A 72,089-nucleotide genomic window follows, 5' to 3' on the forward strand; every position below is an offset into this window, starting at 1 on the left:
TGTGGTTGCAGGCCCTGAACTTGTCGGCTTGAACTTATACTTTCTTAGATCGTATGACGCCATCCATAGTATTTATCTTTGTCTCTACCTGTGATTCAAACTCTCAGTGAACAATACAGCAAGTTATACTGCCAAAAACTCGCTTAAAAATAGTATTTAATCACGCTCTGTGGGAGCTCTGCAAAAACACGTCTTACTCCATGCGTTGCTCAAGAGCGCCCCCCGATAGCACCTATTTTAACACTTACGTAGGTCAACTTGAATTATTTTAACACAAATCTTCTCTTCTAGGGATCCCTGGCACAAAACATTTTCAGATGGGCTCTGTGGCCAAATGTATACTGAAAAAAAGCAACGTAATTTCTGATATGAAGATAAAATCCACCTAAATGTTTACACAATATTAAAAAGGGAACATTTAAATTGATGAGAAAAGCTTTTAAAAATACATTTTGGTGACTCAATCGATAAAATACATCTTAAAAGGTCAGAGGGGACTGCAAATCTTACCGGTTTCCTGGAATGACTCACATATGGATTTAGGGGTGACATGAAAAGGTGTGAGGTTGGAGAAACACATTATGCGTCACATTGTGAGCAGTGTTGTTTTTGGCAGGCATTTTTTAGATTTAGTCAGTCTTAGTCTTTTGGAAAAATGCTTAATTAGTCTTAGTCAGTCTTAGTCATTTGGAAAAATGCTTAATTAGTCTTAGTCAGTCTTAGTCATTTCTATCCTTGATAGTTTTAGTCGACGGAAACTCCTAAGGGTTTTAGACAGTTTTAGTCATTTTAGTAAAAGGTTTTAGTCCAGTTTGTCAATTTTTTTTAAATGTCTTTAAATAAAATGTCTATAGCGTACAGGTATTAATTAGAGCTGGGACTCGATTAAAAAAAAATCTAATTAATCAGAGGCTTTGTAGTTAATTCATCTCGATGAATCGCATTTTAATCGCATATCATTATTTGACCCAAGAACTGTGAGAGCCATTTTTTTATGGATTTTGGTATACTAGTGAATCAATGAATAGTGAATACATAAGTTTAAGCAATAAAACATTGTTTTTGTAGTAATAATATCTCAAAATTAATAATTTATATAGAGCTTTTCTGAGTACCCAAAAATGCTTTACAAGGGGGACATGATAAATGCAAAAACAACTTTATTAAAGGAAAAACACTAAGTAAATAAAAATAAATATCTGGGGAAAGTAATATTGAAGGTTTTGGATGGTGGGGGCATGTCTCTGAGAGTTTTGGGGTATGGATTCCACAGGGTTGGTGGGGGGGCTTCAATTGGTGCAGCAAATATGTGACATGAGTTGACCATAAGAAAACACCTCTGTTTCTTCCGTGGACATACAGTAACAGCCATAGGAGATTTTACATTTTATTTGGCCATAACCGTTTAGTTAGAATTAGAAACCATGTCATCTGGTCGGGTACTTGAACTGCTACTGGGAGTTGGAATAACATTAGCTCTGATCCATAGTGTTAGAAGGAGGAAAGTAGGCTTTCACATCTTTTTTTATGTTAAAAACGAGGGGCTGCACAGCCTGCACTTCCGCGGGTGTGAGTGAGGGGAAAGGATCAAATTAAGTACCATAGAACTCCTGAGTCCTAACTACGCTATCGACCAGAGCTACAGTTGTTGATTGACGTAACGTTAGCTTCCAGGCTAGGCTAGGTGCAACATGTTTCGCATTGAGCCGATACTGGAGTCTTGACGAGGCGCGGTGATATGTGAATTCTTTGTTGAATAATTGCACACAAGTGTGCTGTAATCCACGCTATCATCGGATAGCCTTTTAAATCCTATTTCCAATCCACGGGGACAAGCAAAGTGATCTGCAGCGGCTTGGCTTCCCCCAGTCTGGTGATGTTATTGTCTGAAGAAAACACGGAGTCGAAATGGGACGGTGTGTGTGTGTGTGTGTGTGTGTGTGTGCAATGTGCATGCATGCAGATGGGCGTGACCAACAAGGAAAGGAGAGGAGGATAGAGGCGAGAGCAGTGACATTATTGGCGAACATTTTCATGCATTTAAAACTTTGTTCGTCAATCCACTAACATGTTCGTCTACCCTCGTCTTGTCAGCGATAACACAAACACGTCTCGTCATCGTCATCGCGTCAAACAGAGCTAATTAGCTCGTCAGCGTCAGTCTTGTCCCGAATTATTTGAGTGTATTTAGTTTTAGTCCGTCTTAGTCCTGGAAAAAGGGGCGTTGACGTCGTCATTTACGTTATCGTCAGTCCTGACGAAAACAACACTGATTGTGAGCTTGTATAGATTGCGGGTGATTTCACTTTTGTTTTGTTACGTTTTGACATTTCTCACCTGTAATGTCATGCCCACTGATCAATTGTAAATTAATCATTTTATCAAGCTATCAATTATAGATTTTTGAGGGGTGCTAGCCCCTCCTATGAACAGCTAGTGTACATTCTGCCTTAACACAAACCATTGCCACTGACAATGAATGGAGAATCAGCCAATCAAATCATCGCTATGGGGTACACACATTGCTCAGCCAATCAAATCATCGCTATGGGGTACAGACAAAGCGGGGCATATAGGATGCCCTCAATAGGCTACATGATCCAATACAGTATTAAACGGTATAAGTACAAGTATATAGTGCAGGTAAAAGGTAGGTATGTGATTCTGAAGATACACAGCTACTGTAGTGCAGACAGAGTACAGATACACAGCAGTGCAGACAGAGTACAGATACACAGTTACTGTAGTGCAGACAGAGTACAGATACACAGCTACAGTAGTGGAGAGTAGCTTTTCTCTGTTCTCCTCTTTTCACTGTAAGGAAACAGCAGAGAGACAGACATTATATTCAATGAGATGTTATGTTAATGACACACGCACATGTCTTGTTGTACTCACTCAACACAGCGCATTCTGCGAATAACCCAGTCCTTGGAAGGGTCAGCACACTCGAAACCTGTGCGAGTGTGGAATCTGGATGAGACAGGGGGGGGAGGCAAATACATATTCATTAAAAAAGGTGTAGCACTGCTGTTGTAGATCTAGGCCCTATGGGCTCCATCTTATGCCATGCTTTATCCTCAAGTAATAAACATTTTCTGTGAATTACGCATTTAGGAGCTTCCACTATGCGTAAACGTCATCTTGCGGCCACACAACCCACTATTAATTTTGCCGACTCCTATATTTGCGGGTGGAGGTGTGTCTGTAGGCGTGTTGATGCGCTTTCCCTATATTTGCTATCTTATGCACACAGGTTTAGGACAAAGGAAAGTGCCTCTTCAAACCACCCCTAATGTGAATTGTGTTTGATAAATAAAAGCGCTCCTGACTCTGAGACGGTGAGACCTGAGTTGCAGCTGCCTCGGCTTGAGTCATGTTGCACAACATTCACAGCTCAGAGGTCTAAATTCTCCAAAAAAATCTCTGTGGTTGTAATTTTACTATAATCAGCATGCAGTGTCAATTCCTTGTGCTTATTGTGTTTAATTGTCTAGTCAAAGAAGTTATTAGATTTGCACGAGTGAGGCTGTGTTGGAACTACTGGACACAAAACAACCCGGCCACTGTATCAAATATAACTATATATTTCAAGGCAGCAACATGTGTCGCTCTTCCATGGCCATGGGCCATTGTGTAAATCACTGGGCATAATGTTAAATGGATAATGGATCTCTTAAAGGCAATGGCAGGTGGTTTAATCATTGTAACGCCCAAACCACACCTATGCATAATTTAAGGGGTAATGGAGTTGTTTTAGGGACTTAGGCTGTGGCACAAGATAACACATTTTATGGGGCCACACCTCTCACACAATACTAAATCCCCAAATTAAGGAAAAAGGGCCCCTGTATATAATATTTATACGTCATTAAATGTTTTTGCATGTACTGTACTTTCGTTTGAAATGTACCCGTTCTGCATACTGTGAAAATGTTATGACATAAATATATATATGCGATTTTAGAGGGAGATAAGCGCTTATCTCCCTCCAAAATTGCATATTTGTCTATTTTTTTATTTATGTCACAACATGACTCAGCACAGAGTTACCTGGAAGGACCAGAGGCATATAGGCGGACGCAAGCCAACAGGTGGCAGAACCATGTTATTTAGGACCAATCAATTCAACAAACTATATGGGCTTGCCCTTTTTATTTTGACAAACAATTTGACAATGTTTGCCAGTTATTTAATTCATAGCACATAGTTTGTTGAATACTTTTATGTAATAGTCTTTTGTTCTTCTTTTAAACAGGTTGAGAAGAGAACCACCGGGGCTACTATATGTGTGTGAACTGAGGATGTATTACTCACATGATAGCAGTGATGTGACAGGACCTGTTGATGGTCTGCAGGGTGTAAGCGGACAGCCGGCCGCACCGCAGCGGCTGCCGCCGGTACCGCACACAGCAGCTGGCTGCAGAACACACACAAAGTATACTCGTGTTTTACTTAAAGGAGAGTTTCACGGCTTTTCGTTGTAGAACTACAACGATGTAACGATGTGGATCTAACAACATTATTAGTAACATTACTATTAGTAATACTTAATTACAATAATTGTTCACTGGCCACACACATTTCCCATTGACCATATACAGTAAAGCAAAAGTAAACAATAATATGAATAAAAAAGTTTGTCCACAACACTCACCTGACCGTGTGCCGGTGATGAGGCTAGAGAGGATGACGAGGATGCTCAGAGCTGCCAGGAGTCTTGCCCTGCCTCCACAATGATTGGTCGGCTTGCCCATGATGTCTCTGAGTGAGGGTCTGTCTGTGCAGGTGTGTGTCTGTCAGGTGTCTCTGAGTGAGGGTCTGTCTGTGCAGGTGTTGACTGTGTCAGGTTTCTCTTCTTACAAAGCTTCTAGGGCCCAAAGTGCCTGTCTGTCTGTCTGTTTGTCTGTGTGTGTGTGTGTGTGTGTGTGTGTGTGTGTGTGTGTGTGTGTGTGTGTGTGTGTGTGTGTGCGTGCTGCCTGTGGTGTGCTGAGAGACAGCCTCTACCGGTTCCTTAAGTAGGTTGTAGCTGGGGTTTTCCATGCCAGGGCAGGATTGTGTAATAGAGAGTAGTACAGAGAGGAGAGATAGAGAGAGAGAGAGAGAGAGAGAGAGAGAGAGCATGCAGGAGAGAATAACAGAGAGGGAGGGGGAGAGAGAGGTTTGTATGTTGTATGCACGTATACTCTTGCATAAGTGCATAGGAATGCATTTTGGAATAAGTGTGTGTGTGCACGCAGAATGCACACATACTGTGCGTGCGGGAGTGCATGCTTGTGGAAGAGGCGGTTTCTTTGGTCCATGATTGATGTTTGCTGTGTGTACAGTAGATTTCAACCTCTGGCCTTTCACCTTTAACCTCCAAGGAGGTACAGACAGAAAACCAGATATCAACACGCGTTCGTTTGCATGATTATTTCCCATAACTTGTGCCAACCTCAGGAATAAATACACAGCATAGAGTTAAAATTGTCAATTCGTTTTCATAATAAAAGCCCTAATAACTAGTGTACAATTATGTTTGACCCTATAGTCTACAACATTATAATATGAGCCTATTACAATCAAATAAAACAAATATGGATATGGACAAATGTTACCGACAGAGTTCAACGAATTAGTGTGTGTGTGTGTGTGTACATTTCCTGGACCCTGTGTACCACCCTCCCCGTGTGTACGTGCTACTGTCATTTGTTTGCACTGTCTGGTCAGCATTGGCTGAATGCAATGGCATGTTTGTCTATGACTGCGCACTGCATTGCCAGCTGTCTGTGTCCTTAGTTTGTACAAGGCATTCTTGTAGTTTGTACAAGACATTCTTGTAGTTTGTACAAGACATTCTTGTAGTTTGTACAAGGCATTCTTGTACTTCTTGTTTATTTAAACACAAATACTCTATTGTGCCAAATATAAGACGACTCTGATTATAAGACGACCCCCATTTTTCAAGACTCATTTGTGGAAAAATAACATTGAAGACCATAATAGTCTAGTTCCCGATTATAATACGACCCAGTTTTTTAGGATATTTTCATAAGAGAAATGTGTGTGTGTGTGTGTGTGTGTGTGTGTGTGTGTGTGCGCGTGCGTGTGTGCGGCCGTGTGCGTGTTGGATCGCTTTAGCATTTTACTTCCTCATTTTACTTCTGCATTTTACTTACTTGATCATCCATCTCCTTGACAATGCATATAGTTGTGCTTCTACATTATGGCAGGTCACATATTGTGTGTGTTGGTGTGCGTGCATGTGTGTGTGTCCTGGGCATGACGTTAAACTGCTCCGCTGTAACTATAGCCTAGATGATACATTTCAGGATTTACTGGTTTAACACTAGAAGGTAAATTTGCATGTGCTTAAATTCACATTTAGAATTTTTTTCAGATGTCAAGATTTTCTGAGATGATAGAATGGTGATGGATGATGATGCTCATGGAAGGGGAACCTTCTGAAAGCTTCATGGGCAAAGATAATCAACTTTAAAATAATAAAAAAACGGTCAAAATGACCTCTTAGACCTTCTAGTGTTAAGTAAGTAAGTCAGAGTTCAACCGCAAGGTCATGCGGGTACGATCTTGGGCTACCGCCAACTCAGCGTATATGAGAAAGTCGTGCGGTAAATGGACATGGGAGCTGACACCATGCACCTTCACACAATCACCTGCACTTGAACCTGTGTCTCTCTCTCTCTCTCTCTACCTTTCAGACAAGCGTCTTATCAATGTTTTATGGTTTCATCTGTCTTGTCGTTTGTCGCATCAATTGACCACAATGCTTTGCGGAATCTGGGCGGTGCGTGGGCGGTGCGAGGACATGCGGAAACATCCACGTGTTGCCTGTTGTTGTCCTTACGCTGTTAGCTGCGGGACACAGTAGCTAGTAGCTAGCGTTGGTTGTGTCAACGTGTTGCGTCTCCACTTTATCAGTACCACTACCACAGTAGGTGCCAAGTCTGGCACTGATTCCGTGTGTATGTATATAGCCTCCAGGTACGCAGACTAAGCATGGCATCATTGTGGAAAATTAATATTTTCTGTTAGCAACGACTCCATTATTTTTAATAAAGCGCATCCATTTTACCACAACACACGACTTGCTGCATTTCAGGCTGTTAGCCATGGGGCGCCTGGGCGCACGGCTCTCTCCTATCTGCAGTCAGACCGTTCAGCGTTACTTCAGGAGAGGAGACGACAGATTGCAGTGGACACCTCGATTTTAATGTTATTTAAAAAAATGAGAGAAAAAAAAGGGGGGGAATCATAACATTTCATGCCCAAAATGATTGTTTGGGAGCAGTAGCATTATATATATATAAGTCATGGCTACGACTCTTTCATAATCTCCAGTCCAATGCGCACTGCCCATGCGAACTGAAAACATGTTCATTCATATTAACAGTTTTATTTTATTTTAACAACCAAATCATATGATTTTGAATCATATGAATCATATGAATCAAAATTCTGCTGAGACAGTATTTGAAATTTTAATATAGTCGCGTAGTTTCAGCGATGAACGATGCACACCGAACGTTAAGCAGCTCAACCCTGAAACACAGCAGCAGCTCAATGACGAAGCTCCGTCTTTTTAAGCTCTTTTTAAGCCCTGTTTTTTAACCACTGCAGACAGCATATGGATTTTAAGGTTCGGATACACAGTTTTACTGATGTGCTTTTTAACTGGATTGCCGACATTCGGACTGTCAGCCCTGGCCTGTTGCTAGTTTTACAGCTAGCCTGTTGCTAGTTTGACAGCTGCAGCTGCTAGCTGTCACAGCCGTGGTACGTTAAACAAGCGACTTTTTCAGTTTATAAGTAGCTCCGGTCCATTCTGTCAATGCAGGGTGTGCGTGTGCGTGTGTACACGATAAATATCTAGTACATTTGTATATTCACGTACAGTCGTACAAGTAGGCTACACAGCATAGGCACTCAGATCATAACACAGGGCAGAATCATATAAGCATTAGGAGTGAAAATGCATGCACCTTGAATTATAACGTTTGTTTTAATTTTCTGTTCGGCCACGACGGGCAGGGATTATATTTTCCTGTTGAATTGCTTACTGGAACAGACCAAACTACTTTTCGTTACGAAAGTGCATAGGCGCTTTCCTAAGTTTCCTCTTCCGTGTCTGTACTCTGCAGAAAAAAAACAACAGAGTGTGAAAAGACCGCCCAGTCAGTGTTGCCAACTCTCCAGTGACGGAAGTAGCTAGTGGCTCCTCGAAAAGTAGCTAAAAGTCGCCAGGGGTGGGATATGCGCGCGCGTAGCGCGCGCCGCCCCTAGCGACTTTTTTGCGTCCCTAGCGACTTTTAGGCGCCCCTAGCAACGAAAATATGTAGCCAGCCCAGAAAAACATTTGTCATTTATGTGCACTTAGTTTGTATCATCTCTTCATTTGATAACACATCGTTTAAACTCATTGTAATATAAAAAAAACATACCTCAATTCAACTAATGTTTAGAACGCTATTTTGTTCCGATCCATACAGGAATTAGAAGGTTAATACTTTATGCATCCGAGTGTGTATTTTATTTTTACTAGCAGACTAAACTGAGCTGCCAGTGCTTCCTCCTTTCTTGCTCTGTCGAGCTCGAGGGGCGCGTTCGGAAATACCGCACCGGAGCGCACTCGCCTAGGCAGAGCAAGAAAGGAGGAAGCACTGGTAGACAGTCTGTGCAGTGTGCACATAACCGAGCCGAGGAAGCCACTGAGCCTGCTGTGACCTGTGAGCCAGACCAGACGCGCCGACCACTTTTAGTTTTGCCAATTTAGCGGATTTGAGGCTGAGAAAAAAAAAAAAAGATTTTATCTCTGGCGCATATCTGGCGCCTGTCAACACGATTTGTCCCCAATTCACCAGGGGAAAAAAGCTAGATTTCTCGCCAGAAGCTTTTCACTAATTCAGTCGCTAGGGGGGTCTGGAAAGAAGCTAAATATGACGACAAATCCGCTAAGTTGGCAACACTGCGCCCAGTGCAGCGTAACAAACGGACCTTCTCTCCTATTGGTTGGCGGGTAAACCCAACCCTTTTTGTCTTGTGTCTGGTGCCGCCTTGTTCTTCAGCATGTCGCCTACAAAATGTTTTATGCCTCGTGTCTTGCCCCCCCCCCCCCCATGAAACACGTTTGTCTGATGAAACCACGTGACTCCCATTAGAAATGCATTGGGAGCTGTCTTGTCTGATGCTTTTCATCAGACAACCATAAGACGCTTGTCTGAAAGGTGTGACTGCGGCCTAATAGTTTCCCTAGTTTTTGTTTTGTTAAGTGGCCGGGACGCACATGATGCATTGCATTGTTATAGCACTTTTCTATCCATTCATTCATGCATTGATGGAAGCATGAGGTCACGCGCACGCACGCGCGCGCACGCACGCACACACACACACACACACACACACACACACACACACACACACACACACACACACACACACACACACATATTATAGGCCTACTGTTCCTGGGGAAGTCCAGAATTTGTTTAAAAAAAAACACTGAATGTTTATCTTTATAGCACATTGGTCAGTGTAACAGGTTTATGGAAGCGGTCAACTTAATTTATAATAGAAAAAAAAAGGCCTGGGCCATGGCTCAGCGGTCCAGGCACCTTGGCTGGTAATCCAGTCTGGCAGTGTGCCGTGGGTTCGACTCCCGATCCCGACGGCCTTTACTGCATGTCTTCCTCCCCATCTCTCTCCCCATTTCCTGTAAGCCTACTGTCTGTCCCTCCATAAAATACATAAAATAAAGGCGAAAGCCACAAAAAAAACATTTAAAAAGAATAGAAAAAGTCATATTATGCCTCATCTCTCTTGCACATAGAGTACTTCATGACACATTCATTGACCAGTCTATACGTGCCCAATAAACATCTGTTTATATAACTTCAATAACTTAATAAAAGTTTATCTGCTCATCTAGGAAAACAATGGTGTGACTTCCACTGACACTGTGCTAAAGAGCATGTTGATGGTTGTACGCAAGATATTTTTATAGCACGCTGGCCCTTGGCTAAAAATATCACCTACGTTGTTGTGCTAAAAATAGATGGATATTTATAGCACACTATAAACACAGGTTGATAAGACTTTTTCCATGATGATGCAAGACTGCCAGTGGTGGAAGAAGAACTCACTTTCTTTACTTAAATCCTCACTATAATATATGTATATCAAAAAGGGAAATAAAAAAAAATGTTTTTAAGGTAAAATCCCAGTCTTTTTGATGATCTTTAATATTTCTAAAGGTCATAGAAAATCAAGACCTATAGACCATTAGATTCAGCATCCTCGAAATATGGAGGAGGGGGGGTTAAAACAAACACACACACACACACACACACACACACACACACACACACACACACATATATAGGCCTATATACTGTGTGTATATATATATATATATATATATATATATATATATATATATATATATATTAAAACGTTTTCTGAAGCTTTTATCCCAAAGGTTTTTGACTGGGATGTTGCCAGATTGGGTGAGATAAGCAGCCAGATCTATGAAAACAAGCCCAAAATAAGCGACTAGGGCAGCTATTTAGCCGATCTACAAGCTCACAGTGAGCTTGTACATCTGCTATTATTATACAAATAACAATATTGGGGGGGGGGGAGTGACAAATGTGGAATAGGTTTGAATGAAACATTTTAACAACACAAAAACTAACACACCTGTTACATGCACACGCCCACGACTCACCAGACCTGGATTCTGTTTATAGCTTTTTTTTGTTGTTGCTCCCCTCTTCAACAGACCAGTGCATTCCTCCGTGGGAGGTTAGGGTGAGGGTTTGAGATATCGGACCAATGGTATATGTCTAACCAAAAGCATGTACCCCGTGCAGTGTGGAGCTTTCATCAACTCTGGTTAAAAGGCTGATAGGCCTCAGCGAGAATTGAACTCGCGACCCCTGGTTTACTAGACCAGTGCTCTAACCACTGAGCTATGAGGCCCTGTGTGTCACATCAGGTGTGTATCTACGGTCATCAAGTAGACTTGTTGCACCTGGTGTCAGTCAATGGAAGGGAGGGACCACACCCAAAGTCACATACCAGGGGCCTGTTTCACGAAACTTGGATTAGAGATTAAGCCGGGATTTAACACACATCCTGGTTTAATATATCCTGGATCAGCGATTAACCCGTTTCATGAAAGATGGTTAATCTTGACAGATTAATTTAACCAGTTAACCTGGATATGTTGAGGCTTGATTCGGTTTCATGAAAGTGATGCTACATTAGTTACCATGGAAACTAATGCATTGGATTTAGCCTGCTCCGGACCAGGCTAACAGCCAGGTTTAACCTAATCCTGATGTCTTTACTGTTCATTAAACGCCCAATGCATTCTCAATGGCAATAGCACAAACTTTGGCATGCTACTAGTCCTACATACTTACACCTAGAAACCCCATTCAAACCTATTTAGGTTCATCTTACGGTGGACATGTTTGCCTGGAAATTAATCTTTGAAATGTTTCATAGTTTTAGAAATATAGTGCTTTCAAATTTGAGACATTTATAGGCAGATAGTGGCATGTCAAAAAATCACTTTCGTGAAACAGGCCCTTGGCAGGGGCCTGTTTCACGAAACTTGGATGAACTAATCCAGGATTTAGTCCAAAACCAGGCTGTTTCAATCCTGATCTTTACAGCCTGGTTTATTCCGTTCCACTGCAGCCAAGCGAGGCTCAGAATTGGCGGATTTGGCGAGCCGGGATCAGCAAGCCTCGCTTCCTTGAAAAGCCATGATGCCGATCATAGATTTCTTGAGCCTGACCAATCATGAGCGAGGAGAGCAAATCTGCAGGGAGAGCTGCGGCTTTCACCGTTGACGAGCAAGAAAATGTAATGATATATTATGAGGAAGCCAAGGATATAATAAAAAAAAGGGAAACACAAGCGACATTAACAAGGCGAGGGAGAGAGCGTGGCAAAATATTGCCGACAGATTGAACGCGTAAGTTGTAAAGCATATTATATATATAGGCCTATAGTCGAAGTCCATAAATATATAATTCAGTGAACCTATAGCCCCGAGTTGTGGAGGGTGAGCTATAGTTCCAAACGAGCTTAAACTTTAAGGGCACTTTCTCGAAATAGCGCACTGAGCGCATTTGTGCAATGCAAACGCCAAACTAGTGCGCTCCGGATTCGGTACAGTATGGAATTATATCCTACTAATCTACATGTATTGTGCGCCATGAAATGTTACATTACATTAAGTCTGTCTGTCTGTCTGTCTGTCTGTCTGTAGTGTCACGATTGCATGGCATGGCAATACCGATTTTTCAGAATGTATTATTCCATCATAATTTGAGACTGAGTGGAAGGCACATAACCTACAGGCCTACAGCCGACATGGCTGTAATGGATTGCATTTCATTCACTATTTAATTCATATGAACTTATTAATGTACAGCACAAACAAAAGAGGGGTAAGAAGAACCTTTGAGCAGTGTAAGGTGAAACACAAGAACATTTTACAGAATGGTAAGTGCCTGCAGTCTCAATATAAAATGTACAATTGAAGGATAAATCACTTATTCACTTATATGCTGCTCACTTTTATTATTATTTTAGCAATAAAAAAGAAGAATTACGTTTGTGGCACGGGCGGTGGCCCTTCCACCCAAGAATACACCCCAGCAGAGGACCTGGCCCTATAGCCTTAAATCAAGGCAGGCCTTTGGTGGAAGGGGTCCAGGGGGGGACAGCCACAGACACTGTGCCCCCCGAGCAGTCTACATCTTTTGTAGCAGGTTGGTATATACATTTGTTCAGTACCCTACTGCTGCACATGCAGAACATAATCAACACCATTCAGTGGTATTATGTGGACTGGCTGATGCAAAGGTCTGACATTATTGTCTTGCAGTGTCCGGAAGGGGCATGATACTTATTGAGCCTCCAGAAGGAGCCCCAGTGAGTATTCAAAATTAATGACAAGCACCTGTCAAGACTAGGTCAATACCCTAAATTCCACTGTTCTATTGAATCTGCAGATTGAGGGCTTTTCTGAAGAGGAGGACGGGGGGGGCCCAGATGAGGAGACTGTGTCGGTGGTGGAGGTATCATGTCAGATTGTCTATCATCTATTAAATAAATATATTTTTAGAAGTCAGTGATGTGGTTGTCATATAAAATATATAATACGGGAGGAACCTGCATTCCTGCAGCCTTTTGACAGCCAGCGGGCCAATGCAGTGAGTTGGCCTATATAACTTAAGGACATTCGCCTGCATGCTGTACTAATTGATATGTGTTTAACAGACTTCACAGACTGTGAGGAACCTATATGCGAAACACCTCAGAACGCAAATAGAGCTTGGTGAGGTCGAAATAGAGTATAAGAGGAAAAAAATGAGGAAGTTGGACCTCGAAATTGAGGCAATGGAGACAGCAAGTATGGTCATCATTTCAATGCACACTGAAACCATGACTGTAACACAATGTATTAATTATATTTTCTCCTCTCTCCTAGGATAGGATACAACAGCTGAATAAAATCAAATTAATAAATGCATGTCATCTCTCTCAGTATTTATTGGTGCAAATAAGGATAACATAAAGTATATGCTTTAGGGAAAGAGACTATTAGAAGAGCTATAGAAGAGACTATTAGAAGAGCTATAGAAGAGACTATTAGTATAGAAACCATGATGTAGAAATATACGATAGTATGCAATGTGATATGTAATGTGGCCCTCTGGAGTGAGTGCGGAAATATAGTGGCCCTCTCCATCGTCAAAGTTGCCCACCCCTGATCCAGCCTCTTCACTGGTCATTCGTTCCTGTGTTGTGCATGGAGATGTTTCTGTACAACTTCATGCAGAGCTTCACGGAGCTTTGTGTGTACCTGGCTGGCGGTGTCTTGGCTGTGTCCCTGGCTGGCTGTGTCCCTGGCTGGCTGTGTCCCTGGCTGGCTGTGTCCCTGGCTGTGTCCCTGTGTCCCTGGCTGGCTGTGTCCCTGGCTGTGTCCCTGTGTCGCTGGCTGGCTGTGTCCCTGGCTGGCTGTGTCCCTGGCTGTGTCGCTGTGTCCCTGACTGTGTACCTGGCTGGCTTGGGTTGCATCACTTGGTGTCGATAATGACTTATAAAAGGTTTATAAGAATGTTTTATATTTTTCTATATTCACTATATTACCTTTAAACATTTTCTTAAGTGGTTCTTTAGGGGGGTTCAGTCTTAATGCAGCAGCATCGACGTTTCCTGTCCCCTCTGTCATAAGGCAGCAGCATCAACGTTTCCTGTCCCCTCTGTCATAAGGCAGCAGCATCGGTGTTTCCTGTCGTCTCAGTCTCGTGGTCAGCTCTTCAGAGCGCCGTGCGTCTCTGACTCTCTGGTTCGTTTCACACCTGCCGTCTCCCCGCCTGTACCAAACCACAGAGACGTATACGACACATCCTGTCCCCAGTAAATTGTTCAGTTGAGAGGGAGTGCAGTCTGGATAACAGCCATCCTGCAGCTATACTGTCCTACACACAGATATGGATACAACATGGATTCTGGTCTACCTGCTGTGGAGCTCAGGTACAGTTAGTTGGAACTTGGTTTTAATGTCTGTTTGACCATATAAGGAAAGTATCTAATTACATGTAGGCTACTGGAGTACTGTGCTTAAGTACAGTTCTGTGGTACTTTTACTTTCCTGGAATGTTAATTATTGTACTTACTTACTTTACTAGTGAAACAGGACATTCTGCACAATGAGTACTTTTACCATGTGTACTTTAAGTATATTTTGATGCCATTAGTTATTTTACTGAAGTAAATGGTGATCGGTGAACTCACTGGGCTATGCCGCAGCTCGCTTGGTCTTCAACCAGCCAAAATTCTCACATGTCTCCCCCCTGCTCCGCTCCCTCCACTGGCTCCCGGTCGCTGCCCGCACAGAATACAAAACTCTGATGCTGGCATTCAAAGCAACCAAAGATATGGCTCCCCCATATCTTGCAAGTATGATCGAACCCTACAAACCCTCCCGCTCACTCAGATCAGCCAACGCAGGGAAGCTGGAAGTACCCTCACTAAAAACGCCGGGACAACGCTCCACACGTCCAAAACTCTTCTCCCTTCTGGCTCCAAAACTGTGGAATGCACTTCCCATTGCAGTCAGAACTGCAGCATCACTCCCAATCTTCCGCCGTAGTTTGAAAACCCACCTTTTCAGACTCCATCATGGCCCATAGCACTTACCCCACCCCCTTAGATAGCAATTCTGTAGACTTAGATAGCATTTGATACAGACTTATAGCATGTTATGTAAACAGCATAAGTGCATTGTATGTAGTCATAGCACGTCATAGTACATAATGTATATCATAGTAGTATAGATGTATAGCTTATATGTATAGTTTCATTATAGATATTCCACTGTTACTTTCTTAGCTTACGCATGTTTCATGATAAATGTTTTTATGTGATGTATTCCCCATGCTTTTTGTTCTTGCTTAATGTAAGTCGCTCTGGATTAAGAGCGTCTGCTAAATGCCTAAATTGTAAATTGTAAAGCCCGGGTGGGAGGGCACGCTCCTAGCCACAGTCTATCTCTCGCTCTCTCTCTCTCGCTCTCGCTTTATCTATCTATCTATCTATCTCTCTCTCTCTCTCTCTCTCTCTCTCTCTCTCGGTCTCTCTCAATTCAATTCAAATTCAATTCAATTAGCTTTATTGGCATGAATGTAATAGCTACAGTATTGCCAAAGCATGAAGTTCAACAAAATAACCAAATAAAAATAATATATAACAGAAAACAAGCAAATAGAACATACATTTTCACAACACAATATGAGAATACTGTCATACCGGTCAAAATGTACAGTATTAAATGTGTCCGTGGTGTGTCGAGATGGTTCGTGTCAAGATAATAGTCACATTGTGTATATTTTTTCTAGTGTCCCTCATTTTGTGACATGCAGTCACATACTGTGCAGCCAGATGTGCTGCAGGTCCCTCTCCCAACAGAATGAGTTGTTTGTCATTGTCATGCAACTCTTTAAACTTTGGGATCAACAACTCAAATTTATTAAAATATGTGGTTCTTATATTATTATATTTATTACATTTAATTAGAAATTGTGTCTCAGTCTCTACCTCAGCTGAGGTACAATGACCACAGACTCTCTGTTCTGGAGGTAGGTAGGACTTCTTGTATCGTCCTTTCTCTATGGCCAGACTGTGGTCACTCATTCTGTATTTGGTCATGATCTGTCGCTGTTTTTTATCTTTGACCGTATACAGATACTCAGCCAGTTTATATTCATGTTTTAGGGCCAGATAACAATTACGTTTGTTTTGAGTTTTGGTTTGATTGGTCCAATGTTACAGATATGTGTATTTATTTATTAGTTTAATAATTTGGTTGACTCTAATTAGTGGTTGCAAAGCAGTGCTGGTCTAAAGGTTGAGGCTGAACACTGTTCTGTGGTAGCTGATCAATAACTATAAGACTAGTTGGCAGAAGGGACTCTATTTTGGGGTTTCATCTCCTGGGATTGCAGGGCCTGGAATCCCAGGCTGTCTTGGGGGCTTGCTTTAAGGTGTAACCAAAATGTTAGTGTTCTTTTCCTAATGTTAATAATGGGTAATGGCCTAATTCTGCCCTGCATGCGTTGGTTGGTGTTTTTCTTTGGATGTTTAATATGGACCTACAGAATTCTGCATGCAGGGTTTCTGTGGGATGTTTGTCCCATCTAGTGTAGTCCTGGTGACTGAGTGGACCCCAAACCTCACTACCATAGAGAGCAATTGGTTGGATAATGCTGTCAAATATTTTTATCCAAATTCTAACAGGGATATCAATTTTATAAAATGTTCTCCTAATAGCATAAAATGCTCTGCATGCTTTCTCTTTTAGTGCATTCACTGCCAGACCAAATTAAGTTACCTGAGGCACTAATATGTAGTCCCAGGTAATCGTAATACAGGGTGTGATCTAAAGGTGTGTTTCCTAATTTAAATTGATATTTGTTTTCCTGAAATCTGGCCTTCTTTTGGAAAATCATGATTTTGGATTTGTTCAGATTTACAGTCTGGGCCCAGTTCTGACAGTACTGCTCCAGCAGGTACAGGTGCTGCTGCAGTCCTTGTTGTGTGGGAGACTCTCTCTCTCTCTCTCTCCCTCTCTCCCTCTCTCTCTGTCGCGCCTCGCTCCTCTGCCTTTGTATTTGAGCATTGACTTAAGTCCAAACCACTGGACTGATATGTGGCTTGACTTAGGTCCAAACCACTGGACTGATATGTGGCTTGACTTAGGTCCAAACCACTGGACTGATATGTGGCTTGACCTCAATGGTTATGTGGTGGTTTTATGTTCAGTATTTTGCCATGTCTTGTTCTGTTTGGTTTTCTGTTACCCTGTTGGTTTTGCGTATCTTATTTTGTAGTATGGTCCCTATAGTGTTTCCCGTCTGCCTATAGTTGCTGTTCCCTACCTTGTCTCACCTATACCAAGTTGTGATGTGTCAGTGTTTTCACCTGTGTCCTCTTTGTCCTGTTAGCCTATCCTGTGTTTGATTGTATTTTGAGTTCACCTGTGTCTAGTTAGTCTGTGTCTATTTATATACCCCAGTTTGTTCAGTTCCTTTAATGTCAGATCGTCATTTCACATCAGCGTGTTTACTGTGTCCTTGTTTTGCCTGCCCCATTTCATGGGAAGTTATAGTTTAATGACTGTTGGTAGGGCGTTCCACATTTTGGTGGCATAGGAGCGAAAATAATTTAGTCCCTTGTTTGTGCCGAATCTTGGTTGTACATGGTTTGTTGCACTCCCTCTGGTGTTGTGGGTGTGGACTTCGTTTACATTAAGGAAGTATCTAGACAGACAGGTACATGGGTATCTTGGTGGTGTATCGAATCTTGTGGACCAGACCCATTGCAAGATGCTGTACTCTGTCGTCGACCCATTACCCGGCGGTGTTGCTGCCCCTCCGCTCCCTCCCCTCCCCTCCCGGCTCAGGGGTCTTTACAGCCTCTCCGCTGACCATGTCAGTGTAGTGTTGCTGTAGCCCTGGTCTCGCTGTAAGGACTGGACCAGGGCTAGTGTTGCTGTAGCCCTGGTCTCGCTGTAAGGACTGGACCGGGGCTAGTGTTGCTGTAGCCCTGGTCTCAGTGTAAGGACTGGACCAGGGCTAGTGTTGCTGTAGGAGTGTGAATGAACCGTGCGGTCACTGGAACAAAGCCACCACCGTATTAGCGTTTGAAAACATGTTCTGTCAACACCGTAAAGGTGTGTGTGTGTGCAAAATGACCAGGGGGAGGGGAGCTTCAGCATTCAGTCAGTGGGTGCTATTTGGCTTACTAGCACTCCCAGAGTTGACGCCGTTTAATATACATACAGTATATTTTATACTTTGTTTACACAATACTATACCTCCTCCAACTGTATATACTTTATGTTTACACAATGCTGTACCTTCAACTATATATACTTTATGTAAATATTTATGTTTCAACATTAAACACAGGAAAGAAAAGTCAAACGAGGCTGTGAAGCCTGTACAACAAGGCTAAACAGCAGGGCATCTGGGTTGAACTGAGTTTTACGCGTGCAGTGATTAATTCAATGTCCAGAGAGTTGTGTTACTTTCGAATATGTCAATCCATTTATTTGATTTCCACTTTCTTTCATCAGTAGTATTCAAATGTAAATAAACTGTATAAACTTTTAAACAAACAAACGAACAACTGAACCATAATGACCACGCACGGTCGAAAACAACCACCCACCATTCTGACTGACTGATAGCCATGACGTCATTGTAAAGAAGGACACGTTAACTTCATCATTAATTTGTTTAAATAAACAAAACAAAATAAACAAAAAGCATTTTGGCTCCAACAGAGGAGCCAAAATTATATTTTATTTTATTTTATTTGGCTTTTTGAATCTCATCCCTGAGTAACCAATACATTAGGCCTACAATAAAAACTTAAACTATAATTAAAAAGAAAACACATTTTCACTAAACCTGCTTTAAAAACAAAGGAAATTAAACATTTTCCTAGACAGCTCCAAGTACAGAGCCCTGGAGAACCCCGCTCAGCTGTTAGTATAGAGGTTCAACATGTTCACCAGATCTCACAGACCTCTGCTGTACCTTCATAAACCCATAACCCTGCATACAGAGGTCGTGTGAAGGTCGTCCTCTCTGTGCGAATGAGACTCATTGTGTTTCCGCACACATCATAGAAACACAGAACACCTGCTGGGGGGTCTATGTACACCCCCACCCTGCGGCTCCCCCTTGTGGAGGGAACCGGTCCTGACACTTCAGTCTGAATGCGGTTGTGATAGAACACGTAGCGTTTATTACCATAGTAATATAACCCCCATGACTGAGGAGTGTATCCAAAGCGTGATAGACCCCACTGCGCTCTGTTGACGTCATTCTGGCACACTACTATAGCAAGTTTAGCAACCAACCCTCCACTCCATTCCACTTCAAAGTAAAATGGGTCAGATATACATTCTTTACTCAACACATTAGGGTAAAGGGTGAACCTCTTCCGGTGAGCTGCATAACGTTGGTCTTCATATGTCCCAGTCACCTTCCTGTTGTTCTCTGACAGGCGGAGTTCTCTGTGCGCTGTTTTTGGATCCAACGACAGAGGAGAGGAATCTGTTGGAGGAAACACAGGAAAACACACGTGACGAAATATACTGACACGCGCACGCACGTTTCAACCTCATAACAAACTGTGTGCGTGCACGCAGGCGCGCGTGTGTGAGAAGACTGACACGCATGCGCACGTTTAACGTCACAAAGAAACTTTGTACGTGCGTGTGCGCGTGTGCGCGTGTGTGTGTGTGTGTGTGAGTGTGTGTGAGAAGACTGACAAGCGCGCGCACGTTTCCACGTCAGAACAGAACTTGTAAGCACTGCTCAGTCTGTTGTCTCAGTGCGCGTGCGTGTAGCAGCCGGTTGTGTACTGTATGTCTCTATCTCTCTCTATCTCTGTCTCTCGCTTTCTCTCTCTGTCTCTCTATTTCCCCCCCTTCTGGGCCTTTCCACACCTGAGCGGAAAAATATTTTGCGCTGCCGACAGTTTCGGCTGTCGGCAACCGACACTTTGATTTATTCCGGGGCTTTGGGCGGTCCCAAGAGGGGACGCACACGGAAGCCTATTTCATGGCCTGTAGTCCTCTATTTCTTGGTTGGCGAAGTGGGCGTGAGTGACAAGATGTTGACACAGACATTCTATTGTAGGCTATACGGTGCTGCGTTGCTACTTGGCTATCGAGTCTATTGACTCTCTAATCGACTGGTTAACGTACGTGCCATTGGAATGGGGAACCCGGGTTCGCCTCCCGGCCGAGGCTACACTAGTGTTGGTGGCGGTGAGAAGGAGAAGGAGTTTTTTGATTGATTGATTTAAATATTTATTAACAGTTTGCGAGATGCACAAGCATCACTGAAGTTAGGTATGACCATAATTATGATGAACATCTATTGTTAGGTATGACCATAATTATGATGACCATCTATTGTTAGGTATGACCATATTTATGATGACCATCTATTGTTAGGTATGTCCATATGATGACCATCTATTGTTAGGTATGTCCATATGATGACCATCTATTGTTAGGTATGTCCATATGATGACCATCTATTGTTAGGTATGACCATATGATGATCACGGACATGATCTAGAAGTGTGGAATTTTATATATATGTATACTGATATCCAAACAGTTCCACTGTGTAGAAGCTGTGTGTCAACATGGACTCACGTTTTAAAAAGGCCTTTCTGTCGGTGCTCCCTGGAGCAGGAGGAGGAGGAGGTCTCAGGGTGACGGTGCTCCTCCTCCACCTGGGAGCAGGAGGTGGAGTCAGGGTGACGGTGCTCCCTGGAGCAGGAGGTGGAGCAGGAACAGGAACAGGAGGAGGTCTCAGGGTGTCGGTGCTCCTCCTCCACCTGGGAGCAAGAGGTGGAGTCAGGGTGTCGGTGCTCCCTGGAGCAGGAGGTGGCCCTGGAGCACAAGGTGGAACAGCAGGAGGAGGAGGTCTCAGGAGGTCACAGGCAGCGGAGATTCCCTCCTCGTGTCTTGAAAAAACACCACGTGTCACTTCAACACATACTGAAATGAAAAAAAAAACACAAATTTTCTTTCTTTTTTTAAAAAGATATTATTGGGAGCTTTTTGCCTTTATTGAGGGTTTTAGTTTGACAGGAAAGGGGGACAGAGACGGGGGATGACACGCAGCAAAGGTCGTCGTGCTCGGGACTCGAACCCGCGACACGCTCATTACCAGCCTAGGATGCCTGGACCGCTAGGCCGGCCCAGGCCAAGTCCTCACGTATTCAAGAGTCCAGCGAGGCGACTCATGACTCTCTGTGACAAACGGCAGATGATATTAGAAACTGTGACATAGCCTGTCGACCAATCATAAGAGGGGGCGGGGGCTAATTGAAGTTCGACGCTAAGCCACGGTCACGCCATTTTACGAAAACTCACGCTTTTGATAACTTTTGTGTACGCTGAGCGAGTTTTATAATTTTTTTCACCTCTTATGATTGTGTGCAAAAAGCTGTGCAACTTTTAGAGTACCTTTAGCGCCTCAAAAACAAAAATGCTTTTCATTAGTGCAAAGAATAATCTTTCGTGATTTCTTTCAGAGCTTCTCACTGGTGCAGTGAGTCAGTGACAAAGGTATATTTACCTCCAAACGAAGGTCTCTTGTTGGGCTCAGAGTCCCAGCATCTCTGCATGAGCTCCACCAGCTCGTCTAATCCAGCTGCTTTCTGGACATCGATTTTACGAAGATCTGGTCTCGCTCCCTTCTCGCGAATGTGGAACTCCAACAAGGTCCGACCCGACTCTACATAAAATACATTTACATTGTGTGTGAGTGTGTGTGTGAGTGTGTGTGTGTGTGTGTGTGTGTGTGTGTGTGTGTGTGTGTGTGTGTGTGTGTGTGTGCGTGCGGATAGTTTACCTGGATAGGGTCTCTCTCCAGTGAGAATGGTCCAGAGAAGTATGCCGTAGCTAATAAAAAGACGGGAAAAATCCAAGCATTAGAAAGAGGTTTTCACACTATAAAAAAACGTGTGTCACTTCATTGTATTTATTATGACTGATGTAGTAGCAACAGAATTCACCTGTAAACATCGTAGGAGCGAACACGGTGGTATTTGTTGTCAAAAGCCTCAGGGGGGGTGTAGGAGGCAGTCCCTCCTTTGTTTGTACGGTTGGTCGGCCTGACACTGTTGGTCACCGTAGACAGGCCAAAATCTGCTATCTGTTGACAGAAAGAGGAGGCATTTATGATTGTGTTTAAGCAGGACATGCAGTGACGAGAACTGTTCATTTCAAATTTGGATTTAGTTTTAGCCAGTCCTTTGAATACAGTTTCATTTAGTTTTTGTCAGATTTTAGTCACGTGAAATGTTTGTTTTAGTCTAGTTTTAGTCAACTAAATCTAAAGATTACCTAGCCAACTACATTTTATTTAATGGCGTCGTATGGAACACATTGTGACCTTGCAGATCTGCTATATTTCAGAGTGCAACACCCGAGTGCAACCGAGCGTAAAATAACTTTAGTATTTTAGTTCTACTAGATCTCTTCTCCACTAGTCCCTCCCTGACATTTAGTTCTACTGGATCTCTTCTCCACTAGTCCCTCCCTGACATTTAGTTCTACTGGAACTCTTCTCCACTAGTCCCTCCCTGACATTTAGTTCTACTGGATGTAAAAATATTGTTTATTGTGTACCTTGGCATTGAAGTCGGCATCCAGCAGGATATTGTCTGGTTTCAGGTCCATGTGCACAAGGTTCTTCTTACAGTGGAGGAAGTCCATGGCTAGCGCCACCTGGTGGGCTAGACGGAACGACAGGGGCCAGGGTGGAGACTCGGTCTGTAGAAAGGTTAAGAATATTTTTTTAGTGTTAGCTTTAGTTCTTTATTATTATCCCCCCCCCCCCAGCAGCAGGGTTCATAGGTCAGAGTAAGTAGGCCTGTCGTGTACTAGGGCAGTGGTTCTGGCCCTGTTACCTCCTGACCTAGCTGACGCACCCCCACATGGAAATAAGAATTGCATAAGCTATATAGAGACATATATTTCCTATATGCACATAATATGAACCTGAATATGGCATATATATGCAGCATAGGCTATATTATACATATAGGCCTACTTGCCACAATATGTTAATATATTTTAAATAAAACCATAGCATCACCATTAGCCTTTTCATGTCACGCACCCCCTAGAAGGTTCTTGCGCACCACAAGGGGTGCACGCACCACAGTTTGGGAACCACCAATGTGTAGGGGAGAGCCGCCAAGGTTGTAACGCTTCACGGTTGTAACATGGACGTTATCTCTTGACGCCATCGCGTCAGTATGTGTACAGCAACGTACTCTACGTGCCCAGGAAGTTTGAAGTGTTTACCTTTGTCCTACGGGGAGTTATTGGCGAAAATCTGACTTTTTTCAAAATGTGTATAATTTTACACCTGGAGTATATGTGTGCTATAATCTTTTTATTTGGTGTTGGTGAATAAAAAATCACATGGATGTCTTCATGCTTATGTTCTTCATTAGTTTGCATCGTGTTTAGACGGAATTCATGTTCATTCTGGTCTGTAAGCAACGGCAAAGAAAACTTGCAAAAGTGGGTCATTTGTAACGTGTTCTGTAATGTGTTCTCTATCGTGTTCGAGGCTGGCTCTCCACTACATATTGTTCAATATGTACGGGAACTGACCCCACAGGGCAGTGTTCATGGATATCTCTTTAAGACACATCATCTATGGTGGCCCTGCCCAGATGCCAATCAGCGGGCTATTTAAGCCCCATCTGTGCAGTGCCACATTTTTTTGATTTCCACGAGAGCAGACGTTTCGTGTATCTCAGCAGTTTTGACACTATTAAACAATATATATATATAAATATATATATTTAGAACATGAAGCTGCGTGGCACACAGTCCACTTACCTAGGTAAGAAGAGAGCCGGTCGTCCTGACGACTCCTCTCTGGGCGCCGCGTAGCTCCACAACAACAACGACAACAACAGCAACAAGCTGAGTGCCGAATCTGTCTTGCGGAGGAAGCCTCAGTTTGTCCGTGCGACCGCTCCTTGGTGAAACCTGCTCGTTGGGGAAAACCTTGGAGACGGCGTTCGGTCCGTGCGTCCAACCCTTGGTGAAACCTGCTCGTTGGGGGAAACCTTGGGTCGGCGTTCGGTGTGGCCAGAGGGTCCAAGTGTGAAGCCAACCACGTTGGTAGATCCTTGGTTCCCTGGCTGCAGAAGCGCTGTGAGACCCCGAGCGAAACCGACCTCCTCGGTTTCGCTCCTGGTTGATCATCGCGGCTGTACACCGTCGCGGCGGGTAGCGGGGTAGAACCCAGAGGAGCTGACCTAGTCGGCGCCTACTCTGAGGCCATCTACGTTCGCTGACCGTTGCCGCTGCGGTCCGGCCAGACCACACGGCAGAGAGTGTAAACAAACAATTCCAGCGTGTTCCAACTTCCTCATTGACAGGTTGACATGAGCGTCATAGTGTAGGAGGTATGCCCGTCAGGGACGGCTGCCCAGACTGCACTGTGCCTTATGGTTCACAAGAGGGCGGTGTGGCTCAAAGATCAGGAGACAAAAACTCCCGATGACCCACCGTGTTAGGCGCTGCAATTAAATCGCTTACTCTGTCACAATTGGTTCTGGTTAATATATACTTTATGCTTATAAGTATGATAAAGGCTACAGCAACACACTATGCATGTGGACTTGTAGGCCGACTGGAATGATATACAAAAGTTTGGAAGCCTCCAGTGTGCTTAATGTCAGATTGTTTTGGGCTAGAGCGCCTCAGAGCGGCTGAGCAGTTTATGTACAACCTCTTCCAGAGGTCCATAACTCTGCTGGTGACACAAAACAAACTGTGGACATTGATTTGGTATGGACTCTGTCCTAACAAAGAGAGAGCACACGGAGAATCCGTGTCATGGGGATGTCTTAGGGTACCATGTTGCCTTGATTCGTTTATGCAGCATTGTGAGATTCTGCAAAGGGTAGATTATGACCCCTCACGTTCAAGCAATTACTATGTGCCCACTCCCTGTTGAGCACAGTCCGAACAGTTAAAATATTCGGTACAATACAAGATGTATACATATATGTATATATAGGTACACTGTACACATATAGTAAATAATATATATAGGTTACAGACAGGACGTGCTGTGTCTGTCCGACGTTTGGTTGAAGGCAAATTATGCAGGCATTATAGCGCACTATACTGTCGTATTGCTGGCGGGCGCCTGCTTACGCGACCGTGGTGTAGTTTGGTCTGTGGATCTGGTTCCCCAGTGACACAGACATGACATGCTGGGTCTGCCAGGAAGTATGCCTGAATCTCATCCATTGGCACACTATACGGCATATTGCTGACGGGGTCAGCTCATGCGTCCGTGGTGTAGTTTCACGGTGGAGCCAGGCTCAGTGACACAGCAGAGCGTGCTGTGGCTGTCGGGCAGAGCACACGATACAGTATACAGTGTGTCACGGCGAGCCGTTTACGCACCTAGGTGTGACTCTGCGGGGTAGAATCCGGTTACCGGTCTGAAACCACAGAGAAAGCTATTCTCATCCAGAGAAGTCACGAAGTCATGGCTATCTAGGCGCAGCTAGCCAACAACAACAGCAACAAGACTGAGTGCCGAATCTGCCTCGCGGAGGAAGCCTCAGTCTTGTCCGTGCGTCCGCTCCCTGGTAAAACCTGCTCGTCGGGGGAAACCTTGAGACGGCGTTCAGTGTGGCCAAAGGGTCCCAAGTGCAAAGCCGACCTCGTTGGTGAAGCCTTGGTTCCCTGGCTGCAGAAGCGCTGTGAGACCCCGAGCGAAACCGACGTCGTCGGTGAACCTCCTGGTTGATCATCGCGGCTGAAAACCGTTGCGGCGGGTAGCGGGGTAGAACCCAGAGGAGCTGACCTAGTCGGCGTACTCTGAGGCCATCTACGGTCACTGATCGTTGCCGCCGCGGTCCGGCCAGACCACACGGCAGAGAGCGTAAACAAATAATTCCAGAGCCAACCGGCGGGGTATGGCTAGAGGTGTACAGCACACCGAGCCCACTCCTCAGTCCTGACAGTTCAGGGAACCCATCCCCCACATGCTGTCTCTCGAGACAGTGGCGGTCAATTCAGGTGGACCCCTGGGTGGCTTCTCGCAGGACAGCATTCTTGTTGTTAGCAGTGTCAGCCACAAGAATGTCCCTATCAGTGCATGAAGGAGGCTGCCACTTCCTACGGCACCAATCCCTGCATTCTATACCATACGGCCTGATCAGAGTACGAGCCAGTCAGCCTGTTGAGTTGCACCCTTCCCACCCTCCTAAGCAGGGTGGTGAAGCAGGATTGCAGTCACGGTTGGGCCCTGTCAGGGCCTCTAATGGGCCAAACTGGTTTAAGCAGATGGTCTCCAAGACTGGGCTCCCTCATTGGGTTGTGAAACAATCTAGCAGGCATATAGGTGGGCAGGGATGTGGGCACAATCCGTGCAGGGCCTTGTGGCCCATGCACTGATGACAAGATGTCCCTCTATCTGAGATCTGTGTGACGGACTCTGTGTCGATGCCGTCCGCATTTAGCAGGTTATACCAGTGTGGTATCCAGGTGGCAGCCAGCACCCTCCTCACTGAGTGTGCTGGGCCCCGCATCAGGACACGGCTTCAACAGTCTGTTGGCCTACTGTCCGACGAGCTGACTTGAGCGGGAGTGCATGACTGCAGACTGCAGTAACCTGGTTACAGTCCCGAATGGCACCCTGGTGCTCAGAGGAGCTCAGGTTAGGGCCCCACCAGTCCTATTTGGGGGGGCCAGGCCGTTAGCCCTGGAGGCTCTATGACGAGCCCCCTTAAAATCGTTTAGTCAGTGAGCCTGACATGCTGTCACTCAAGACAGCAGTATCATATAGTCACGTCTGCAAGGAGAAATGTGGGAGTTGCGAGCGCTGTCAACCCATAACACGCTCGGCCGGGTGATGGAGTAGTTTTGTACCTCGACCCAACCTTCTCCCCAAGGTTCTCTCAGGGGCACATCTCTCTCTCGCTCTGTCCTCTCTTTACATGCAGACGGATGAAGTGTGCAGACAGAGCTGGTCACCCACTCTGCCCCGATAGAGCGTTGGAGTTGTATGTCAGGGCCACACGTAGGCCCACAACATGACGGACCAGCGCTTCGTGTGTTTTAGCAGGGGTGCTCGGGTAGACCATGGTCGAAGGCTGGACTGTCCCACCGGATCACAGGGGTGATCCAACAGGGACAAGCAGGCAGGAGTGCCAGTGTCGCCTGGAAGGCGGGGACACTGCCCATGGGACGGCAGCCCCCTGGTTGCTGTAGAATGGTGTATCTCTGACAGAGATCTACACAGCAGTGACATGGGCGACTCTGTCTACATTCACCCTGTCCTACCGATGGAACGTGGTGGCATCCGCTCCCCCTGTGGGAGGGGAGTCGCTCCTGCGTGCTACTCAGCGGTAGGGTCACCGGCACCTTGACCGGTCAGGTCGGCCGGGCATCTGACGGGCTGGCTTGAGCAGCCCTTCACCCCGGTGGTCACTGGCCTAGCATCGTGCTGGGCCAGCTGAGCCTAGGTGGCGTCTTGCGCCTAGGCCACGAGTATTACTTACTTGGTATGAATACTGAAGTTTTGGAGCATTTTGGCAAGCGCCTGTGACTCATGGCGCTCACCACTTATAGGCTCGGATGGAATTCAGGTTAAACTGCCTCGGGCTGCCGCGGGGGCAGCTGGTCTGCTTATTTCCTCGCGGTGTGTCTTATAGAGTTCCCGTACATATTGAACAATATGTAGTGGAGAGCCAGTCTCGAACACGATAGAGAACGGAGGGTTACACTCTCTGTAACCCAGGTTCTCTGAGTGGAGAGACTGGCTCTCCACAAAAGAGCCGCTCCGAAATTCGTGTCAATCAAGAATTAATCGAAGTGGCACTGCACAGATGGGGCTTAAATAGCCCGCTGATTGGCATCTGGGCAGGGCCACCATAGATGATGTGTCTTAAAGAGATATCCATGAACACTGCCCTGTGGGGTCAGTTCCCGTACATATTGAACAATATGTAGTGGAGAGCCAGTCTCTCTACTCAGAGAACCTGGGTTACAGAGAGTGTAACCCTCCGTTACAAATGGTCCGCTTCCATTCAATACCATTATATGTAATATTTACATATTTTACATATTGGCCAATATTATATGTTCTAAAATTGTATTGTATTGTGTAGTGTATTCTAAAATGAGTTTAGGGTTGTATAACATTGTACAACTCAATCAATCAAACGTTTGTTTAATCAATGTATTTCCCCATTGAAAAAAAAAAAGCTTAAACTGGTACACCCGATACTATTTAATATTTCCCTTATGTTTGATACATTTTCTTATCACATCCATGGTATGAAAACAATGCTAAGGAGTTGCTTCAATGAAATATAATTGCTTTCAGCTGAAAACGATATGTTTAATGGTGTTTTTTAGCGTTGTTACATTTATCATGCATGCCGTTACAATTAATCCGATATGCGCAGCAAATGTAACACTGAAACAGCGTCCACGTTCGGTTTAATAACTCCCGACCTGTTTTATCAAAGAAATAACTTGAAGTGGTTTATGGTAGCTCACATGTGTAGGTCCGTTGCCTGAAAATATTACATGTGTAGATAAACAGATCTCTGAGTAAAAAAATGAAACGTGCAAAATGTTACATCCTTGGCGGCTCTCCCCTACTAAAAACTCAATAAAAGATAAATATACAGAGCACAGACAAATATAATTTCAAAGAATTTGTAAACACACAACACACTTTCAGTTAGTTAACGTCTTTGTTCTTTTATTCTAGTTTTGATTTAGTTCAGTTGACGAAGATGCGTTTTCAGTTTTAGTTGTGGTTATTTAGTTAGTTTCAGTTGTTATAAAGACCTTGGTGCGCAGAAAGGACTCCAGGCAGCCTCCCTCCATCAGCTCCATCACTATACCCTGCACCTCCTTCTTGCCCATCAAGGGGGGCCGGCCGCGGTACATCCCATAGACCCTGGGAACAAACTGCTCTGCATCCTCCATGTGACTTGCCTCGCGACACAGGGCAGCATACAACTTACCAGAGCTGCAGTACGGGGTCAGTTTAGGAGTTAGAACCCAACATGTTATAATAATATATAATGTTATAATTATGTAAAACTGACTAAGATCATGAAAAAAATTATAGTGTGAATGAATATAATGAATCAATTATAGATACATAATGTAACTCATTGTCATCATACCTGTCATCATAATTAAGCACCTTAATGGCCACTCCAATGCCCAGGAGCTTGTGTGTGGCCTTAAAGACCCACCCAAAGCCCCCTGAGCCCAGTAGTTCCCAGTCCTCCAGACTGTCGTCGCCAATTGGCCCTTTGCCACTCTCTGCCATCTTTCACTGAAATCTAGAGGGAGACAAAGTACAGGAAAATATGTGTCCAAGAAGTGTCCAAACTATATCATTCTATCATTCAAATACAGTATATTTATAGTACTTTATAGCAGACTAAGTTCCTTTTGACACATTTAAAGTTATATGAGAGCCATGAATATTCATGCATAGCATAACCTCCATATTGTCTACACGTGCTACAGCCCTGCAGCTGGCCAGATGCGGCCAGCGCAAATTATGGAATACTTTTTTTGTTGTGTTTTGGGTCAATGTATTAATTTATGTTAGGTAGCCATGTAATAATAATAATAATAATAATAATAATAATATAATAATGTAATAAGAGGGATAATATCTGGCTAGGTGGTGGATATAATTCACCTTCAGGGAGTTTAACCTCCTCCTCGGTGGTTAAACTCCTCCTCGGTGGTTAAACTCCCTGAAGGTGAAATATATCCCGACAAAGACCGCCTATAGCCAGATATTATCCCTTACTTATTGCATTGTGTTTCCATGTGTTTCAAATTTAACTTATTAAGATCATTTAATCTTGTTTCAAATATTATACATTAGTATAATAATAATAAACAATATTTTCCTATTGTTGAGTTTCTTACCTGTGCGATGGTGCTCTCTCTCTGTCTCTCTGTCTCTCTGTCTCTCTCTCTCTCTCTCTCTCTCTACACTCACACTCACACAGTCACACACACACTCACAGTACAGGAATCTGGTGCTACTGGTTGGTCTTCATTGTTATTCAGTGTTAGTGTTGTGAATAACGCAGCATTTCTTTTTGGTCGTCTGAAACTGGTGTTGGTCTAGTCTTTTATTTGACTAATCACAAACATTAGTCTTTATACTATTTTAGGCTCAGGGCCATATATCTATCTATATATATATATATATATATATATTTACACTTATTTATCCCTAAATGTATTTGCTATTTTTTACTATTTTGAAAAACCTTTTTAAATAGAGCGTGGCAACCAGCACATCAGGAGCAATTAGGGGTTCAGCGTCTTGCTCAAGGACACTTTGACAGCATTTCGACAGACAAATATATTTTATAATAAGTTTTTCTTTTTAACAAATATATCTTGTATTTATTTCGCTGCCACTGCACTGTTTCTCACTCAGACAGGCTGGATGCTCTGCTTCCATTCTGTGCAGGTACAACAGCCCTTGGTTTGTTTTTTAACCAATGAGATTATTTCCTTGTGTTGTCTCCGGGTAAAATTCTCTACCGGGAGGCCTGCAGAAAATCCAGTGAATCCCCTTGCTGTTTTTTTGCTAAAATGAATGGGAGCAATATAGAGATTGACAGGTTCCTTAGCCAATCAGATTTTGAGTTTGCCCTGCTGGGCGTTTTCTTTCAATTACCAGGGCTAGTGTGACGTTAACGTCTTGCTTGGATCCCATCGCTGGTGGGAAATATTATCCAATGAGAAAAGAGAACTGGCTTTTTGAAACTTTCTGCACGAGTTCCCATCTGTGGGTTGATTGAGCTCGCGAAATTAAGAGATTTAACTCACAAACAAACGCGGAAAACGGCTGAAGGAGGAGAAGAAACAGATTTAGTGGTGGATTTACAGTCGATGAAGAAAAAAGTGGAATCTCCGCACACGATATAATTCTGCTCCCCGTCTTTTTTATTTCAACCTATAAATACAACAACGTTTCGCCCCTCCAGGCTTTCTCAAGTCACACCATGGGTATGGCCTTGAAAACCTTCAATAGGTGGAACATAACTGGGTGTCTTTCTCAAGTCACACCATGGGTATGGCCTTGAAAACCTTCAATAGGTGGAACATAACTTGGTGTCTTTCTCAAGTCACACCATGGGTATGGCCTTGAAAACCTTCAATAGGTGGAACATAACTGGGTGTCGTCATTCAATCAATTGATAAGCCAATAGGCTGTATGTGAAGAGCAATACATACATCAATCAAGGGGCCATACACTCACGAAGAATAGGTTTAAAATACAATACATACACCAAAACATATATACAATATAATAGGAATACACAGAGATAATAATACGCGGCATGTCAGGCAGGTGTATTACAGGAATGGTCTGATATCTATAGGTCCAAATTCATACCAAAAGGTTTAAGGGTTTCTTAATTCATATATCCAAAATGCTTCTTTTTTCAGCAGGAGAGACTCCCAGTCTCCTCCCCTACGTGGTTTTTCCACTTTTTCTATTCCAATGTATCTTAACACATTCTGACCTGAGATCAGGTTCATACGAGGTTTCCACTGGACACACACTGGTCTGATTAAAGCAGACACATTATTATTATTATTATTATTATTACTATTCCCAATATATCTTAAAGCAGACACATTATGGCCAGCTTGCACAAAGTGAGTCGCCACTGGACTGCTGCATATTCTGCGTTCTGATGTCACTCGGTAATGTTCGGTAAAATGCGCGTTTTAAGCGCTCTTGTCGTCATTCCAACATATGCCAGTGAACATGGACACTTTAGCATATATACTATAATACTACATGTGTTGATTTACATGACATAGTTGGCCGGCGTGCTTTTAAATGTAAAGCTCCTGTCGACTGGAACAATCTCCCCAGTTCCCTCAGATCCATTAACTCTTTAAAGTGTCTATCATTACTCATCTCCAAACACCATGCTCCTGTTTCTAAATGCCTCCGATTGTTCTGATTTCCTTACATCATGCGGCAAATTTACTATTTACTACTTACTACTTACTACTTACTATCTACTATCTACTATTTACTATTTACTATTTACTATTTACTATTTTAAGTGCATGTTTGTACTCGGTCATGGTGTATTGTCAATGTTGTTAATGCATTCGCATGTCTGTCATGATGCTCGGCCTGCTGTTCTTCCAGTGTCTGTTCATCATCTTGTCTACTTGTATCATTACTATATTGACTTATTGATACAATGTTGCAGTGAATAGGTGGGATGGGAGCGGCTAGTTTTAGGAGAGCTTTGTTGTTTGTTTGTCCTCCATTATGTATGAATGTACTTGTATTGTCCTGTATTTGCTGTATGTTGCTGGAGCCCCTCGAAAACGAGATGATACATCTCAAGGGGATATCCTTTCTCAATATAGGTTCATATATATAACCCCTTTAATATTATATTTCTTTCCTGTAGAAGGATGATTAAACGATGTACATTTATAAGTGAAATTACATTGTGTGCAACTACCACATTTATAATTCCCATTAGGGATTTCATCCAGGAAGGTTCGGGGTTTTGTAGGTGCCAAATCCGATCTCACCACTAGAGACCTAATATTTGGAGCTCGTGTGAATACAACTTGTGGTGGGGCTTTAAATGTGTCTTGGAACGTGGATTTACAGTCAAAGCATTTTTCGAGAAGGAAGGACTTCAAGAAAAGCTTGCAGGGTAGACCATTGGTATGATGCAGGCAGCCATGGTAAGATGATCATGATTGATCGTTTTATAGGCTATGGTTGTGGACTTTAGGACTTGTGGTTGTCCGTGCTGACAGTGGCTACGTTTACATGAGCAGTTAAATCCCCTTTTCATTCCGAATAGAAGTTCAATCCTATTAAACGTTGTTATGTAAACACCTACAAAAACTTACATCCGAATGAAAACGCTCGATGCGATCTAAAAACCATTCCGATGTCACTGGCCGGATTACTCCGATTTTCAATGCGATTGAAAGAAATTTGACTCATGTATACACTGCTTCGGATGTAAATTCATTCTGGTCTTTCTGAGCATGCTCCAATGCGCTCATATCCAAGGCGCGCCGTCGGCGCCGAGGAGTTTGCACATTTATTATTATTTCGTTCCTTTTTTCAGATCCGAAATCCACAAAAAAAACGTGGAGCAGCAGCAGATGAGATACCCCTGATCTGTGTGTGTGTGTGTGTGTGTGTGTGTGTGTGTGTGTGTCACAGTGTGTGTGTGTGTGTGTGTGTGTGTGTGTGTGTGTGTGTGTTCAACGGTCTCTCTCTCTCAAAAATAACGAGCGACCCGATACAATAATAATCATCAGTGTTGCGTTGCGTGCCCTGGCCGTGCTGTAGATACAAAGTATAGTAGTAGGCCTTATGTGTCCAACAGATGGCGTAGTTTCACGTGAATTAACATGTATCATGTCTTCTATCACTTCTCCATATAAACACTCATTCGGAATGACCATTTCCCATGTAAACTCGCGGCAAAAAACATTACATCGGATGTATTTTATTCGGAAGTATTTATTCGGAATGATCACCCTTCATGTAAACGTAGCCAATGGCTACGTTTACATGGGCAGTTAAATCCCCTTTTCATTCAAAATAAAAGTTAAATCCTTTTAAAAGTTGTCATGTAAACACCTACAAAAACTTAAATCGGAATGAAAATGGCCAATCTGATTTAAACTTAGATCTGATGTAACTGACCGGTTTATTCCATTTTAAAATCCTATTGAAACAATTGTGGACTCATGTAAACACTCCTTCGGATTCAAGTTCATTCTGGTCTTCTGTGCATGCTTGTTTCCATGTAATTGTGGGCGTTCCTGCATGTCTAGCGTGGTGTCAGTATATCCAATCAGAAGCCTTCCCAGACACAAACCCGATGTGGAATGAAATAATGGGATTTAAAAGTACTGTCCATGTAAACACTCATTCGGAATGACCATTTCCCCTTGTAAACACGCAGCAAAAAACTTACTTCTGAATTAATTAATTCTGAAGTTTTCATTCTGAATGCGTGTGGCCGAGTCTCATGTGGCTGTGTGCTGCGGAGCCACTTGAGTGTGTGTGCGTGACTGCGTGCTTGTGTGTGTGTGTGTGTGTGTGTGTGTGTGTGTGTGTGTGTGTGTGCGTGCGTGCGTGCATGCGCACGTGTGTTTAGTCCCCACTGGTGCAGCATGGCTGGGATATTACAGAGCCTGATATGAGTGTGGTTCAGTTCAGATATTACAGAGCCTGATATAAGTGTGGTTCAGTTCAGATATTACAGAGCCTGATATGAGTGTGGTTCAGTTCAGATATTACAGAGCCTGATATGAGTGTGGTTCAGTTCAGATATTACAGAGCCTGATATGAGTGTGGTTCAGTTCAGATATTACAGAGCCTGATATGAGTGTGGTTCAGTTCAGATATTACAGAGCCTGATATGAGTGTGGTTCAGTTCAGATATTACAGAGCCTGATATGAGTGTGGTTCAGTTTCTTCTTTTTTTTTAAGATATTGTTTTTGCGGCTTACGCCTTTTATTGGTTTTTTTGAAGGGACAGACAGTAGGCTGACAGGAGACGGGAGAGAGATGGGGGGGAAGACATGCAGTAAAGGCCGTGTCGGGCTCGGGAGTCGAACCCGCGGCACACTGCGACTGGATTACCAGTCGGGTGCCCAGACGGTTACGCCACCGCCTGGGCCCAGTTCCACCAATTTCTGCGTGGTTAAATGTACAAGAACATATGACAGGTTGTTGGGGGGGGGGGGGGGGGGGGGAAAGCAGGTATAGGGATGTAGCTCATGGTCCCAGAGTAAGGCTATATTAGGCCATATTGTGAGGTCCCTTTTCGTTCAGTTTCGTTCCCGCGTCATAGGCACTACACATTCAATGCATTATTTCATGGATAATACCCTTCTGGACTTTGGGTTAAAAGTTCTACTCATAATATCCTGCAGTATTTTGTCACAGGCCAGAAATATAAAAGTATATAACCTAGAAAACGAAAATCTTGTGCTGCTGTTTTTGCTTGTAAAATGTGTTTTGGCAACACAAAATCTTTCTCAAATGTCATAAATACATATACCTAACATCTGAAACAATTAAGTACTGGTGCCATAGTTTACTCACATGTGAATCTAGATCATCAACTTAAGTTCACCATAGACAACACCTCAGTTTCCCCCTCCCCTCAGGTTAAGTTCACCATAGACAACACCTCAGTTTCCCCCTCCCCTCAGGTTAAGAGAATGGGGGGAGGAACTCCCTCCCCCCATTCCAAACTCACCTCAAAACCCACCTGTTTAGGCAGGCTTATGTGTGACCTGTGTCTTCTGCTGCAAGCTGTGTTTTGTTCTGCTTTTAACTGTGTTTTTGTACTGTTTTTAACCTGTACGGCGACCTTGAGTGCCCTGAAAGGCGCCTTATAAATTAAATGTATTATTATTAATATTATTAAGTGATTGGCACACAGCACATGAAGCATACACATAGTAAATTTAGCCAAAAGCTTATATTTCATACATGTATGAATACATATTTCATACAAAAATCACAACCTACTGTGTAATGAAAGGTAGAAAAGAAAAGCAGTGCACCTCGGCCCACAAAGGCTACAAATCTATCAAATTGTTACCACACCCCCCTAAATTGAATAATGCAAAAAATGGACAAGACTAAAGACAAATGCAATAAAGGTCAGAATTATTACAACATATGGTATGAAACATTTATTCAAGTATCACAAAGTGTTACAGCATCTGACATTAATGCACAGCTGGCGTCCTTTGGGGTCGCCATCGCGACCTCAATGGCTGCTAACTAAAAGTTTTGGCTGTAAAAACAGATGAGCTACACATGCAAACTTTGTGTCTGTCATGTTTGTGGACCATTACAAACGCGTTGGAATGTTTATCATTATAATTGGGTGTGTCTGGAACCCTATGGCTATGTGAAAACGAGTGAACTTTTGACATTTTTGACAAACGTGGTGTCTATTTTAAACACATTGAAATGCTCTGATGCATGATTACATCTATCTAGAACACTCTAATATACACATTCCTATTGATACAGATAGGAGTATTAAATAATGAATGCACAAAATCTCTGTACGTGCATATACACGTCCATCTAGTAGACGTATCTCGAAAATCGTTCAAACTCGGCATGTGCGTTGCTGCTGACTCCAGGTACATTTTTATGTCGAATTGATTGGATAGGTAGTTGTCCAGAACCACCTACAGTATGTACGCCCAATCGCCCATACATAAGTGTTGGCATAATAGTATAGTATAGTATAGTATAGTATAGTATAGTATAGTATAGTATAGTATAGTATAGGTCAGATCTAGTCTAATGCCTTCATTAGAGCTATGGGACTGTTGTCTTCCTGCACTCGCATGAAATGCAGACCAGCCTCTCCTCTGTTGCGGAAATATAAATACGTTTTACCTATACTCACCAATACAAAGGCGGCTTGTGTTATTAGAAAGCCTACTTTCCACTCTGAGCTCCCCACCACATGTATAAAATCGTCATTGGCCCCCTTCAGTTTGCATACCAGGTGGACATTGGCTTTGATGTTTGATGATGTCATCTATTCTACATGCTAAACAAGGCATTCATACACCTTGACACCCTGGGCGAATTCAGAAACGGGTCTCATGGTCGCAGCTTACATCGAGATGAACCTGTTTAGTTTATGGCTGCTCCAGCAGTAACATTGGCAACATTCCAAAAAACAAAACAAACGGAATGTCAAAATATCCACCGCGGGGCCTGAGACCAGAGCCATTGAGTCATTGAAATGCTACTTTAAATGCTTAGTATGACCTTTCACTGCTTCGTCTCAATCAGCAAATCCAGACAATGATGCCATCCTCATCGTGCTGTGGACGGGGATAAGTTTCCTTGGCGTCATCGTCGGCATGGCATGCTGTCATCCCTGCAAGGGAATGCATTTGCTGATTGCAGGGATTTTGTTAATAGCTTCCAGTGAGTTAAACCCATTCTGAACGGGAACCCATTTTGGTGTTAGCATCATGTCGTGCTTTAGCTATTGAAAAATAGCAGATCTACAAGCTCATAGCTCAAAGCTTGTAGGTCTGCTATTTTTGAAAAATTGAAGAACGACTGACATTTTTAGAATCTGATCTCAGGTCAGAATGGGTTAATCAGACCAGTGTGTGTCCAGTGGAAACCTCGTATGAATCTGATCTCAGGTCAGAATGGGTTAAACACACGATTTCACAGCAGCATCCTCTGTGAGAGTTTATGTACACTTTTGGTTTTGGTACACTTTTATGGTCCAAAAGGGAACCATTTTAGAGTCTATAGAAAATATACACTCTGAATCAAGGTTATAATATAATTTTTCATTTTAGTATAGTTTTAGTTAGTTTTGAATGTCTAATTCAGTTTAAAGTTTTAATTCGTTTTTAGAGTGGATGCTAGTTTTCATTAGTTTTTATTTTTTAAAATGCTATTTAGCTTTTAGTTTTATTGTAGTTATTATTTAGTTCAGTTGACGAAAAAGTATTTATTTCCCCAGTTTTAGTCTTTTTTCTTTTTAGACAGCTATATATTAGATTAAAAACAATCTGTAAAACACTGTGCTGGACTGGCCAAAAGACCCCAGAAGGGCTTATCGAGTGGCCTTCCTAAAAGGTGCCAAGTGAGTTTAAACTAATTATAATAAAATTAAAACATATAATGAAAATAATACATAATAATAATGACAAGATGATACTAGTAGTAACATTAATAATGATAATAAAGAGCAGGGTGACTGATGGGAATAATTCCACCATTATACACAAGGACTGTATTAAAATAAAGACTATGATAAATAAGGAAAAGCTTCGATAGCAGAGAGCTTGAAGCTCCGGAACTGTATAAATACTTTTGGAAGTAATCTAATTACAATAAAATACTCTTCACTGGAATAGAAGCAGAAGGCTGGTAACTTTACAGAAATGGTTATAAAAACCTTTTGAACTATAATGAGTAAAAGTCAGAGTATAACAGAGTTAACCAAAATACCTTGAATGAATTTGACAGACACAAGGAAGACAATTTCAGACAAGCAGAGCTAGGAGGGGGTTCAATCAGATATATTCATATTCACCATTGTATTGGGAGAGAAGAAGGCATGCAATCCGGACAGCGTTTCCACAAGGATCTCTGACCATGTCCAAATTGAACATGGTTAATATAGCATACCGTAATCAATACACCGGAAAATGTGTTGAACAACAAGGTCAATAAACATATTTGTTTACAAATGGACAGATAATACAAGACGTCACGAATATTGCATACAGGAACTATCTCACGGGGCAGAGATAGTCCGGACATGCAATATCAGTTAGTGGAACCGGGGGACAAGGCATAACGTCATTGAGTGCAGTTTACCAGTCTGTTAGAGAGAATACTAACTTCAAGGGCAAAAACACAGAGGCTGGGTGTTATGGCAAACGGAAACAAAACAATTCTTATCTACCAACGCTAGCTAGCAGAGCAGTTTTACTATCTAAACTCTGGCGGGCCAGAACCATACTATTTTACAGTCAGTGGGACAGTGTGACATCAAATGTCAGTCACAGGGCAATACATAATCCATAATTTGGCAAGACCATAAGAGACACCGGGTCATAAGATTAAAAGGGCAAAGGACTCATGACCATCACCCACAAAACCACAGAAAATATATACCTAACAGTGACTATAGGACGTGATAATAAGAGCTGCAGGAACTAAGGTTATAGTACAGTCTCTGATATGAGGCGGTAATTTATTCCAAAAACTAGGTCCTCTGTAACTATAACAACTTTGCTCTGAATCGCACGCACGCACGCACGCACGCACGCACGCACGCACATGAATAACAGTGTTGTACCTCCCGTCTCTCCACATGAATAGCAGTGTTGTACCTCCCGTCTCTCCTTTGCAGCGTCCTTGGGCGCGGTGGCCATGAGCCTGTACACCCTCTACGACGTCAGTCATTACTTCACACTGGTCTGCGGACTAGGCTGGGGAGCCGTGCTCCTAACCTTACTGTCAGGTATGGGTGGGTGGGCCGTGCTCCTAACCTTACTGTCAGGTATGGATGGGCTGTGCTCCTAACCTTATACTGTCAGGTATGGATGGGCCGTGCTCCTAACCTTACTGTCAGGTATGGGTGGATGGGCCGTGCTCCTAAACTTACTGTCAGGTATGGGTGGGTGGGCCGTGCTCCTAACCTTATACTGTCAGGTATGGATGGGCCGTGCTCCTAACATTACTGTCAGGTATGGGTGGGTGGGCCGTGCTCCTAACCTTATACTGTCAGGTATGGATGGGTGGGCCATGCTCCTAACCTTATACTGTCCGGTATGGATGGGTGGGCCGTGCTCCTAACCTTTGTGGAGTCTCAGTGGTCAAGGAGCAGGCGGAACAGGGGATTGCAGCAGTTTCAAACGGCTCTTTATTTGTTTAGCAGCAAAGTATACAGAATGCATGCAGGAGAAACCCCACGTAGGTTCAGCATAAATTATATTCCATACAATTTAAGTTTCACAGGCGTCGTCGCCAGCCTGGAGAGGATGAGAACAGAAGATTAGATTTCAACTCAGGTTTGTACAGTCTCTGATAGCTCGCTCCTCACTGGAGGGCTGTGGTTTTAATAACGATAAGAGGTGACGGCGCTGCCTTGCTTCGTGACGTCATCGGTCTTTATCTTTAACTGTAGCGGGTCTTCTCCCCTAGCGGGTTCCAGCTCCAAGAGAGCACTAGCCGTTTTGCCACCCTGGCGTATATAATGAGCGCCTGTTCGCTAGACAGGCCCCAATAGTAGACTCAAGAATTATAGGTTTCTTTCCGACCTTATTTTGGGTAGTGTCCTTGTCGCTGTCACTGTGGCGGGGCTGCCACCCTCCCGCCGCGCGATATACGGACTTGGAACTCCCGTCTCTATATTTTACTCATACAGTCCGAGTGTCTCTGTCCCTCGGACATTCCCTGGACCGTTCCTAAAAGCCTGTGATGAGAGGAGAATGACAGTTAAGACATGCAGAGCTATTCACATGAATGTGTGTTCGGTGGAGGTGTGTGTGTCGTCTTACCCCCCGACGGTGTGCCGTGCGTGCCTCCGTGAGCATGTGTGTGTGAACCAGCCGCTGTCAGACGTAGACTGAGTCTTCCTTTTTATATGACGGGTGTGGCCGCTTGCTGATTTGGGTGCGGTCGATCCATCAGCTCCAGCTGGCGGAGGAGGAGATTCGGGACGTATATATTCCCTATCACACGGCCGAGGGCGTTCCTAACGGCCCGAGGCTTCTTCTGTCTGACAGCGTGTCTGGTTGCCCTGGCAACGCACTTACCATCGCGGGGTGTCGCTCTCGAGACCCCACACCTTATACTGTCAGGTATGGATGAGTGGGCCGTGCTCCTAACCTTATACTGTCAGGTATGGATGGGTGGGCCGTGCTCCTAACCTTATACTGTCAGGTATGTGTGGGCCGTGCTCCTAACCTTACTGTCAGTTATGGGTGGGCCGTGCTCCTAACCTTACTGTCAGATATGGGTGGGCCATGCTCCTAACCTTACTGTCAGGTATGGATGGGCCGTGCTCCTAACCTTACTGCCAGGTATGGGTGGGCCATGCTCCTAACCTTACTGTCTTGAGAGTCAATCTAGGCGAAATAACCTTATCATTGACGGAATTCCAGAGGATGATGGGGAAAAATGGGCTGACACTGAACAGAAAGTGAGGGATATGTTCAGTAAAAATCTCGATCTAGACCCTAGAAAGATGGAGATTGAAAGGGCCCATCGCACAGGGAAAAGGTTGAGTGTAAATGCTGAGGCTAACGGGGGAGATCAGGGGTCTGTAAAGAAAAATGACAGGCCACGAACAACGATTGTTGTTAAGCTCCTGAGGTTCAAGGATAGGGAAATGGTGCTAGGAAGAGCAAATAAACTCAAAGGCAAAAATATATTCATTAATGAAGATTACACAGAAGCTGTTAGACTAAAGAGAAAGGACTCAAAGGAGCTACTACCAAAGATGAAGGAGGCAAGAAATAATGGTCTTTATGCTGTTTTGCGACATGACAAGCTCATTATTCGCCCTGGTAGACAGCAGGGGAGTGATAATGGGTCTGTATAGAGGGGTCATGTTGTCATGGTTATGGTAACCAGTTGACTTACTGTGTATCATGGTTTGGACTCTGGATAATTTTAACAGAGTAAAGAACATTGTTAATGCTATTTTCTATTATATACTTTTCTCTTGTAATTTCAAATATACTCAATATGACCATGTTTTTGGCATACACTTGTTAATTTACTTGTTAATATATGGCCGTAATGTATATAATTTAAATACTTGGCAGAGTGTTAAAGGAGGCTGTATTATTTCACATAGTTGCTATGTCTAAATTTTCAACAAAAGGCCTATTAATGGCTCATCTAAATGTATGTAGTCTTAGAAATAAAGCTCATGAGGTACAGCGCCTGGCTAGTCAGCATAATATCCATATTTTTACTGTATCAGAAACCCATCTTGAACCCTCATTTGATAATGCAGAGGTGTCAATACAGGGCTACAATATATTCAGAAGAGACAGAAATAGATATGGTGGTGGTGTGGCAATATATATTCAAAGTCATATCCCTGCTGAACCCATGGATGATCTAACCATAGATGGCAGTATTGAGGCAGTATGGGTTCTGGTACATCTACCACACACTAAACCATTTCTTGTAGGATGCTGTTATAGACCCCCCAATGCTGACATTAATTATCTGTCAGATGTATGCAGTATGGTTGATAAAGCCTCAGATGGAAACAGAGAAGTATACTTTTTAGGAGACATGAATATTAATTGGCATTCTGATAAGTGTAATATGAAAGTTAAGCTGTTATCTATGGCTCAAGCATGCAATATGACACAAATGGTATCTCAACCAACTCGGAATTTCACTAATAAGCATGGCAGTACTTCTTCTACATGTTTGGACCTCATATTTACAAAATTTCCAGAACGTTGTTCTAAAGCAGTTTCAATAGCGGTAGGATTTAGCGATCACAATTTGGTTGCACTGTCTAGGACTACTAAAATCCCAAAAGGAGGTAATCAAATTATCAACAAGAGATCCTACAAACACTTCAATAAGGAAGTGTTTGTCGGTGAGGTTGAACAAGTAGACTGGTCTATAGTGTGCAATGAGAACAACCCTGAAATAGCACTTAATGTATTTATGAATCTGCTCATGGAAATAGTAGATAGACATGCACCATTTAGGAAATTTACTGTAAGGATGAAAGGTGCTCCATGGCTGGATAAAGAGATCTTTGATTTAATGACATTGAGGGATAATGCAAAGAAAACAGAAAACAAACTGGGCTTGAAATCAGACAGACAAATCTACTGTCAATTAAGGAACAAAGTAACAAGGTTACATACAAAGAAAAAAAAAGAGTATTATAAACATAGGATTAATGAAACAAAAAATGATGGGAAAAAACTATGGTCAACACTGAATGAAATAATGGGCAGAAAATCAAATACATCAATTTCATTCATACAATCTGGGGGGATGTTCATAACAAAACCATATGATATTGCAAACCATTTTAATGATTTTTTTAAAAATAAAGTTGATAAATTAAGAGAAGGTCAACAAAGTAGCGATGGTTCACTATCATATACACTTATAAAGAAAAACATTATGAAAGACAAGAACTGTCTCTTTAGCTTTAATCAGGTTGATAGGGAAACGGTTCTGAAATTAATCATGTCACAAGCAGATTCCACTTGTTCTGGTACAGAACAATTTTTTACCGTTGCTAAGCAAAATAATAGAAAAAATTGTATTCAAACAGGTCATGGACTACTTTTCCAATAATGATTTACTCTCACCCTTCCAGCATGCTTACAGGGAAGGTCATTCCACAAGCACTGCACTCTTACAAATTAATGACGATTGGTTATCTTCTATGGATAATAGGAAATTAGTAGGTGCTGTTATGCTGGATTTCAGTGCTGCTTTTGATGTAATTGATCACACCTTGTTGTAGATAAGTTACAGTGTTATGGTTTCACCTCCAATGCATTATCTTGGTTTATTCATTATCTCTCAGGGAGGAAACAGAGTGTCTTCTTTAATGGCAGCTATTCAAAATGGAACCCCATTAACTGTGGAGTTCCACAAGGTAGCAGGGGCGGGGCCTAGGGGGTGGCACAGGGGGGCACTGGCCCCCCTTGTAATCTGATTGGCCACCCCGTGTGCCCCCCCATTTCCATTGGCTCTGATTGTCGTCAATCATCGTCTGCTACACTTCGTTGCCAAATTTACTTTTTGTAAGCGACTTCGTCATTCTGGGCTTGTGTTGTCTGTAAACTATCAAACTCTGTGTTTACTAGTAGCATTAGCATAGCCCAATTCAGCCTGACTCAGTGAAAACAAAACCAACCAGAGTTACTGTTTAACGTTAATTTAGTTCGGTTTGCAAGTGTTGGCTTTAGATATGTGCGTGTGGGCAGTGGGCTAAGGCTTGGATCAAACCAACCAAACTACCGTTAATGTATGTGTAGCGTCTCTGTTTCCTGGCATTGGTGTTTTTTTTGGGGGGGTCTTGTTCTTAGTTGATTAAACATTAAACGTAGAGGGAAGTATAATTGTATCCACATAAATTGAAATTTGGCATAATAGATGATGGCTTTCATGCTTTGTATGTTCTCAAGGTAGACTTTGCTAACTAACTAACTAACTCTTTTTTTTTTGGCCAGGTCTCAATGATGCACAAAAACAATGAAAAGAAAACAAGGAGACATTAAAGACTTCTTTAAGAAGAAGCAGACACTGCTTGACAGTCACAGTGACAGTGGCAGTGCATATAAGACTGCTGAAAGCCAAGTTGAAACTGACAGCAACAGTGAAAGTGAGGGTGAGCCTGGATGCAGTGTTGAACAAAACGTCTAGGTCCACACCAGCACCTATGGACCTCCAGGTGAGAATACACATTGGCAGAAAATTACTAAATCGCTGAATACAATTGCACTAGACTTTAAATAGAGTTTTATTGGATTGTATTGCTGCTTGTTCTGTGTTTGTTTGATTAAACTGTCTGGCTGTCAGTGTTTACAGTTCATAACTGATGGAGAGGTTTTTTTGTTTTATTGTGGAGATGTTTTTATTTTTTTATTTGATTACATTCATTGTGGCTGTCAGTATTTACAGTACTGTTTGAAACTGATGTGGAGAGATTTTTGTTTAATTATTGTAAAGAGATGAATATGTTTAAGTTATTTATTTTTGTTTGATTACATTCAAATTCAGTATTTACAGTTTGAAACTGAGAAGAAATGTTTACACTGAGAAGCAACTGTTAAGAGCACACTTAAGCAATAAATATCCATGTATAAAGTTATTTGACTTTTGTTTGATTACATTTCTTTAACATCAATGATTATAATTATAAAATTCAAGTCATTGCCATACTTTTTGAACAGGTTAAATCAATTGGTATGGGAATTCCAAGTCTGTATTGCAGGTAACAGTAAAACTGTCAAACCATCAAAACAAAGTTATTCTTCTACACTGTTATTCATTCTGTAATTAGTATCAATAGCAGTGATTATTATTAACCTTTTTCATATCGGGGACCTCTAATTTAGTTGACATTAGACCCGGTGAGATCTGCCTCTGAAAAACTTTTGCAGGTAGAACAGTCAGTGTTTCCCAAACTGGAAACCTGGGCACTAGGAAACCTGGGCACTAGGGTCATGTGGGTACATGGACAACTGCCCAGTTGTCCAGGTGCCAACATGTCCCTAGTGCCCAGTTGTCCTGGTGCCCACATGTCCTGGTGCCCACATGTCCCTAGTGCCCAGTTGTCCTGGTGGCTGGTGCCCACATGTCCCTAGTGCCCAGATGGGGCACTAGGGACATGTGGGCACAAATTGGGTCAAATTATTTTTGCTGCGCTCGGATGCAAGGTCTGCCCCCCCACAGTAAGTGTTCGTACCCCCTGTGCCCCCCCACTGAAAATGAGCTGGAACCGACCCTGCAAGGTAGCTGCCTAGGGCCTTTGTTATACTCTATTTTCACAAACGATTTACCATTGGGTATAAATAATGTTAATACAATTATGTATGCCGATGACACAACATTATATAGTGCGGACACATCTGAGCAAGCTGTAACTGACACCTTAAATATGGCTTTAGCAGACATTTACAAATGGATTGAGTGCAACAAGCTGATGTTAAATATTTCTAAGACAAAGGCCATTGTGCTTGGATCTAGACACATGTTAGGTAAGAGTCCTCAGTTAAAACTGTCAATTGGCACCACACAAATAGAACAGGTGAACACTATAAAACTTCTGGGAGTAACTATAGATAGCTCTCTATCTTGGTCCAAACATATAAATAATATTGTCGTCAAAATGGGAAGAGGAATTGGTATGACTAGGAAGTGTTCTGCTTTCATCACTCCCTCGATAATGAAATCTGTTATTCATTCTTTGGTTTTGTCTCATTTAGAATACTGCCCTGTTATCTGGTCATCAGCTACACAATCTGATTTGAAAAAAGTTGCAGATTGCTCAGAATAAAGCGGCTCGTCTGGCATTAGGCTGTTCATACATGACAAGTATTAGTTATATGCATGAACATCTGGCATGGCTAATGGTTGAAAAGAAATTAGCAGTGAGTCTTATAATGCTACTGCGGAACATTATTTCCACTGGCAAGCCGTGTAGCTTGGCTCACCAGTTAGAAATGACTTCTGAACATGGTTACAACACCAGGGGAGCAGCTTCTGGTAACATAAGAATACAAACAACACCTAAATCAAACTGTCTGAAACATACTGGTATATATAGGTCAATAACTCTCTGGAATGCACTGCCCAAAAACATATTTTCTACAATACATAGCAAAATTACTTTTAAAAAGAATATCAAGATATACCTAGCCAATTTGCCAAGTACATAACTGTGATTTGTAAATCTGTTCTTTTGATTTATAATGTGAATTTGTTCTTTGTATCTGTGTTCTTTGTAAAAAATATATATATATATTATTTTTTTCTGTTTTTATTTTAAATTGTATTTTTAGCTGTACATTTGTATTGTATTTGTTTTATTCAGGACCCCAGGAAGACTAGAGGCTCAGTCATGTGTCTCTAATGGGGATCCTTCAATAAACATAAACAAACATAAACTGTCAGGTATGGATGGGTGGGCCATGCTCCTAACCTTACGGTCAGGTATGGATGGGTGGGCCGTGCTTCTAACCGTATTGTCAGGTATGGATGGGTGGGTCGTGCTCCTAACCTTATACTGTCAGCAGTGGCGGAACAACATTGGGCCGGGCCGGGGGGTGAGACAGCACGACCGGGCCTCACCGAACCAGACTCCCAACTGCACCCCCCCCCCCCAACGGAAGAAAAAATAATTACGTTAACAGTTGCTGCTGAGCTGATCACAGTCACAGATAGAGGGAAAGTGTTATATTTGGTTGATCGCGTCTGTGTCTGTGACATTGCGCAGCAATGCACACACGAGAGAGAGAGAGAGAGAGAGAGAGAGAGAGAGAGAGAGACGTAGAGAGAGAGAGAGAGAGAGAGAGAGAGAGACGTAGAGAGAGAGACGAGAGAGGTGCTGCGTGTTAAAAAATAAATAGGCTACTACTCATCTTTGTGTTCTGTTTCACCTTATTGCTGAGTGATCGCACACAGGGAAAAGCAACAAGAAGGGGTTTAGAATCAAAACAGTCCGTTGTGGAGAAAAGGAAGTCCACACATTACATATGCACTCCTAAATTCTCACAGAGTGATTAGCCTACTAATGAGTGACAGGTGCTGCCACTTTTGTAGCCCTGGACCGCTTATACAGCGAGTCTCTCTCTGACGCCCTGTGACGACCGAAACAAAGCCTTTTACCTTGGTAAAAGTCTATTATCGTAGCTGGGAAGCGTCTCAGGTCCCCAGCTTCTCTATAAAATGCACTATTTTAATCATTAAAGAAAATGACTGCCCGGTAAAATGCAGGGTACATTGCGTTATTATTATTAAGATGGCACAAAGTGTATTTTAGAGAAGCTGGGGACCTGAGACGCTTCCCAGATACGAAAATAGACTTTTAACAAGGTCTAGCAGGCTTTGTGTTGGTGAGTAGTTACGTGGTTTTGTTGGGATTGTTTGCTGGGATTTGAAAACCCGCGCACGGGAGTGAGAATATCACCAGAGGGCTGCGGAAGGGACTTCCACAGGGCGTCAGAGAGAGACTTGCACTTTTGGAGCGTGGCTGGGATGTCTGTTGGAGAGAGTGTGAGACAGACTCCACGGTGCTTGTACAGTCCAGCGCAGTACAATCTCATCAGACATGATATTTTGCTAAAGTGTAGGCTATTATAGGCTATATAAGCTCTGTATCTGGTTAATTGCGGGATTCGTGGGGGCCCGCTGGTTTTATCAGTCGTGAGTGACTGTGTAAAAAAAATCGTCAATCGATCATCTGACAGCCCGGGCCCCCCGGAGGTCCGGGCCGGGGTGTGACCACCCCCCTCACCCCCCCGGTAGCTCCGCCGCTGACTGTCAGGTATGGGTGGGCCGTGCTCCTAACCTTACTGTCAGGTAACTTAGACAGCATTGTATGTACTGTAGACACAGCACTCTATAGTGTATACTCAGTTTTATTGTAACAGATGTAATGTGTAGTCGGATGCTTATGATCCTCGATGACTATTTCCATGTATTTGTTGAGGGTTGAGGGGTTGAGAGGTCCTATATTAATTTTCCATGTATTTGTTGAGGGGTGCTAGCCCGCCCCTCCTATATATTCATTTTTGAAAAAAGTAATTTTAGTAATTTATATTAGTTGACACATCGTCCTTTTAGAATGGTCTGTCAGTCCATTATAGAAAATCTCTCAGCCTCAAAGCTATAGCATGTTCGTCCATGCCTGAACGACGGCGCCCTCTGTCTGTTGCAGCGAGCCTTTACATGTGTGCCTACATAATAAAGAGAAGGCCTGACCAACGACGAGGGAGATCTGGATCAACAGAGGACAGACAGACAGCGCTCCGCGGACATGGGTCTAACATGAACGTAAAATGAAGCCTGTCAGTCCTTGCAATGGAAGTCGCCATCTTTCTAGATCCGTTTGGGCCCAGCTGGCCCATTGGCTGGCCCAGACAACGAGGCGGGACTTCCCCCCTTCTTCTTCGTTGGTTTTTATTTTGACTCGAGTGGGTGGGGGATCCCGTTCATAGACTGTAACGGTAGCCACGCCCCTCAGAACATGCGCTTTATGGTATTTTTTTTTATAAATGGGGCCATAATTTTCCAAAAAGAATATTATGACATTAGAAATGAGACTTTAACACATAGACTGCTACAGGTTCTAGCGGACCCTGGCTTACTGGTGCTGAAGGCTTAACATGGGCTTTTTGAACTTTTTGGGGGGCCCACAGCGAGGGGCCTCTTATAGCGAGAATCACAATCGCATAAATAAAAAGAAAGCCCAACTTGTCCACTTCAATTTAAAAAAAAAATTATGATTCTACCATCTTCCATTCTGGAGATATTGACCTTTTTCTAACACCTGCTTTTGCCTGCACGCTGCTTGTGAAAAAAAACAACAGAGATATGGAGGCCTGAAGTTGACAGACATTTCAGTTCAGTTTTTTTAGTTCAAAAGACCGATATAAAATTGAGCACAAATAATATCCTATACAAACCATATACCGAATGAAAGCCCTGAATGTCTACTTTTAGGAGGAAAACAGTACACATTGTACACATATACAGTTTGTCACTAATTGGCTATTGAATGCAGCTTGCGCCCACCAGAGAACTTTAGAGAAGGCATGGACCCGAAGAACTATTATTCACAAAATAAGGCCTATAGCGACATGTACATACTATATACCGTATGAAACAGTAGACTCTCTGCTTTCATAAGAAAAATACCACCCAGAAAAATCACACCCCTGTGAAGTGAGCAGTGCAATTGCACTGCTCACTTCACAGGGGTGTGATTTTTATTATTATTACAGTATTAGTATTTTTCTTATGAAAGCAGAGAGTCGACTGTTTCATACGGTATATAGTATGTACATGTCGCTATAGGCCTTATTTTGTGAATAATAGTTATTCAGGCCCATGCCATCTCTAAAGTTCTCTGAAAAAGATAATTTTAGAGAGCATGGACCTAACAACTAAATATTCACAAAATAAGGCCTATAGCGACATGTACATACTATATACCGTATGAAACAGAATACTCTCTGCTTTCATAAGAAAAATACTAATACTGTAATAATAATAGAAATCACACCCCAGTGAAGTGAGCAGTGCAATGTTGCACTGCTCACTTCACAACATTGCACTGCTCACTTCACAGGGGTGTGATTTTTATTATTACGAGTAAGACGCGCGAACGCGGAAGGCGAACGCAGATCGTAAATTGCAATAACAATTAGAATAAATTACAGACATGATCTGCAGGGTGTCATAGTTAGTGCTTGGACCACGCCAGCTCCATATATGGTCACAAAAGACGCCATCACACTCATGTCACCATGACTCAGCCATAACCATATAAGGAGTCCCCAAAGCAGGACCACGCCATCACACTCATGTCACCATGACTCACAAATCACTCAGCTCCATATATGGGCACAAAAGGGCCAGGTCCACATATACAGTAAGCGGGACAGACAGACACACACACACACACACACACACAGACAGACAGACAGACAGACAGACAGACAGACAGACGTGATCTGCTAGGTCTCATAGTAAGTGCTCATTGCATTCGCAATTACAGTATTAGTTTTTTTCTTATGAAAGCAGAGAGTCTTGATGCACATTATCTGATCATAAAACGGACTTGGAAACTTTCTTCAATCGTAGCCCCATATGTGCCCTCTCCCTACGCTCATTGAACTCATTCTGTGATTCGAGCTACAAACAATCGCAGTAACGGGGGGGGGGGGGGCAACTAGGCTTTGAGGAAATGATCTTGCATAATCAACATTATTGTCGATTGTCGTGTGCCGCTCCAAACATGTCCAGACATACCACTAACCTCATCGATCCAGTCTCGCGTATCTATAAGGTGAGACGCGAGACTGGATCGGATTGTGTCTGGACATGTTTGGAAAAAAAAACAACGACGATCGTGGATGGATCACATCCATGATGGATGCGGCAGAAGCAGAAGCAGCACGCAACGTGTTTGGAAGAAAAAAAGCACCACCTGTCGTTGCAAGACAAACACCCGTATGTTGCTGATAGACAGATAATAATCGATCCGATTTTGTCCTGCCGTTCATTTTATCACATTAGGTGCAGGGCAGGCTGCTCGACGGTGAGTTTATAATAGCCTGTTGTAACGAGAAAGGGGGGTGGATGGATGGATGCCTTATGATGGATGCGAGCAAAGCAACAGCAGCAGCAGTACGGCTTGCGATCAGCGACCAACGTATCATGGCGGGCCCTCGATAATGATGTGCAATCTGTCCATGACTAACTCCACATGTTATTGGCAAACGTTACGTTATGAAATCAAATGCCGATCGTTGCAGGTTTATATACGGGCAGAGAGCAAATCGCGTTGTATCTTGTTCCGAGAATGAGAGTGAGTGCAAGCCTTGCAGTTGAAAGCAGTGGGGACTCGGGAGTGGGGGGGGAACTGCCAATGCGATCCAAGAGGAAGAGACCCCCCCCCCCACCATTCTCCCTCGGGAGAAACCATGTAGAAACAGGAGGGGAGGGGGAATCGAGTGTATTCACACAAACAAGAGCATTGTCCCATCCATTTTAGATCCCCTGACATCTGCGTTGGTCTATGCCGGACGGCCGTCTCCAATACGTCGTACGTCCTCGCATAGACCAACCAATAGGCGGTGCCAGACGCTTCTCAGACCAACACCTCTTTTCAGCAGGGGGGGGTTTTAACTCTTTTTAGAGCCGATCGGTGTTACATTATGAGTTGTCCGGGCGCAAATATAGTTGAACCATAGTAATCAATAAAAAAACGTTTTTTGGACCATAAAACGTATAAAAACGTTATGCGCTTCTTGCGCTTGGCTATAATAAAACGTTTAAAAACGCTTTGCGCATTCGATGAGTTAAACTAGTGACTGGAAGCAGAAAGTATTCATGACCATGTTTATTAAGGTAATACAGTCTAGGTGAAGTTGGGCCCAAATACATAGACTTCTATGGGGCTATGGGGTTTTTTGGGCCCAATGACAGCGCCACAACAGGCCATTATATGAACTTTCATTTCCTTAGTGGCTTCACAAAAAATCTGTCTGACTGCCCCCTGAGGACAGACAGCGCTCTGTGGACATGGAGGCCTGCAGAGCTCTGCGGACAAGGAGGCCTGCAGAGCTCTGTGGACATGGAGGCCTGCATCGCTCTGTGGACATGGAGGCCTGCAGCGCTCTGCGGACATGGAGGCCTGCAGCGCTCTGCGGACATGGAGGCCTGCAGCGCTCTGCGGACATGGAGGCCTGCAGCGCTCTGCGGACATGGAGGCCTGCAGGGACTGATGCAGAAAGACTGCATTAAAGGGATACTTCACCCTTTTTGCAAAAACATATATGTTAATGACGTTTAGAAGCTTTAGAACACTTTCCTGGGGGTCTTTATGTGTGTAATATGTGGTTTTATATATTTTAGATTGTAGCAGTAAGCACAGTGTCTCCGATGTCATGGACATTGGTCTCACTACCTTCCTGGACTACAATTCCCATAATTATTTGGTGCACTGCTCCTCCTTGTGGATAGGGGGGAGAGCAGTCTTACTGAGACATGTAGTCCAGGAAGAAAGGGAGCCCAGTGTCAGAGACACTGTGCTCACTGCTACAATCTAAAATATCTAAAACCACATATTACACACATAAAGACCCCCAGGAAAGTGTTCTAAAGCTTCTAAACGTGGTGAAGTGTGAAGGGTGAAGTGTCCCTTTAAGCATCTTCAAGGACATCTCAAGGACTGTGTAAAAAAAAAAGAAAAAAGAAAAAAAGAATACGAATGTATTTATGTATGTATGTATGTATGTACTTGTGAATTTTAATATGTATTTATGTCTGTTCACGTGAGTCTGGCGTAGAGGATTTCATCCTGTGCTGGAAATCTTTTCAATAAATTTCAATAAATAAAATAAAATAAAAAAACTATTTAAGAATAGCTAAACCTATATTCTAAACCATAACTCACTATGCTGTATTGCTCCCTCGTACTCCCATACATCAATTACTGTGTGGAGGTACAGTATGGGGGAACAACTACAAAACAACTATCCAGCCAATATTCCTACTTAAAAAAAAGCCATAAGAAATTAAGAATTTTCACCCAATCTGATTATTACGCACCAACCAACCTATTATTCATTCAATTAAACACCCTAAAACTCCAAGATATAGTAGATCTAACGCAATAACAATGTATGAGGCACACAATCCAAGAGCTGTTCTGGCCTAGAGAGAGAGAGCCGCTATACAACCTAAGAGGCACTTCCATATTCAAACAAACAAATGCTAGAATAAACATCAAAGAGAGGTGCATATCGGTCAGAGGGGTCAAGCTGTGGAATGGATTGGATGACGAACAAAAAAACTGTAGTACAATAAATAGATTTAAATAATTGTATAGATCAAAAATAGTACATACATAATTATAGAACATTGATATGGTGTTTTGTTTTCTAATTTTTGTGTTTTGTTTTGTTGTTTTTGTTCTTTTTTGTCTTGTTCCTGTTAACTGTATTGTCCTGTCTGTCTTTGTTTTATGTTATGTTTGTTTGTTTTTGTTTTGTTTTCTTGTTTTTCCCTTCTGTTGTTTGCTTTGTTGTATTATTTTACCTATGAAAGCCATTTATTTGTTAGAAGGGTAGGCACTATAAGCTTAGGCTTCAGCCTACACCTTTTTGGTCAATGTTTATTTTGCAAAAAAAAGCAGGCACTGTATTGATTTGTACGGAGCCCCTAAAGTGACATAGAGCAGATATTTTTTTTATGTCGTGCGAACGTCATATATGACGTGGGCACGTCATATAAGACGTGCGCTCGAGATCCTTATGTCGTTCAAACGACTTATTATGACATGCGCTCGAGATCCTTATGTCGTTCAAACGACTTATTATGACGTGCGCTCGAGATCCTTATGTCGTTCAAACGACTTAACAAGACGTGCGCTCGATATCCTTATGTTGTTCAAACGACTTAGTATGACGTGCGCTCGAGATCCTTATGTCGTTCGAACGTCTTAACAAGACGTGCGCTCGAGATCCTTATGTTGTGATCACGAGATGATAATGGAACTTCAGCATTGGCATTAAGGATGCAACGAGCAAATCCACGGAGCTGTTCAAGCTCTTCTTCTACAACAAAAAGGTAATTAATCTGTATTCATTTTCATACTTACAATGTATAGATCTATCAGACTTATTGCAAATTGAATGTAGCGTTAAACAAACAATGCTGTCTGAATTCAGTTGATGTTAAAACTCCATGCAGGCTGCAGGCTATAGTTTACCTGGCTACTTCCAGGCAGGCAGCCAGTGTAGCTTCCAATATGTATATTACAACCATTTTTCTATCGGGAATGTAGGCTATATGCAATCGATTGAACATGTAGCCTACTGATAATGCCACTAGACTATGCTAGTATATTTCCAGCCTAACGTTAACGCAAGCGTGGAAACACGTTAGTGGAAACATATGCAACTGCAGAATACCAAAACCCGGGCCTCAAAACACAGTCGCCCCGGGGCAATTCAAAAACGTTACTGTAATATATTGGGTTCTGTAGTATTTATGAATGGACACGGGCAGTGCTTCTGTTTGGATGCCGGCCCGGGTTATTCACTGAATGAATACCTTAGAGTATAAATACAAGCGGGAGCATACATAGGCTGGTGCACATGCGCAGTTGTGCTGGAATGCACCATCAACAGTTGTCAACAGGGGGAGCCCTGGTATAGCATAATATGTATTAAAGCCAATACATTACAGTTACCTCAGTAAACTATGCCTAAAACGTAACCTTATTCCTAAACTTAACCTCAGTTAAATGGTGCCAAAACTTAACCTTATTCCTATTCAGTAAAACTGTGGCTCCCCCCCCCCCTTTTCCCCTCACTGTATCTGTATCTTTTCTCTTTTTGCTTCCTTTATGATGAATTCCTGTTCTGCTCATTAACTATATAGAAGTGTCTAATTGTATGTCTCTAAATGTTTTGATGAATTGAACAATGTGGACCCTGTTGTAAACAAGTGTAATGCTTAATTGGGTCGTCCACTCACAGTTAACAGTCTCTGTATTGAGTTTGTGCTTGAAATGTACTGTAATTCTACAAACTGTTAATAAATATTTCAATCAATCAAAAACTTATTTCTAACCTTATCCCCCCCCCCAGTAAAACATATGCAAGAATACAAGAACCGCTGGCACGGGGGGAAATGGGGGTGAGCGTGTTTTGGGGCGAGTCTTCCGTCTACCAGTGTGACACACACACGCAAATTACGCATAGTATCGCCGTAGTCATGGGCTGCTTAGATCAACCATTAAGTTGATGGTTTGTCTGCGAGTAGCTCTGGTCCAGAGAACTCCTAGGCTATGGACCAGAGCTAGCCTGCGAGCAGCCCATGAGCATGATTATAGGCTATACTATACGTAATTTGACTGCAAGTTCACTGGCTGAAATGACAGTTCAGAGAAAGATGATGATTGCTAGTCGTGATGTTAATGTGGGCAAGGGCAAGGCCCATTCATCGGGCTTTACAAAATGTGGGATGAAACGTGTTGCCCCATATCAGACTATTAACACATCAATGTTACTCTTAGGGACATGGAGTGCCATCCTCTGTTGGAGTTCCTTCGTGAACGGAATATTGATGAACAAAACATCGCCAGGGTTCATGAAGACAAGGTACATTTATTTATTTTCAGTTAATACTGTTCAATTTGCTGCTGGTAAACCAACATGTTCCCTGTCAATTGATCTTAAGCTATATAATTCCCCTATTTATGTCACTATAGCGTTTTGTGTAGGCCTATGTTTTAATCAATTGTTTCTTGTATTAAATCAAATGTTACAGAAACGAGTCACAGAAACAAAAATACAGCTCGAATTCTAGTCTTGTTTATTGTCACAAAACCAAAATATATCTAGACAAAATACCACAAATTGCTGATAAAATGTTGTTATGCATTTGATTTTTAAATAGGTAATGATTAGCTGATTAGACCAGGGGTCTTCAACAGGGGGTCCGGGACCCTTAGCGGGTCCTCAAAGAAACTAAGGGGGTCTGCCAAATCTTTGTGTCATGGGGAACATTAGACAAAAATAGCAGTTCTACAAGCTCACAAAGCCTGGCACTGTGAGGCGTTGTGGGCTTGTAGATCGGCTATTTCCGGAGAGTTGGTGTAGAGCAGTGGTTCTCAACCTTGTGGGTCGGGGGTCCCCACGCATGATTTTGGGGGGGTCCCCAGGTGACAGAACTGACAATTTAAGTAACCTTTTTAATACCTAAGAAACCAAAAAAAACTATAGTAAAAAAAAAAGAAACTCAAACAACTGTCAAATAATATAAGAAGGAGGCAATAATATGGAAAATAGCCGATCTACAAGCTCACAATCTGCTTTTTTCACAATATTTATCTGTAGAACCGAGTCAAACTCCTGCTTCAACTCCGAGTGGTTGTCAGGGTGTGGGGTCCCATAAGTTCAAATATGTTTTTTTTTTTTTTTTTTGGGGGTTAAAAAATGTGGGGTGGTCCCCAGTTCAAATATGATTATTTTGGGGGGTCCCCAGTTCGAATATGATTATTTTGGGGGGTTGCGGCCTGAAAAGGTTGAGAACCACTGGTGTAGTGCAGACCAAGTACGGAGCCGACGGTCAAGTTGACTAAATATTGAGGGTTTAAAACCTTGAACTGTCTGAAAATACACATTAACATGAATCCAACATATTAATTGAAAAGATAATTTATGACTATTAAGCTATCTATGCAATCTATGAAAAAGTTTAATCTGCAACGCAATGTTATAATATAGTGGGGGTCTTCACTGCTTCATATCTCTCTGCCTGAAAATGTTGAAGACCCCTGCATTAGACTAATAGGCCATACTGTTGAAGAAGACCTTGAGCAGTTTAGCTGCATGTCATTTTAAGCCCCAATTTAAGTACACATTTCACAAACACATTTCCAGAAAACACAAGCTTATGACTTAAAGGAGCACTTCACCCATTTCAACCATATCTTCATATCCTCACTAATGGACCGTATACAACAAGTATTGCCCATAGTGTAGCCCAGAATAGAGTCCTGGGGTACTCCGGTCAACTAAGTATTTTAAAACTAAACTCTTAATTAGGCCTATTTTGGACTTAATTAACCTTTACTTATTTTTCACTCTAGCTTACATTCTTACTTGTACTTTTTGGACTGTACCTAATTATGCTAATTATAATAACAATAATAATAATATTGATTATTATTGTTATTATTAAGTTTTGATTTGAGTAGTTTCCACACAAAAAGTAGGGCCTAATCTTAAATTAAAAACACGTGTTTAATGTCGTCCGTTTTTGTTTGTATATCATTGCAATAAAATGTGAATGCATGATGGAATTACAATTTGTAGTCTAACCTATACTAACCCTTTCAAACCTTTACTTTCCATAGATTGATGTCTCTGTGATTCTACTGATGTCAGATGACAATCTAGCCAAGTACATCCCCCACTACGGTGATAGATTGGCTGTGGTGGCCTTCTGTCGTAAGCAACAGTCTACAGATGGACAAACAGAAAGGAAGAGTAACTTGTTGGAGAGATTAAGATCAAAACTCTGTAATCCAAATCCAAACCCTAAGGAAATGCAGAGACATGAACTTTCAAATAAATATGTGGGAAACTCAAGTGCCAAGAGGATGGACAGGCGAGTGGAAATTGGCTGGATGAACTACAATGAGAAAGACCGAGATTTTAAGCAAGTTAGATCAGCAAAAGGAGGAGGGACAAGGCATGTCATCCTAGGCAGACGTATAACAGTAGAAGAAATCCAAAAAACAGCAGAAGAGCTTTTTTTTCCAAATGGAAAGTCTAAGTATTTGCAGCTCAAAGATCTTCACTGTGACATTGGGGACATCTCTCAGAAAAGTCTTGACCCGGGATGTACTGTTGAAGACTTATACGAAGCAACTAAGGTGAAAATGCTCAGGCTGTATCTTCTCACAAGAAAACACATGGACAATTCTCATGTATCAGATGAAGAGGCACCTGAGATAGAGGCTGTGTCAGCTGTACTTCCCCAGGCTGATAACCAGCAGTTGCTAACAATTGACATGAACATTTTAGCGGAGGGACACTTTTCAGAGACAATTTTTGACACAGAGGATCCACAAGACCTGATGAACCATCAACTAGACTTAATGCAGTCAGAGGAAATGAGTGAGCACACAGAACAGGCCATGGCGATGGGCCACTGGCAGGAGACCCTCCAGGGACTCCATCAGGCAATTCAACTAGAAGATATCCAGGAGCCAGTGGAGTTCATCTTAGCCAATGCACACAGCAGTCCGATCACTGTGAGAAGTGAAGACTCTTCTGATAATGAGGTCATAATTGGAGCAGGATTTAATGAATCACAAAATCTAGATGACACTATTCCTGTGGATGATCCTGTGGTGGATAATTATACAGTGGTTGAAGTGCGAAGAGGATTCGTTCTCACTGATCTAATGCGCATATTCAGTGACCCAGCTATTATGGAGAAAGAATTGTCTGTCCGCATGAAACTTCCCAATGGACGGTTGGAACTGGGATATGGCAATGGTGTTTTCCGTGACTGCTTATGTGAATTCTGGAGTGAATTCTACAGCAGGTGCACTTTAGGTGCAGATGTCAGGGCCCCCTTCCTAAGACATGAGTACCAAATACATGAATGGCAATCTATTGCAAGAATTCTTGTTAAAGGGTGGCTTGCCGTGGGGTATTTCCCCATACATCTTTCCCTTCCATTTCTGGAGGTATCCTTCTATGGTACCACCTACAGCAGTATCAGAGATTCATTCATGCACTACATATCAAAACAGGAGAAGGAAATCCTTGAGCAGGCATTGGACAACTTTCAATCTGTTGACCAAGAATCACTCATTGATACCCTAGATGCACATGAATGTCACCAGATTCCCACAGAAGAAAATCTTTCAGCACTTCTGTCACAGTTGGGTCACAAAGCCCTCATACAAACTCCTATGTTTGTGATCGAATCTTGGAGGCCTATTCTGAGGGATCTTGCTGAAACTTTGACACCATAGAGACTAGCAGAGGTCATGCTAGAGCGAGTTCCAACACCTAAGCGTGTGAGAGAAATCCTGAAGTTTCCACAAGCCATGAGTGACACAAAGAGCAGAGTGGCAAGACACCTTAAGAGATATATTGGGGAGATGGATGACAACACTTTAAGGCTCTTCCTCCGCTTCTGTACTGGAGCTGATCTTCTATTGGGAAAAGACATCACAGTGTCCTTCATTGAAACCAGTGAATTCCAGTGTCGCCCCCAAGCTCATACATGTGGATGTTATCTCATGCTACCAGTCAATTATCAGAACTACCCAGACCTCCGCAGTGACTTCAATAGCATTCTGAAGAGCTCGATCTGGGTGATGGATATTGCGTAATTCATGAACTGCCTAACTACACAAGTTAGTGTATGCTGTCTTCTGAGAGGGACTAATCACAGTGAGGTGTATTACAATACTGTAGCTATTCATTGACAAATAAGGTTGCATAAAATAAGCTATCGAATATGGCTTCATAAGGGATTGACAGAATGTTATAATCCGGATATTCAGGGCAGGCTACAGTGTTACTATAGAAATGTATATATATTACAGCCAGGTTGCCAATTTAAGTATGAATCTACTGTAGATGCATTGATGTAGCATACAGCCTTTTACTCAGTAATTTACGAAATGTAAGGAATGTGCACTAAGGAATGCACATGTGACTTTGTAGCCTATTTCACCAGGTCAGTATTTTGTGTTTGGTGTGGTTGTAGTCAGGTTCCAGACTGCTGCTACTGTACTTTAGTGCCTTAGTTCTCTGCAACCCTGTTTTGTACCTTTTGCCAAAGATTTATGTTAAGATAATTGTTTATGTTAAATTTAATGTTAAAGTTTTAAGAAGTACATGCAAGTATATCCACTCAGCAGGAAAAACACTGAGAAGCACAAAACGTTGCAAATATTATTGATGTGCTCATTTTATTTAGTTTCTCTTTCTTGAAATGTCTGATGGTTATCACAAGTTTCATGAAGTTTACACATTAAATAGTTGTAACACATGCAGCCAGGTAAGACAGAGTTGGGTATCACAAGTTTCATGAAGTTTACACATTAAATAGTTGTAACACATGCAGCCAGGTAAGACAGAGTTGGGTATCACAAGTTCCATGAAGTTTACACATTAAATAGTTGTAACACATGCAGCCAGGTAAGACAGAGTTGGGTATCACAAGTTCCATGAAGTTTACACATTAAATAGTTGTAACACGTGCAGCCAGGTAAGACAGAGTTGTAACACATTTACTACGAGACACTGAAAGATACTGTTTGAACAATGACTGCTTAGGATGTCATAAGATGAATGTTCCCTTCAAGTTATAATTATGGTTGAATTGTTTATTTACCTGAAATGTATAAACTGTAAAAGAAAATCTAACAAAAAAATGAATATAGTTATTAGAGCTTTCAAGAAGAATACACAATCAGGTGCTTTGTACTGATAAACAGCTGTTATACTGTATGTGGTGTACAGTAAACTCACTGATCTGGAGGCTTTATGGCTCATTGTGGAGCAAAAATGTTTTAATTAGTATTGATGTGGACATTTGAACCAATTTCAACAGCTATTACATTCTTCTTGAAAGGTCTGGATTTTTTTTACTATTTTATTTTGTAGTTGAGGGGTTGGTGTGATGTTAAAAGTTGTAACAGACTAATGCACAGTTTTACTATTGGGGGTCTACATAGAGTGATTAGACATTGACAGATACTGACATATCCATAGTTTTTTTATGACTCATTAGGATGTCATTAATTGCCTTACAATTGTTATTGCTTGCATTTAATTTTTAATTTTTTACATATGTATGTACATTACATATCCTTGGGCAGAAACCTTGTTTGTCCACTCAACTTTATATGTTTTCATATTATTTTTTACCTTGTGTGACAAAGTAAAATAGTGAAAACAGCAATGATCTATTTGGTATTATAATTATTTTCAACAAACAAAATATATAACAAATATTCTAAATTGTCGCCTATTGACATGACCCATGACAATGACACCAGGTAGAATGTGGTTAAGGGTTTTATAAATATTGAATCAATGAAAAGTACTAACAAGAGCTTGCGACTACATTATAACTACATTGGATCCATTAGAAGACATTCAGTTTTATTGTTTTGGACATGTATACAAGATTTCTGCCCAACAGGGAAATTGTTCAAATGTTACTGTGACTCAAATTCTTAGGTCAAGTGTTCCTCAAGAAGTGAAACAGCACTTTATAGTTGAATGTATTCAATATAGGCAAAAAATCTGCAAGACATGATGTAATATTAATATTGATATTATATATAATATTGAGCACTTGTTTATATGCAGAAATATGTTGATGTATGTATTTTTGACCTGTATTAAAATATTTACAACTGCCTTTGTTTTTGATCGTGTTATTATAAGTTGGCTAAACATAAATTATGTTTATTTTTGATTAACAGCATAGTGTATAACATACAGTAAGTAACAAGGCTTTTCACTTCATTCTTCAATGTCAACGCACTTTCATTGGCATTTAACTGATTTATTCCTAAAACATACATTTGCAGAAGATTAGCAGAATTTTGATTTAAAAGGTAATACGTTTGTTAAAAGACTATGAATACGTCGTAAGTTATCTCAAGTATGAATATAGTTACATGTATGTATTACATTTATGAATTATTTAATACATTAGTAAATTGAATAATATCGAGTAATCTATATTTAGATTAAAATTAACTAATTATATATATATAATATATAATATACCTCGTTCCTTGGCTGCTTGATATGGAAAATAGGTTATTGATTATTTGAAAGTCCTTAGAACAGGGGTCTTCAACGTTTTGCAGGCCACGGACCCCCTAGTTGAGAGAGAGATGAAGCAGTGACCCCCTCTATATTGTATAAAATTGGGTTTTCAGATTAAACTTTATCTGCTCTTTTTTGCCAAAAATAGCAGATCTACTATACAACAACCCTTGCAGTGCGAGGCGTTGTTGTGAGCCTGTAGATCTGCTATATTTGGCCAAAGTTCTCCTCAGAAAAGGGATGCTTTAAGCCTAAGGCATTGGTTCTCAAAGTGGGGTCCCCAGGGGTCCTTGAGGGAGTTCCAGGGGGTCCCCAGCTAAATGATAGATTAGGCACCAAATGGACCCTTATGGGTCTCTAACTCTGAGAGTGTGGTACACTCTCAGAGTTAAATTGACATAGATTTTACAATATAAATTGCTGTCCAAGTGACGGAAATGTCATTAAATGGGGGTCCGTAGCCCTAATGCATGTCAAACTGGGGGTCATCACTGCTAGCCGTACAAACTCTTCTCTTATGGGGGTCCCTGGCATATCTTTTGAAATGGGGGTCCGCGGGCTAATAAGTGTCAATTTGGGGGTCCTTGACAGTTTGAGAACCACTGCTTTAGGGTTCAAGCGGTTAATCAAAAAAAAAGATATCATGTCACAAAAAGACTTGTCGGTCCCGCTGTAGTAACTCAGAGGACCCCCTAGGGGTCCCGGAACCCCTGTTGAATTAATGACCCCTGCCTTATGTCCTTTTGATAGTCTGCTTCAGACGTCTTTAAATCCTTTTAGCAGTGCGTTATCACATTAAGCAAGTTTAATGAGCTTCATCAAACAGGTTTAGCCTATACTTCACCTGGCTTATGAGTGACATGACATGTATCAATCTAATAGAGGTCCAGTATGTTACTGATAGATAACTTTCGTTCCAAATGTTTTAATCACATGTTTTACATTTTTAACCTTCCATGAAATCAACTATGAACCAATTTTTTATTTATCAAATTATTATTAATTATGCTTTATGAACTTATGAGTCATGACCATTCATTTTTATATTTAGCAATTTTAAAATGATTATGGTTTGTATTTAATATTAATTATATGAATATAAATAATTAATTGAATATTGTATTTAATAATAATAATAATAATAATAATAATAATACATTTTATTTATAAGGCGCCTTTCAGGGCACTCAAGGTCGCCGTACAGATTAAAAGCAGTACAAGAACACAGTTAAAAAGCAGGAACAAATAAAACTAGGGCACAGCTTGCAGCAGAAGGTCACACCGAGTCATAGGCCTGCCTAAACAGGTGGGTTTTGAGGTGGGTTTGAAAAATGGTGATGGAGTCCATGTTTCTGATGTCAGGGGGGAGGGAATTCCAGAGGTGAGGGGCAGAGCTGCTGAAGGCTCTTGAGCCCATGGTGGAGAGACGGGCTGGGAGGACCTTCAGGGTGAGGGAGGAGGCAGACCTGAGAGACCGGGTTGGGATGTTGACGTGGACGAGGTCAGACAGGTATGGGGGGGGGCGAGGTTATGGATGGCCTTGAATGTGTGGAGAAGGATTTTGAAGTTGATACGGTATTTGATGGGGAGCCAGTGGAGTTGGTGTAAAACAGGGGTGATGTGACTGATGACAGGGGTTCTGGTGACGATACGGGCAGCAGCGTTCTGGACTAGTTGGAGTTTATGGAACGCAAATAGGTTTTGGTTATGGCGCTCTCCATGGTGCTGAGTACTTGTCACATTTCTCATGTAGGTACGATGACGTCATCGCGCATTCGCACATGGTCGTTATAATAATAAATAACAATACATAAACACCCAACCGCTCATGGTTATTATAATAATAAATGGAGAGAGAGAGAGAGCAACACTAAGTCTATACCAGGCACGCTCATTTATGGCAAAAGTAAAAAGTATTGGCATCAAAATATACTTAAAGTAGAAAGTAGGCTATAGCTATTCATTATGCCGAATGTCACGTTTTTCCGCAATTATTATGAAGCTTTGAAACATGTTGTAACTCATTCACTGTAACGAAAACCCTCTTTCTGCGCCGAGTAGCGCACGGTGCGCACACTGGTTGAATGCGGGGTCGATTTAGAGATGATTTTTGGCCAATTCTGACAGACAGCACTAGGCTACTAAGGACGGACATGTGCAAAATAATGCATGTATTCCAAACAGACAGGAGCATTCGGAATAAAGTGTTTATATGGTCAATTCCGATTGGTAGGCTATATACCGATTCAAATGGTATATTACAACCCCTCCAAACCCAAATTCATTCGGGTCAGACCGGAATGGAATATTCTATTCCAATTGAGGTGTTTACATGAGCATTTCTGAATAGAAGTGTATTCATTCCGAATAAAACTGTCTAACTGCAGCCACTATACTGATTTAAATAGTATTGAAACTTAAAACCTATAGAAAGACAAATAGCACCTGTAGTCTAATAAACAAGAAGAATAAAGGAATGACTTGCATTCCTATACAGCGAATCCCATGGGGAATTGACTAGTCAATTAAGAATTCTATAGATTGATTGATTTATTGAATACTTTATTAGCAGTCTGCAAAAAAAAGCACAGGATAGTAGGCTACAGTTTAATACATGGTCTGCTATAGGATTATACCCAAAAAAGCACTATGGCTTGGTTGTATATGTGTATTCAATTCATCAAAAAATGTAATGACAGACAGAAATACAATATACAATATGCAAACATATCATATATAAACAAGTAGTAGGCTAATCAAAAAGAAAAATATGTACAGTAAACAGTTCGGGGTGGGGGGGGCGCTTTTCACAATTTACAAATAGCCTATATATTAATGAGGGGGTCCTTGACATGAAAATGTTTGAGAACCACTGTTTCAAACAACATTAGGAAACAAGGCAACTAAAAACGAGGCCAAAAAAACACAACCCACAACTATTATTTAGTTTTAGAAGCAACTTTACAGAAAAAACAAGCCCAAAGTCGCTTATAATAAACAGACATGGCAACACTGGTTAGACGGCTAGGACTTGCTTTCCAAAGCCCTGATTTTGGATTATTAATCTACCTGGGGGCGGATAGCATCCCTGAGTGCATTGTAAAGTTCTACAGCCTGGTGTCTGTCATTGGGAAAACTCAAATTCTGCTCATCCATTACAGTTGTGCATAGGTCAAAAACGTCTTCATCACAAGGTACTGCAGTAAGGAATGTGCATGCCTCTTTGGCTCTCTGTAGATCAGCGGTGTCTGGAGAGACCATGAAGTCATCTGTCCCCCATAGCTGAGGTACCATGAACATGGCATTTGGGATCCCACAAGGACTGTGTGGGTTCTTCGTTGGCCGGATCCGGTGCGCATTCCAAACAGCCGCGATCTCATTAAATTCTTCCTATAAAACAATTTGAAAAAAATAAAAATGAATAAAATAGAATGGGTCTCATCATGGGTTCTTCACATATATAAGTATAAGGTAGTAAGTAGCCTAGGCTAAACACTACTAGGCTTATAGACGAATCCACAGAGAGCTGCGGGGTGCATTCTGACACCGTTATAATCGTGCCAGGGAAGCCCTCTGTGGATTCGTCTATAGGCCTACACTGTAGGCTACTAGACAAATTATACAACCACAAAATTCTGTACACACCTGGATTATGTTTTTAAAGCACAACTGCACTAATGCCTTGTCCAGGAAATCTCCACCAAATAGGCCCTCGTCTTTCAGCTCTCCAAAGAACTCGATCCAGTATTCAGCCCCTTGTCTCCGCAGCATACCCCACCAACTTTCAATCCGTTGATTTGCAGTACTGGCACCTGCTATGTAGCTTCTGTCCCCTGCCCTGTCGTCTTCTCCGTCACGTCTGAAGAACCTTTGGATGTCTCGCACAGTCCCATTCTCGGTTCCAAAATCAGTCCGTATAATTCTCGGGCATCCACCAAACCTCTCCACAGCCTCCATGAAGTAACCTCCAATGACTCGCGGGTTACTGCTTGTGTACGCGGCCCTAAGCCAAATGATCCTACGAGAAAACCCGTCTATACAGCCGTTAATGCAGATTCCGTATGGCTTTAGTTTGTCATAGGAATCTACATGCCAAATAAAATTGGGTCCTTTGGCAAAATATTGTCTGCGTTGGAGTCGACGGCGACGGCGTAGCGCTACGCTCTCTGGGTCAAGTAGTTGAATGATCATCCGAACATCCTCTTTTCTGGCTCGAATGCCATTTTCCAAGCATTTAGCGTGCATCCAACGGTAACCATGGAGACGCCCTGGGCCATCTAGTTGACTGACAATAAAATCTATAACTGTCCCAATGTCCGCAAAAGTACGACGGCGAAGCTCATTTGCTTTCAGAATTCGATGAAGATGTCGTAGACTTATAATGTATCCATGTCTGGATGCAAGTGAAGCAAGGATTTCCTTGTATGTCAGTCCAATGTGAAAATAAAACAAAATAGCATCAAGCATTTCCATTGTAGGGCAGTCCTATGCGCACGGCAGCTGTGAAGGAAATAGCCACCAGCCTGTATTCAGGCTATTATATGCTATTAATTAAGACGTTCGAACGACATAAGGATCTCGAGCGCACGTCATACTAAGTCATTTGAACGACATAAGGATCTTGAGCGCACGTCTTGTTAAGACGTTCGAACAACATAAGGATCTCGAGCGCACGTCATATAAGTCGTTTGAACGACATAAGGATCTCGAGCGCACGTCATAATAAGTCGTTCGAACAACATAAGGATCTTGAGCGCACGTCATAATAAGTCGTTTGAACGACATAAGGATCTCGAGCGCACGTCTTATATGACGTGCCCACGTCATATATGACTTTCGCACGACATAAAAAAAATATCTGCTCTATGTCACTTTAGGGGCTCCGTAGATTTGTTTTAATGACCAAAATAAATAAACTACTACTACTACTAGTACTACAATGAGAGAGCTTTACAACAGAAGGCCAGCTATTAGGGGACTAAACTATTAGGGCATTTGAACACTGATGCAATTGCCTGTCATCAGTCACAATGTGGGACAGGGTCTCAATATGTGGGACGCCTGAAAAGTCTTGGAAATGAGGGTCTGTCCCACTGCAGAGAGGGACATCTGGTCACCCTAATGACAGGGGGCACACGGTACACGACCCTCTTTCCTGCCAGCCTAGGCCTAGCCTTGGCCAGCAGGGGGAGTGGTTTTACCACCTAGGCCTGTCCATCTGAAGCAACGATTTAAAACCAGCACACAGAAATGTATGCATATCACTATAATATTTTAAAACAATTATAAACAATATCAAACGTTAAAAGTTGAATCATATAGGCCTATACTTCAATGCAGACACCTAACGTCAGTCAGTCAATAAAAAAAAAAAAAAAAAAAAAACTATTTTAGCAGATTTGTTTGGAACGGAAGGAAAGCCAGACTTCGCTTCAATTTAGCTATATCTGCCTTATGAAAGAGGGGGACTCCAGATGCTTTTGATTGATTGATTGAAATATTTATTAACAGTTTGTAGAATTACAGTACATTTCAAGCACAAACTCGATACAAAGACTGCTAACTGTGAGTGGATGACCCAATTAAGCATTACACTTGTTTACAACAGGGTCCACATTGTTCAATTCATCAAAACATTTAGAGACATACAAATAGACACTTATATAGGCTATAAACCTTAGATGGTATTACACGGCAGCTCAGGTGCGGGTGCATCGTATTATTTTAAAAACACTTCACCCCCAATATGGGTAGCTAAACATCGAACAAGAATCCATCCCAGATTTACCACTATACACTTATTTATATTCCTCAGATGTTAGAACAATTAAAAAATCCGTTCCTCAAAAATACAATCTCAGTTCTGTATGCCGCCCATAACCAAACACATGGGTGGTATGCCTACACTATCCCAGTTCACTCCCATTTGGGGCAATGACCAGTTTGTGCCTGCCAAAAATGACGGAGGCTTTATTTAAGCTATGGAACAACAAAGGTATCAATAAAATAATGGTCCTTTATACTGATGGATACTGATTGGGGGTGTGGTTTAATGATGAAGGCGTGGCCTATGCGCTTTGGGGTGCAAAAAGTTAGTGGTGCACAAAGATCCAGTGTTTTGCATCGCCATTCATGAATGACCATTCAGTATGACGACATGAAAAAGCTTACAGCACCTGGTATTCCCAGGCGGTCTCCCATCCAAGTACTAACCAGGCCCGACTCTGCTTAGCTTCCGAGAACGGACGAGATTGGGCGTGTTCAGGGTGGAGAGCCGGGCAATTGGGGCTGTGGTTTAATGATGTGGGCGTGGCCTATGCGCTTGCCCTGCTTATATTCCAATATCGGTCGTTTACAGGGTGGTATGGTCGTAAGCAGCAGCCCGTAGGGCTCCTCTCCATCACTATCCGCATGTTTTCAACAGTTAATCAGGGGAGAGCGCGAACGCAGTCCCCCACTACGAGAAATTGTGCAGTCGAGATTCCCACATTTGGGGAATTCGCCCGCGTGCAATGGCTGAGCCTCGCCGAGGGTGAACCGACCTTCGTGATCATGGTGTCTCCCCTGCCAGGTAAGTATGAATTGTACATGCTGGCCATAGAGGAAAGCACTCATCCACATACCAGTCCCCTGCCGGTCAGACAATGACTAGTCCCCTCCACGTGGGCGTAACAATGCCCTCTTTGCGGTACCCAACAGCCATGTCTTAGGCCCAGGCTATACGTACTCAATCTTTAATAAAACGGATATTTTCGTACTCCGTTGTCGTATGGGCAGGGGCCCATATGACAAATATATCTGTGTTCACACATACAACCCAAAACGATCATTTTTGACTCCAACAAGCATGCCATGCCAGTAGGTGCCGATAAGAAATATGTAACGCAATAGAAAAATGTGCTGAGCATGCGCGGTGAGCTGGTTTCCCAATAAATCCCCCCACTTAACCCGGTAGTACGTGCAGACAGGGCTCCGTCTAGTGAACAACTTTAGAACTCACATTCTAATATAAACACAAACCCAGTTTTGCCAGCTGCCTCGCTAGCCTAGTGGACTACTACGCACACTTGTAATTAGGGCTGTCAATCGATTAAAATATTTAACTCGATTAATCGCATGATTGTCCATAGTTAACTGTGATTAATCGCAAATTAATCGCATATTTTGTATACGTTCTAAATTTCTAAATCTACAGTTTAAACTAATCTTTTTCAAGTTTTTAATACTCTTCAATCAACATGGGAGTAGACAAATGCTTGCTTTATGCAAATGTATGTTTTTATTATTATTAGAACAATGACAAATACTGTCCAGAATATTCAAGTCAAATAAATTCTTTAAGAAAATAAATGCTGAAATCATAAACTCAGGCAAATTAATGCTTACTAATACTAACACACAACGTAGTGTGTTCAACTTGACACTTTATTTCATCCCCATTTTTTGTTTAAGCAACACAAAAGGATGGTGCATCATTTGCATCCAATTCAAAACAAACAGTACGATGCACAAAATAAATTAAAACTATGAATAACGTGTGCATGAAACAGTGGGGAGTGTAATACAGACAGGACTCAATATAGTGCAGTAGTGCAGTTAGGCTATAGCCTGTAAACAGCTGTATTCAGCAGAGGTAGAACAACCCAGCCTCCTCCTCTTCTCTTTTTCCAGTCCAGTAGTCTCCCGTGAGTGCAACTGTGCGGGTCTTTCCCAACGCCTCAGCCACAATGGCGCTCTCGTTGTCATACAAGCCGTGGATGTTTTTTACAGTAGTGCCTCTCGAAGGCAACTCATACATACAGTCGTTGGATGCGATGCGTATTATTTCACGCAGACCCTCGTCCTCCACAATGTTAATCGGCCTGCAGGCTATAGCCACCCATTTGGCGACCGCTGTGGTAAGTTTGCGGCTTGTAGCGTTGTCCAGCTGTCTCCTCGGCAAAGTATCCAGCGTGGCTTGCCTTAAGCGAGGAGGGGGCGTGGGGCTCTCTGCATCAGCTGTATGCTTTGCCGACAAGTGGTATTTGAGACTGGTATTACTCCGGTGGTAACTGAATTCACATCGACAGTAAATACAAATGACCTTTGTCCTGTCCAGAGAACCATCTGGCAGGGCTTTGTAGCTAAACTTGCCATTCAAAATAGTTTGATTCATTTTACTGCTCACGGGGTTTGTTTATGTGCGGCATCGACGTCAGTGCATTACCTCCTGATTTCCCAAACTACGGTGTGGACCGAGGTTCAAACTTCAAACATCACTCCGCGTTAATCGCGCGTCAAAATAAATAGTGCCGTTAAGAGGATTGTAAATTAATTAGTTAATAACGTGTTAACTTTGACAGGCCTACTTGTAATATATGCTTTGCTTCGCTGGTTCGCGCCCCACTGCCGCCACTGTTTTTACAACCGCAGACTTTTTAATTGTTTTTGGATTAAGGTTGCATTAAAAAGACTGGATTAAGGTTGGTGAAGGATGTGTTGCTCCCCTGCTTGCATACATAACCGCAAGCAGGGGAGCAACGCATCCTTCACCAACCTTAATCCAAAAACTATTAAAAAGTCTGCGGTTGTAAAAACAACGGCGGCAGCGGGGCGCGAACCAGCAAAGCAAAGCTTACATTTCAAGTCTGCGTAGTAGTCCACTAGGCTAGCGAGGAAGCTGGTAGAATTCGGTTTGAGTTTATATTAGATGGTGAGGATTCGCCCGCGCGTTTGGCGCTAGCTGCCGTGTTTGTTGTCGTTTCTATTGTAACCTCGCGTTCACCCCGGAAGTTGTTCGTTTTTCAATCCATGAACTGATGCGCATGCTCAGTGTTAAAAGCAACAACGAACATGCGCGACTAGGGAGGTGACGTCATCCTTCCTCAAAAACTCCGTTTTGCATGACTACACAGCTCCACCATCCGGATCTTTTCGAAAATCTCCACTTATTTATCCGTTGCCAAAAACCTCCGTTTGAGTGGCCGAAAACGCCGTTTACGTCTGGCTGAAAGGCCCAAACGCACATAGAAATGTGCGTTTGAAAAAACACCCAGAGTCGTGTAGCTGTACTCTTAAGCACACATAACAAGACACAGTGGCAGTATGTGAGCTTGTAGATCTTAACACTTTGACACATTTTGAAAACCTTCAATACTATTAGTTAAAGCGCTCACACCTATTTGCACTCAGACAACCAAGCGCACCACTGTGCTCCCTGTCTTTTTCTTCAACAGCTGAGCTGGCCTTGTCCGATGGGCAAGGCCTTCCAAAAATAGCCATAACTCATCAACGTCCCTCTCCACGGAAGTCTTTAGTAAAAGGCGAAAGGCTTATTCGTCATGAAGAGAGACCCGAGTAATTCTACCCGCTTGCCACGGCGGCCGGCGAAGCCTCTAGCCGCGCCGGTCAAGCGCTTGACGGCGCGCGTTCATGCACACACTTGGCGTGGGCAGCCCCGCGACACAGCACGTGCGTTATTTCACAGTCCGAGGTGGCTCTGTGCTCCCGCGGCTGGGTTTAGGGTGTCTTGGGTGGGTGGCTAAGAGCGAGTGTCCGGGTCGAAAGCGGGGCCTGTCGAATTGGGGGTGTGGTTTAATGATGAAGGCGTGGCCTATGCGCTTTGGGGTGCAAAAAGTTAGTGGTGCACAATGATCCAGTGTTTTGCATCGCCATTCATGAATGACCGTTGCTCATTCAGTATGACGACATGAAAAAGCTTACAGCACTAGTAGACGTAGTCGTTCGTGTTTTGTTTATGACCCTAGATAGCTAATGACAAGCTAGAAATAATCAACAACACCAGCCAACGAGATACGTACTTGTAAACATGAAAGTCACTCACCACTGTCGAATTAGGATCACACCGATCATGATGTACTGTAGTGAAGTGACAGTATACTTTATCCATGGTAACAGCAATAAAGTCTCTGCGTAATCCATCACTTTCTCACGTCGCCACTTTTCCATTCATCCGGATTCTGCAGGTTTAATAACTTTTAACTTCACTAAATCACTCCCACCAAACTTGAATTCCTTCCTTCCTTATTCCTTCCTTTTTTTTCCACCATTAGTTTCTCTCTGCTATATATAAGCTTAAAGAGATGCCTTTATTTCACTGTTTTGTAGCCTCTTCTCTTTTCTTTTTACCAAGGACCCCTTTGCAAAAACAACACTGCATGTGTACTGTAGTAGATGGCTAAACTGTGCCTGATGGAAAATGACATAATATTAAAATACTACAAAACAGACACGTCAAGATTATAGGCCTAATAGGCCTATAGATAAATGCCATTAATGTATTTCCTTTCCTGCATCATTTCACCCACAGTTTATCCAATATTAATTAATAATTTATATAAGTATAGGCTATTTGTCTTTGATTGACCCAACTGCACCCAAACAAAAAAATGTACTGTCAGTAAATTATAATGAATGGTGTGTGTGTGTGTGTGTGTGTGTGTGTGTGTGTGTGTGTGTGTGTGTGTGTGTGTGTGTGTGTGTGTGGTCACTGTGGTGTGTGCGCATGCAGTCTGCTACACAGAAATGTCACACACACCAATAACCTTTCTTGTTTTCTTCTGTTTCACAGATGAAGAGTACAAGAGGTGAAGAAATCAGCCAGTGCCTGGTCCCAGGCAGTCAGGGATTGGACAATTCTCTCTTCCTCTTGGTCAGCCCCTAGAGGTATATAGCCAGACACACCCCAAACAGAGGGCCATCACCAACGCCATCGTTGAAGACCTAATAGTGCGGTGTAACCTTCCCCTAACTATAATGGAAAACG

General features: G+C 42.4%; 1 protein-coding gene across 1 annotated transcript; it reads right to left on the minus strand.

The window, feature by feature from the left end:
* Window positions 1–14,266: 14,266 nt before the first annotated feature.
* Window positions 14,267–29,462, minus strand: LOC308317804 (ankyrin repeat and protein kinase domain-containing protein 1-like; the record flags this gene model as incomplete). The annotated part of the gene is made up of 9 exons (XM_080767081.1): window positions 14,267–14,399; window positions 19,532–19,649; window positions 20,765–21,112; window positions 21,696–21,854; window positions 21,972–22,021; window positions 22,135–22,274; window positions 22,751–22,894; window positions 28,970–29,153; window positions 29,314–29,462. 9 exons carry the CDS (start codon window positions 29,460–29,462, stop codon window positions 14,267–14,269), a joined length of 1,425 nt encoding a protein of 474 aa, XP_080623207.1.
* Between the last annotated feature and the right edge of the window lie 42,627 nt (window positions 29,463–72,089).

Source organism: Protomyctophum bolini (assembly GCF_963924005.1).
Source record: "Protomyctophum bolini genome assembly, chromosome: 6".
NCBI classification, from domain to species: Eukaryota; Metazoa; Chordata; class Actinopteri; order Myctophiformes; family Myctophidae; genus Protomyctophum; species Protomyctophum bolini.